The sequence below is a fragment of the Bos javanicus genome, chromosome 6 (genome assembly GCF_032452875.1).
Source record: "Bos javanicus breed banteng chromosome 6, ARS-OSU_banteng_1.0, whole genome shotgun sequence".
Classification (NCBI taxonomy): Eukaryota; Metazoa; Chordata; class Mammalia; order Artiodactyla; family Bovidae; genus Bos; species Bos javanicus.
Genome location: NC_083873.1, coordinates 95,150,490 through 95,222,578, shown reverse-complemented (window position 1 = coordinate 95,222,578; position 72,089 = coordinate 95,150,490). Strand labels below are relative to the sequence as shown.

At 43.0% G+C, this 72,089-nt stretch overlaps 1 protein-coding gene across 2 annotated transcripts; it reads right to left on the bottom strand.

The window, feature by feature from the left end:
- Positions 1-45,605: 45,605 nt before the first annotated feature.
- Positions 45,606-65,334, bottom strand: PRDM8 (PR/SET domain 8). 2 transcript variants are annotated; one of them, XM_061420584.1, is made up of 6 exons: positions 65,247-65,334; positions 53,364-53,617; positions 52,251-52,387; positions 49,746-49,966; positions 48,382-48,613; positions 45,606-47,988 (listed from the first exon to the last, which is right to left on the bottom strand). In XM_061420584.1, exons 4-6 carry the CDS (start codon positions 49,962-49,964, stop codon positions 46,385-46,387), a joined length of 2,055 nt encoding a protein of 684 aa, XP_061276568.1. In that variant the 5' UTR covers positions 49,965-49,966; positions 52,251-52,387; positions 53,364-53,617; positions 65,247-65,334; the 3' UTR covers positions 45,606-46,384. The 2 variants fall into 2 exon arrangements, with proteins under 2 accessions (XP_061276568.1, XP_061276569.1); XM_061420585.1 differs by lacking the exon at positions 65,247-65,334 and adding an exon at positions 64,940-65,017.
- Positions 65,335-72,089: the final 6,755 nt, after the last annotated feature.

The window sequence follows — 72,089 nt, the reverse complement described above, 5'->3', positions numbered from 1 at the left end:
GAAAGTAAAGATCAGTGTGTATAGCTGAACATAAGCAGTAGGGTTTCTAAAGCACATAAACAAAGTTAAATATGGAGACTTCCTCATATCAACTTTTCCCAACCAATAAGTGTCATGAGACCAGACCTGCCACCGGTCTCTCTTCTCCAATCAGTTTCACTTTTTAGTAGCTTTCACTGGACAATCAGCTCTAAGCTAGGCTGGGCCACAAAGGTTGATCTAGGTTCAAACACTGGCAGGAAAGGCAACAGTTCATGTGTGCGTGCATGCTAAGTGGCTTCAGTCATGTCCAACTCTTTGCAACCCCATGGACTGTAGCCTGCCAGGCTCCTTTATCCATGGGATTCTCCAGGCAAGAGCACTAGAGTGGGTTGCCATGCCCTCCTCCACGGGATCTTTCCGACCCAGTCTCATGTATCCCGTATTGGCAGATGGTTTCTTTAACCACTAGTGCCACCTGGAAAGCCCAGAAAGACAACCAAGATGCTAACAAAGCTTTCACTTTGTCTTACTACAGGACCAGCAGACATGTAGAGTAAGGCTTATGTACTGAAAGATTTTACAAGGGAATGTACATGGCCAACCATTTCTCCTTAGTTCCTCACTCTACTGTGTGCAAAGAGCTGTGCTGGTTTAGTCAATCCTTTAAAAACAGATCAGGTAAAAGGAGACAAAAGCTATAAGCCTCTTAAACTTCTAGGCTCTGAAAGAACAGGGCATTACCAGCAGCCAAGATCCTATCAATGAGGAATGCTTGCTACTCCACAATTAGGTGTTCTCAAGTTCTCTTTCTTACGTCTCGTTTGGACCTTCCAACAGCCTGGACATCCCTACCATGAACTCCATCCCAGAGGAAACTATTTTGGTCCCTAGTTGAATTCACATGATGCCTGTGACTGAGAATGTACTAGGAGATACTTGTTGCCTAAGTGAAGAAAGGAGTGAATGGCTTCTGGTTCTGGCTCTGCCATCAGTCAACTCCATGGTTGACCATTACTCACTTTCTCCATATTATCAGGCTTTTCTCAACTGGTAAAATCTGCACAAGCAATTAGGTTAGATAATCACTATGAGTCTTAAAAAAAAAAAAGACAGAGATGTTACAAACTCACAAGATCAACAAGAAAAAGTCACTTGTCTCTACCTTATCTCAGGCTTTACAGACCAATAAGTGGCACAAGACCAGACCTGCCACCAGTCTATAATATTGCGGCTTGTTTCAAATAAACCACATTAAATAATGGAAAGAGTATATCTTAGTCCTGGTGATGCTGATTGTTAGTAGATGGCTTTGCATACTATGTAAACTGCACGGGTCATTCATTTCTTGTATACAATCTTAGGATAGCTCTGACTTTTGTTTAATCACCACCTCGATTAATCACAAACTAGATTATTCTAGTTTTTTAAAAAATATTTTTGCTTAATGTTAGAAAATTTTTGAATTGGTGTCATTTAAATGCCTAATTTCCAATGAGTTTCTTTAAGCTTGTCAAGCTAACCAAGTCCCCTAAACCTTATAAAGGTGATAAATATTGTAGGAAAGAGTTATTTCTGAAAAAAGACAACAGAGAGTAGATATAAAACTAGGAGAAACAAAGCACAGCGGAAAACTGATACCCCAGGAGATGGGGATCACTATAATTGCAGAAAGATTAGGATAAGGAAACATGATCACAGCATCCTTGCCATGAGGAGAGGAAGAAGACTCTAACTTACAGGAGTGGATTAACATAATTTCTCTTCCATACCCTTCCCCTTTTGTTCTCTTTGAAACTACAATTTTGATTTAAACAGAATGACTTTACTTCTCCCAGACACAAGCACCTTTCATTATTGCAAGAATTTCTTTTAGCATTTGGAAAAGTGCCAAAGATCCATGATTCCTCCAGATTTTAACCACATTTCCAACACTGTGCATCCAATAAGATATGACACATGGACATAATGGGTTCCTAGAGGTGTTTTTTAAAAAAAATAAAACTTACTTTGTTACAGTAGCAAACCTTTCTTAGACTGACAAGACGAGGTAGAATCAAAATATCTTTTATTATATTTGTTCACATTGTTTTTAACAACACTACTTTGCATCAGATGAAATAAAGGCATAAAAAAGAGAACATGTCCTTATTCAGAGCAATCAGATTGAGGAAAAAATTTGGAGTGATCCTGGGGCCAAAAACTCAAGAGGGACCAAATAATCTCTGAACAGAAACTAGACCTGTAGGCAGTCACCTATGATTCATTTGAGGAAGGACAATGTGAAGTGTTTTAAACAAAATTTCTGTTCAGTGAATTTTCTTAAGATCTCAGACTTTAAAAAAAAAGAAGCCAAACAGTAAAATAGGAGAAGGAGCAGAGAACAATGATAAATGTAAATGAGTGGCAGAAAGAAAAATTATTGAAAGGATGAAGAGCAAAATGGATCAAGACAATGGAAAGACTATACTTTTGGTACAACAATACTAATTTTTAACCTTCTAATGGATATCTTCAATGAATCTCCCAGTGACTCTTAAATGTTATGTATCCTAAATATTAATATCATTCAATATCTTTATCTTGATTTACTCAGAGTCTGAGACAAGGCTTGGGTGTAGATAGTTTATTTAGAAAATGATACAGCAGAAAAGCAGAAAGAGGAAGTTGAGGGAATAAAGCCAGACCTGAGGAAAAGGCCAAAAAAAAAGGAGGGATAGATTACTGAACTGATTACCATCATCAGTAACTGGGGCTCAAACTCACTAGAGACATACTGGGCACCATGTAGAACCTGCCTCAAAACTAACTTATAGAAGAATGGGGAAGTTGGAGCAATTATCCATTGATTCCCTCTTCCTCCCATTTCCAGGTCACAACAGCATGCCTTGGAGGAAAGCCCTGGAGCAGAAAAGCAGATACGCACAACATTTCCCATATGAGATGGGACCCTGGAGATACACAGGGAACTGCTTATTAAAGCAACGCTGAAATACTTGGAAAAAGGAGAGATGGTGCAGACCACCACACTATTAATGTTTTCACTCCAAATTGCTCCTCTTCATCAGTGCTCAGTGCTCAATCCCTTCAGTCATGTCCAACTCTTAGCCATCCCATGAACCAGGCTCCTCTGTCCATGGGGCTTTCCAAGCAAGAATACTGGAGTGGGTTGCTACTTCCTCCTCCAGGTTATCTTTGCAATTCAGGAATCAAACCTGCGTCCCTATGTCTGCTGCACAGCAGGCAGATTCTTGACCGCTGAGCAAACCGGGGAAGCCCCTCCTCCTCTTCATACATACTCAGTTTTTCCAATAATACAATCACCCTCTACCAAGCCAGGATGCTCTGAGTGATCCGATCCTTTCCCATCCACCATATCTAATATTGAAGCTTGTTCCTTTCACACTTTTTTCTAACTGTGATAAAACACACATAAAACAAAACTTAACCATCTTGACCATTTTAAAAGAATGTTAGTTTAAGCACCATTAAATACTGCCACACAGTTGTGAAGCAGACTTCTGGAACTTTTCATCTTGCAAAACTGAGCATTTAAACCCATTAAACAACAGCTCCCCTATTCCCTTTGCCTTTTATCCTTTTAGGTCAGGAAACAGGTCACATTGGCACCCAAGATCTATCAACTAGGAATTCTTGCTACTTCACGATTAAATGTTCCCAAGTTCTTTTTTCTTATGTCATCATCAGATATAGAGCAGTTTGTTCAAACAAACAAGATGAAGGTCATTTTATTTTTTTGTATTTAAAAGAATGTAACTTTTCATTGAAATATCATGAAAGAAAATTATCAAAACGGTGTGAGGAGAGCAAATCACTTATGAGTCTTAACACTCAGCCATACTCATGGTCATTTTGATCTGTTTATTTTCTTTTTCAGGGGCTTTTCAGGGGCTTTCCAGGTGGTGCTAGTGGTAAAGAATCTGTCTGCCAATGCAAGAGACACAGGAGATGTAGGTTCAATGCCTGGGTCAGGAAGATCCCCTGGAGTAGAAAATGGCAACTCATTCCAATATTCTTGCCTGGAAAATTCCATGGACAGAGGAGCCTGGTGGGCTACAGTCTATGGGGTCACAAAGATATGGATATAACTGAGCACAACTACACTTTCTTTTTTAAATTTCTTTTAACAAGTATATGTATTTTTTACATAACTTTCTTTTCATTTTGCTTTCCCGTCTTCTTTATTTTTTTAATTTACTTATTTTAAAAAATATTTTTTTTATTTATTTGACTGTGCCAGGTCTTAGTTGCAGCATGTGAGGTCTATTAGTTGCTGCATGCAGGATCTTTTAATAGTTCCCTGACCAGGGATCAAACCCTTGCCCCCTGCATTGGGAGTGTGGAGTCTTGGCCCCTGAATCACCATAAAAGTCCCTTGTTTTAATCATACTATATGTGCAGTTTAGTTCCTTTTCAAATGTTAACATGATGAACACAGTCAATCTGAAAATGGAGAATGATAAAGCCTGACATTTAGCCTTAAAAAGTCATTTGCTCAAGTGCAAGATAGATGTGGCAGAGACTCTTACATCGCTTGCATTAAAACATTCACAAACACAACACAGGTGAAAGACCTTGGGACTGTTGTGTTGTTCAGTCACTCACTCATGTCTGACTCTTTGCGACCCCATGGACTGCAGCATGCCACACTTCTCTGTCCTTCACCAACTCCTGGAGCGTGCTCAAACTCATGTCCATTGAGTTGGTGATGCCATCCAACCATCTCTGTTGTCCCCTTCCCCTCCTGCCTTCAATCTTTCCCAGCATCAGGGTCTTTTCCAACAAGTCAGCTCTTCACATCTGGTGGCCAAAGTATTGGAGCTCAGCTTCAGCATCAATCCCTCCAACCATCCAATGAATATTCAGGATTGATTTCCTTTATGATTGACTCAATTTTAAATTTGGATTAAAATTGGGAATTCATGCAAGTAAATGTCAAAAAAATTATTAACTCCAGAAGAGGTGGAATCCTTCAATTCTATTTTCCATGATAAACAAGCTCAGATCATTCAATCAAATAATATTCTCAGATTTTTTTACCCTATTGGCTGTGATTCTCTGGCTGTATTTTAAAATAATGTTCCCAATTCCTTTGGGATTGTTAGTTTGCCACAATCTCAGTGTAAATTTCCATTGAGTCAAGGCTTCTCAAAATCAATTGCAATATCGGGATACTTTAAGAAAGTACAGATAACTGTTTACAAAGCAGAAGAAATATTTCAAAATAGAGCCAGAGAATCACAGCCAATATGGTACAAAAGATCTGAAAATATTATCATTTGATTGAATGATCTGAGGATGTTTATCACAGAAAATAGAATTGGAAGAACTACACCTTTTTGGGAAGTTATAACTTTCTTTACCTTGATGTCCCAATTTCAACCCAATTTTTAAATTGAGTACTTAAAAAAAAAAAACAAAGATTTTATTGCCAGAATTTTATTAGAGTTGAACAATTAACAGGATCCTAATGATGCATGTATGAAAACTGAGAGTCCTTTAGGTATAAATGTATCACTATAACTGGGAAAATTAGTGTATAATTTCCACACCGGAAGAAATCCTAGAAGCAACTTCAATTTCATGTATATTTATAGATCAGCACAGAGTTAGATTCACTTTTTAAAATATGTTTTATGTTTGCAGATATTTAGTTCAGTTCAGTTCAGTCGCTCAGTCGTGTCCAACTCTTTGCAACCCCATGAATTGCAGCATGCCAGGCCTCCCTGTCCATCACCAACTCCCGGAGTTCACTCAAACTCAGGTCCATCGAGTCGGTGATGCCATCCAGCCATCTCATCCTCTGTCATCCCCATCTCCTACTGCCCCCAATCCCTCCCAGTATCGGGGTCTTTTCCAATGAGTCAACTCTTTGCATGAGGTAGCCAAAGTACTGGAGTTTCAGCTTTAGCATCATTCCTTCCAGAGAACACCCAGGACCGATCTCCTTTAAAATGGACTGGTTGGATCTCCTTGCAGTCCAAGGGACTCTCAAGAGTCTTCTCCAACACCACACTTCAAAAGCATCAATTCTTCGGCTCTCAGCTTTCTTCACAGTCCAACTCTTACATCCATACATGACCACAGGAAAACCCATAGCCTTGACCAGACAGACCTTTGTTGGCAAAGTAATGTCTCTGCTTTTGAATATGCTATCTAGGTTGGTCATAACTTTCCTTCCAAGGAGTAAGCATCTTTTAATTTCATGGCTGCAGTCACCATCTGCAGTGATTTTGGAGCCCAGAAAAATAAAGTCTGACACTGTTTCCACTGTTTCCCCATCTATTTCCCATGAAGTGGTGGGACCAGATGCCATGATCTTCGATTTCTGAATGTTGAGCTTTCAGCCAACTTTTTCACTCTCTACTTTCACTTTCATCAAGAGGCTTTTGAGTTCCTCTTCACTTTCTGCCATAAGGGTGGTGTCATCTGCATATCTGAGGTTATTGATATTTCTTCTGGCAATCTTGATTCCAGCTTGTGCTTCTTCCAGCCCAGCTTTTCTCATGATGTACTCTGCATAGAAGTTAAATAAGCAGGGTGACAATATACAGCCTTGACGTACTCCTTTTCCTATTTGGAACCAGTCTGTTGTTCCATGTCCATTTCTAACTGTTGCTTCCTGACCTGCATACAGATTTCTCAGGAGGGAGGTCAGATGGTCTGGTATTCCCATCTCTTTCAGAATTTTCCACAGTTTACTGTGATCCACACAGTCAAAGGCTTTGTCATAGTCAATAAAGCAGAAATAGATGTTTTTCTGGAACTCTCTTGCTTTTTCCATGATCCAGCGGATGTTGACAATTTGATCTCTTTTTAGATATTAGATAATTTAAATGTAAAAAAGAATACAATCTTATTCAAATATAAAAGACTGATGTTCTCTTTTTTTAGGTGATCAATGTTGGTTTATAGTATATTCTTCCATGCCTTTTTCCATGCTATTTCAAACACATATCCCGAAATTTATGTATTTTGGGTTGTTTTTCTGATTGTTTTAAGAAATGAGATCCTATAGTGTACATGGTTGTGCTTCCCTCACATAAAAACATGCCGAGGGCAGCTGTCTTAGGCTAGATCAATGCATATGAATCTAACGCATCCTCTTAAATAGTCACTCTATATTCCATAGGATCAAAAGAATAAATGTATATTCTTTTGTGGTTGTTTCAGTTGTTTCCAGTATTTTCTTAACTATAATTACTTACAATGCAAAACATTCAGATGTACCTTTGATTTTATTTCTGTGGGATAGCTGGGTCAAAGATTTTGAGCAATTTTTATTTGAATGTATATTAATAGATCACTTAAGCTATACATCTCTCCACAGACCCCTAAGCACAAAACTCTTGATTCTTCACTTTTACAAATCACAGATATTCTAGATTTTACATTTATACCTTTGATTGCTTTGAAAGGTTTGCTAATGAGATTGGACTATTTTGTATCAAATGTTCTAGAACATAGTATAAGTGAAATTAGCTTTTGGCTTGATGTAATTTTTCTAAAATGAGAGCATTTCCTAAAGGAAATAGACTGCCATTTTAAGAGATCAGTTTCTGGAAGCTGTACTTTGGAAATAACCTGCTTATAATAATCCTTACATGTGTATAATAGTTTATTGCTTACATAACATGTTCATATCACTTCATTTCTATTGATCTTTGCATCTCCATTACTCTATTATTCTATAGATACGCAAGTTTTTAAGAAATCTTGTTTTCTGAAAATTTGTTAATCTCTAACATACTCACTCATTTTCCTTCCGTCTCTCTCATCCCCAGTTTTCACTTTGGCATTTTGAAAAAAAACAGACTATCATAGTGCACATCCCGTCACACAGAAGTATGCGGTATAACCATCAACATCCTAATTATGTATCTTTTACTGATCGTATACCAACTTAATATTCACCTTAAAATCTAAGAGCTTAGTTCACACTTACCTGTAAACATAATGAAAGTGAAAATCACTCAGTCTTGTCCGACTCTTTATGACCCCATGGACTGTACAGTCCATGGAATTCTCCAGGCCAGAATACTAGAGTGGGTAGTCTTTCCCTTCTCCAGGGAATCTTCCCAACCCAGGGATTGAACCCAGGTCTCCCGCATTGCAGGCAGATACTTTACCAGCTGAGCCACAAGGAAAGTAGACGTGACAGGGCTCTTTGATTTTGACTTATCTCTATACCCTAGCCAATGTCAGTAATGCTGAAACCAGACTTGGCAAAATATCCCTCCCTTTGTCTCCCTGTAGCTAAATTTTGATATGAGAATCAAAGAAGACTTTAAAAACAAGCTTAATGGAGGAGTTTGAGTTAATAGTTGGATCTTATGTTGATTGGTAGAGGTTGCAGTTCTTAGAAAGCTGGCGGGGGTAGGCGGGTGGTGGTGGCAGTGGGGAGAGTTCTAGAACAGTAAGCACCACAGACCTTAGAGCTTTGTGGTTAAATGTCTTGGCAACAATGAGAGTGAGTGCACTATCTCAAGGACAGACGACATAATATTTCCCAGACATCACTGCTTGGTTGTGTCACTGTCCAACAGCAGCCACTGATTAGGAAGAAAATATTCTTCCTCCGTTGCAGGAGCGTAGCCAGCACTGAAGGCAGTAGGGGAGATGTTGGCAAGGTACCGGAACAGGTGGCAGCAGCAGGTGTGATAGGCGAGAGATGACAAGGGCAGAGTGTGCTGTTGGCAAGCTGTTGGGAACCAGAGTTCAGGAACTACTGATCGCAGAGACAGTGGCGTGGGGATAGAGAGCCGGGCAGAACAGACTGTCATAGCAGGATGGCAGGTACCTCCTGAACAAACAGGAAATGGGATGAGAGTGGAAGTGGTGGCCTGCAGCCCCAAATTGGCTTGAGGGGATCACAGCAGGATGACAGAGAAGCCGGCGGTACCCCAGCAGACGTGTGAGTCGCCCAGAGCTCCCACGCCAGAAGGCAATCCACACGCAGGAGCCACAAAGCGAGAAGACAAAGAGAAAGGGACTTTAGTCATAACTGTTTTTCATCAATCGTTGATGCTTTGCTTTGTTTCTACTCAAGGAAGCACGATTTGAGAGGCACATCTGCGTGTCCCCAAGTGCTCTAAGAACCCAGAGTTCTTAGATTGAGCCTCAGAGATTAAGTGTCTTGTTACAGCCCCAATTCTATCTACCCTGTAGCTGTGTTGAGACCAGATATCAAGATGGCTAATTACAAATGATTACAAAACACTTCTCTCATACAATTCAATTGAGTAAATATTCACAGATGCCAGAACATTGCATTAAAAGTCCTATAAAATAAGGAGTCACTGAGGACTGCTATTAGGCCGCATTTGGATTCTGCCTTGTCACTACATAACTATACGATAAGATGACATTTTAATTCACTGTGATAGAATTGCATCAATGTTTTATCATGTTTGTTTTAACAAATTGTCTCACATGAAAGGATGTTCCTCCAGGATTCCAAAGTGTCAGTCCTGCTGAGGAGAGAGTTGTGCAACAAATCAGAGTTTGATTTAAGTACTGTACAATATATTATGTTTTCTCACACACTTAATAATAATTTTTAAATGGTGGTTTTTAAAATGTTTTTAAGTGGGCTTCCCTTGTGGTTCAGCTGGTAAAGAATCTGCCTGCAATGCAGGAGATCTGGGTTCAACCCCTGGGTTGGAGAAAGGAAAGGCTGCCTACTCCAGTATTCTGGCCTGGAGAACTCTATGGACTGTATAGTCCATGGGGTTGCAAAGAGTTGGACACAACTGAGTGATCTTCACTTTCACTTCACTTTTTAAAATGTCAACCTATAGGTATAGGATAGGTTTATTCTTTTGAACTGTGGTGCTGGAGAAGACTCTTGAGAGTCCCTTGGACAGTAAGGAGATCAAACCAGCCAATCCTAAAGGAAATCAATCCTGAATATTCATTGGAAGGACTGATGCTGAAGCTGAAACTCCAATACTTTACGTGATGAGAAAAGCGAACTCACTAGAAAAGACCCTGAAGCTGAAGGCAGGAAGAGAAGAGAATGACAGAGGATGAGATGGTTGGATGGCATCACTGACTCAATGGACATGAGTTTGAGCAAGCTCTGGGAGTTGGTGAAGGACAGGGAAGCCTGGCATGCTGCAGTCCATGGGGTTGTGAAGTTGGACATGACTGAGCCACTGAACAAGAGCAATATTCATTCAAAAGTTTTTTCTTAGTGTTTATTTTGTATCAGGTGCTGTTCTAGGTGCTTGAAATGTTATACTAAATAATAACACAAAACAACTTAGACCTTTATTGAACTTTCATCACAGTGAAGGGAGGATAATGATAAATAAACCACTGAAATCTTAATCATAGTAAGCAAGATAGAGATATTTGTTTGAAGGATAGAATGTTGCTTTTTAAATATAGAGTATTCAAGAACAATTTTGACAAATGGCCATTGCAGAGAGATGAAGCAAACTGTGCAGATATGGAGAAAAGAAATATTCTGAAAAAGACATGCTTGATGCAATTCAGGTAGATCAAGGAGGCCAATGTGATAGAAACAGAGAGACAATGAGTTATAGGAGAACAGGTAAAAGAGGAAAGTGAAAGTTACTCAGTCCTGTCCAACTCTTTGTGACCCCATGGACTGTAGCCCACCAAGCCCCTCAGCACATGGAATTCTCCAGGAAAGAATACTGGAGTGGGTTGCCATGCCCTCCTCAAGAGGATCTTCCCGACCCAAGGATCCAACCCAGGTCTCCAGCTTTGCAGGCAGATTCTTTACCATTCAAGCTAGATCTAGGAAGCCTTCAGTTAAAGAGGAAAGGGATGCTTATTATGTGTGACCCTATAGATGATGGAAAGGATTGCGAATTTTATTCTAAGAGATAAAGAAAACTGTTAAAGGTTTCTGAGCAAAATTACATGATTTGACTTAGTTTTCCAAAGAGTCATTCTGGCCCTTGGGTGAACAATAGATTAGGGACAAAGTCAAAGTTGGAAGTTCTGTTGAAAGGCTATTGAAGTCATCTAGTGCTGAGATGATGTGATTGAACTGTGGTATTTTCAGTGAAAGAAACTGAAGCGGTTGGATGCTGGATACATTGTGAAGATAGAGCAGCAGGAGCTGATGGAGATGGATAAATGTATGGAGCACAAGAGAAACATTGTAAATGTACTTCTCTCTTTCATCTGAGTATAAGAGCTTTAGGAAGTTGGGGACTTCCCTGGTGGTCCAGCGGCTAAGACTCTATGTTCCCAATGCACAGAGCCCCAGATTCAATCCCTGGTCAGGGAACTAGATCCTACATGCTGCAACTAAGACCAGGCAAGGCCAAACAAATTGTGATGGCCAAATAAATAAATTAAAAAAGAAAAAATACTTTATCAAGCTGACCTCAAATATACAAGTGGCTGAAAGGGAAACTAATAGTAAGAGTTTACTAGAAAACGAAGAGAAAGGGTAAATTAACATTTACTTATGACATGGAGAATAGGATTGGGAAGCAGGGCTGGTTAGGAATAGCTCTGTAAAATGGGCTACTGTTGTGATAGGCCAGGATTCCTCAATCTCAGAAAAGTTGCTTTGTTTGGGGGAGACTGTCCTGTACATTATGTTAATAAGATGTTTAACAGCATCCCAAGTTTCTACATAGTAGCACCTCACCCAAAGTGTGATGTCCCTAAGAAAAATCTCCAGATACTGTCAAATATCTCCTGGAGGGAAAAGCTGCCGTTAGTTGAGAACCACTGTGGTAGAAGATTTCATATATTTCCTTTAGTCTCGTTTATTATGGGCTTCCCTGGTGACTCAGATGATAAAGAATCCACATGCAATGAAGGAAACCTGGTTCAATCCCTGGGTTGGGAAGATCCTCTGGAGAGGGGAATGGCAACCCACTCCAGTATCCTTGCCTGAAGAATCCCTGCATACAGAGGAGCCTGGCAGGCTACAGTCCATAGGGTTCCAAAGAGTAGGACATGACTGAGCGACTAAGCACAGCACCGTTTAGTATATCATTCATATATAAGTATATGAAGAACTTATTAATACATGATAGAATCTTTCAAAGGATGGAGAAAATATCCTTTTCACCTAGAGTAGCTAAGCCATAAAAAAGAATATAATCTGAATAGAGGGGAAAATGTACAATGGGGCAAAATCTCCCTTACTTTATTTAAAACAATAAAAATATGTTTCCACTGTTGGCCCAATTATCATCCTCCGTAAGTAAATGTACCCAGAACAGTGCATGCATGTGTGCTAAGTCGTTTCAGTCATGTCTGACTCTTTGCGACTCTATGAAATGTAGCCCATCGGGTTCCTCTGTCCATGGGATTCTCCAGGCAAGAATACTGGAGTGGGTTGCCATGCCCTCCTCCAGGGGATCTTCACAACCTAAGGATTGAACCTCCATCTCTTACTTTTCCTGCATTGGCAAGTGGGTTCTTTACCACTAGTGCCACCTGGGAAGCCCACCCAGAACAGTACCTAACATATAAAAAGCAAAAAAATATAGTAGAAAATCCTCCAGAAGTAAATAATTTATTAATTATTTAATAGTACTTCAACTGTTTAAAGACAGTTATCATGTCTTATCTGGTTTCTTTTGAGTTAATCATTCCTAATTACATCAACCAATTTTACATGCTGGTAAATTTTGCTGTAAATTTTGTATAAGCATCTGAATGCAGAGTTCCACAGAATAGCAAGAAGAGATAAGAAAGTCCTTCCTCAGCGATCAATGCAAAGAAATAGAGGAAAACAACAGAATGGGAAAGACTAGAGATCTCTTCAAGAAAATTAGAGATATCAAGGGAACATTTCATGTACAGATGGGCCCGATAAAGGACAGAAATGGTATGGACCTAACAGAAGCAGAAGATATTAAGAAGAGGTGGCAAGAATACACAGAAGAACTATACAAAAAGATCTTCATGACCCAGATAATCACGATGGTGTGATCACTCACCTAGAGCCAGACATCCTGGAATGTGAAGTCAAGTGGGCCTTAGAAAGCATCACTACGAACAAAGCTAGTGGAGGTGATGGAATTCCAGTTGAGCTATTCCAAATCCTGAAAGATGACGCTATGAAAGTGCTGCACTCAATATGCCAGCAAATTTGGAAAACTCAGCAGTGGCCACGGGACTGGAAAAGGTCAGTTTTCATTCCAATCCCAAAGAAAGGCAATGCCAAAGAATGCTAAAACTACTGCACAATTGCACTCATCTCACACGCTAGTAAAGTAATGCTCAAAATTCTCCAAGCCAGGCTTCAGCAATACATGAACTGTGAACTTCCTGATGTTCAAGCTGGTTTTAGAAAAGGCAGAGGAACCAGAAATCAAATTGCCAACATCTTCTGGATCATGGAAAAAGCAAGAGAGTTCCAGAAAAACATCTATTTCTGCTTTATTGACTATGCCAAAGCCTTTGACTGTGTGGATCACAATAAACTGTGGAAAATTCTGAAAGAGATGGGAATACCAGACCACCTGACCTGCCTCTTGAGAAACCTATATGCGGGTCAGGAAGCAACAGTTAGAACTGGACATGGAACAACAGACTGGTTCCAAATAGGAAAAGGAGCTTGTCAAGGCTGTATATTGTCACCCTGTTTATTTAACTTCTATGCAGAGTACATCAGGAGAAAAGCTGGGCTGGAAGAAGCACAAGCTGGAATCAAGATTGCCAGGAGAAATATCAATAACCTCAGATATGCAGATGACACCACCCTTATGGCAGAAAGTGAAGAGGAACTCAAAAGCCTCTTGATGAAAGTGAAAGTGGAGAGTGAAAAAGTTGGCTGAAAGCTCAACATTCAGAAAACGAAGATCATGGCATCTGGTCCCACCACTTCATGGGAAATAGATGGGGAAACAGTGGAAACAGTGTCAGACTTTATTTTTGGGGGCTCCAAAATCACTGCAAATGGTGACTGCAGCCATGAAATTAAAAGACGCTTACTCCTTGGAAAGGAAGTTATGACCAACCTAGATAACATATTCAAAAGCAGAGACATCATTTTGACAACAAAGGTTCGTCTAGTCAAGGCTATGGTTTTTCCAGTGGTCATGTATGGATGTGAGAGTTGGACTGTGAAGAAAGCTGAGCGCCAAAGAATTGATGCTTTTGAACTGTGGTGTTGGAGAAGACTCTTGAGAGTCCCTTGGACTGCAAGGAGATCCAACCAGTCCATCCTAAAGGAGATCAGTCCTGGGTGTTCTTCGGAAGGAATGATGCTAAAGCTGCAACTCCAGTACTTTGGCCACCTCATGCGAAGAGTTGACTCATTGGAAAAGACCCCAATGCTGGGAGGGATTGGGGGCAGGAGGAGAAGGGGACGACAGAGGATGAGATGGCTGGATGGAATCACCGACTTGATGGATGTGAGTTTGAGTTAACTCCAGGAGCTGGTGATGGACAGGGAAGCCTGGAGTGCTGCAATTCATGGGGTGCAAAGAGTCGGACATGGCTGAGCGACTGAACTAACTAAATTTTGCTGTGAATCATTTTTATGAGGCTGTGGAAGCTAAAATATAAGGCTTCTTTTTCTCTATAAGCAAGAGAATATATCCTCAGGGTTTCTTAGCACACTTAACAGATATTTATTTTAAGACATTGACAATATCCACAATTCCGTTTCTTTCATGAATGCATAATTCTTATAATATCCCTTATTGGCCTCTTACAAAACTAGGGGCACTCACTTCTACATTGCTAGTAGCAAGCCAAGATCCACTATTGTTGTTGTTTAGTTGCTAAATTGTGTCCAACTCTTGCAACCCAAGGGACTACAGCCCACCATGCTCCTCTGTCCATGGAATTCTGCAGGAAAGAATACTGGAGTGGGTTGCCAATCTCTTCTCCAGGGGATCTTCTCAATCCAGGGATTGAACCTTCATCTCCTGCAGGCGGATTCTTTACCATCTGAGTTACCAGGGAAACCTAAGATTCACTATAATGACTCATAATATTCAAGTAGTATGGGAGATCACTGGAATTGCCTAAGACTGGGGACACCAGCCTCTAGTCTAAGCTCCAAGATAATGGTCAGTGTGACTTTTACTTGGTGACTTCAATAACTGATGTTTCTTCTTTTTAACAGTAGCCATATCTTTTTACTTGTATCCTGAAACTGCAACATGGTAGTCAGTTCGGTTCAATCGCTCAGTCGTGTCTGACTCTTTGCGATCCCATGGACTGCAGCACGCCAGGCTTCCCTGTCCATCACCAAGTCCTCCCAGGGCTTGCGCAAACTCATGTCAGTGATGCCAGTATGAAAAAGCAACATGGTAACTACTACCTAAAAGAATAAAAAGAAGTAAGTTGAGACTTTTCTCTGGCAGTGCAGTGGCTAAGAATCTGCCTTCCAAGCAGGGGAGGCAGGTTCGATCCCTCATCAGGGAACTTAGATCCCACATGCCAGCATCCAATGCACCCAGACACAAAAAAGAGAATCCCAGCCGGAGGGTGGAGAAACCGAACACTTGAGAAAGGAAAAGGAAGGAAAGTGAAGCCACAGAGAGAGAAAGTGTGAAGGTTCAAAGGTATTCCAAGAATTAGAGAGTCCCTGCTTAAGGAATGCAAAGTGAGCAGAAGGGAGAGAAATCTGAATTTAAAATAGAAATCGGTCATCAGAATAACATGTAAAGAAGGCGGCAAGCAGTAAGACCTTTGTTAGAACTTACCTAAGAATAGAAAACTTAGAGCCTCTATCAAATTATTACAAATTACAGGGACATATTTATACATCATATAATTATAAATATTATGTAATATATGCACAGCATGTTTTCTCACCATGCAGTACTGTCAGTTCTGCTAAGCAAGTGTGTGCTCACTAAGTTGTTCGTGACCCCATAGACTGGGGCACCCGGCATCAGGGTCTATCCTGACCCAGGAATTGAACTCTCATCTCCTGTGTCTCCTGCATTGGCAGGTGGGTTCTTTACCACTGAGCCAGGTGATGCACACTCTACTATTCACACTCTACATTTGAGCTGGAAAATAAGTTTTAGACTGTGACTAACCATAAGAGGCAATCAACCCAACTGACTTGACCTCAAAATGGCTATGTTTATTTGTTTCCATGAAGACCTGATAGTCTTTCTATTATAACTTTTCTTTAGCAGAGGGAGAAGGAGCCTATTGTATCATTTTCAATGAAGTTCTTATAAAAGTTGAAAGTTGTTAAGAGTTCTCATCACAAGGGAAAACTTTTTTTTTTCTTTTTTAAAAAATCTATATAAGAATGTTCACTAAGTCTGTTGTGGTAATCATTCCATAAAATATGTTGGTCAAGTCATTATGCTGTACCTCTTAAATTTATACCATCAGATCAGATCAGATCAGATCAGTCACTTAGTTGTGTCCGACTCTTTGTGACCCCATGAATCGCAGCATGCCAGGCCTCCCTGTCCATCACCAACTCCCGGATTTCACTCAGACTCACATTCATCGAGTCAGTGATGCCATCCAGCCATCTCATCCTCTGTCGTCCCCTTCTCCTCCTGCCCCCAATCCCTCCCAGCATCAGGGTCTTTTCCAATGAGTCAACTCTTTGCATGAGGTGGCCAAAGTACTGGAGTTTCAGCTTTAGCATCATTCCTTCCAAAGAAATCCCAGGGCTGATCTCCTTCAGAATGGACTGGTTGGATCTCCTTGCAGTCCAAGGGACTCTCCAGAGTCTTCTCCAACACCACAGTTCAAAAGCATCAATTCTTTGGCGCTCAGCCTTCTTCACAGTCCAACTCTCACATCTATACATGACCACAGGAAAAACCATAGCCTTGACTAGACGAACCTTTGTTGGCAAAGTAATGTCTCTGCTTTTCAATATGCTGTCTAGGTTGGTCATAACTTTCCTTCCAAGGAGTAAGCGTCTTTCAATTTCATGGCTGCAGTCACCATCTGTAGTGATTTTGGAGCCCAGAAAAATAAAGTCTGACACTGTTTCCACTGTTTCCCCATCTATGTCCCATGAAGTGATGGGACCAGATGCCATGATCTTCGTTTTCTGAATGTTGAGCTTTAAGCCAACTCTTTCACTCTCCACTTTCACTTTCATCAAGAGGCTTTTGAGTTCCTCTTCACTTTCTGCCATAAGGGTGGTGTCATCTGCATATCTGAGGTTATTGATATTTCTCCCGGCAATCTTGATTCCAGCTTGTGTTTCTTCCAGTCCAGTGTTTCTCATAATGTACTCTGCATAGAAGTTAAATAAACAGGGTGACAATATACAGCCTTGACATACTCCTTTTCCTATTTGGAACCAGTCTGTTGTTCCATGTCCAGTTCTAACTGTTGCTTCCTGACCTGCATACAAATTTCTCAAGGGGCAGATCAGGTGGTCTGGTATTCCCATCTCTTTCAGAATTTTCCACAGTTTATTGTGATCCACACAGTCAAAGGCTTTGGCATAGTCAATAAAGCAGAAATAGATGTTTTTCTGGAACTCTCTTGCTTTTTCTATGATCCAGAAGATGTTGGCAATTTGATCTCTGGTTCCTCTGCCTTTTCTAAAACCAGCTTGAACATCAGGAAGTTCACGGTTCACATATTGCTGAAGCCTGGCTTGGAGAATTTTGAGCATTACTTTACTAGCGTGTGAGATGAGTGCAATTGTGTGGTAGTTTGAGCATTCTTTGGCATTGCCTTTCTTTGGGATTGGAATGAAAACTGACCTTTTCCAGTCCTGTGGCCACTGCTGAGTTTTCCAAATTTGCTGGCATATTGAGTGCAGCACTTTCATAGCGTCATCTTTCAAGATTTGGAATAGCTTAACTGGAATTCCATCACCTCCACTAGCTTTGTTCGTAGTGATGCTTTCTAAGGCCCACTTGACTTAACATTCCAGGATGTCTGGCTCTAGGTGAGTGATCACACCATCGTGATTATCTGGGTCATGAAGATCTTTTTTGTACAGTTCTGTGTATTCTTGCCATCTCTTCTCAATATCTTCTGCTTCTGTTAGGTCCATACCATTTCTGTCCTTTATAGAGCTCATCAATTATATCTTAATAAAATGAGAAAGAAAAAGAAAAATGGTTAAAATTACACAGAACAAAATTTTATTTATTAATTTAAGCCTAAAAAATACATATGTGGACCATTTCCAGGGTCACTATGATGATTAAGTGAGAATCACTTAAAGTGTAAATGAAATGCTTTGGTAAGTATAAAATGATAAAGAAATACAAACTCTATTATTATCCATATTTCTTCTAAAATAAAAGTCACTGAAATGTGTATTACTGATGACTCAACTAAATGAAAACATTACATGATAAAATACATATGAAGAAAGATAATTCAGTTTCTACTTGTTTAGAAAAATTTGAAGTTTGGAAGATACAAATACTTAAAACAGAAAACCAAGTCATGTGGACCAAAGTTGGAAGAGGCAAAGTATTTACTACTGCTACTCTTACAAGGAGACAATTGCCTTTCCATCTTGGAAATTTATGATGGATTTACTCATGAAGAAAAATTTTGGTAGAAATGCATTTTATTTGCAAGACACATTTCGGAAGGAACAAGAAAAATAGACAAATAATAGTTTTGTAATGTGGACTGTTAATAATAAATGATTTTGTAAAGATGGGGAAGTTTAGTAAAGAGACACAGTGCCTGAAACTAATACTACATTGCAAAGTGTAAATCAACTATACTTCAAAAAGATTTTTTTAGAAAAAGAAAAAAATAGGTGGAAAAATAAAATTTAAGCCAGACCAAGTCAGTGAAGCTAGGAAAGGCCTTCACTAAAGGGAAGCAATAGAAGGTTATTATAATAATCCAGGCTTGATATCATCTTTGCATGGGCCAGGCAGTGTGGTAGTGGCAAAGATGATGAGATATGTATCATACTGTGATACATTCTGATGTGGAGCCAACAGGATTCATTGATAATTTGCATGAAGAATAGGAGAAAAATAGGGAAATGAAGGATAACTCCAAGGCTTTTAGTATGAGAAATTTAGAACATGAAATTGTATATATTTTATGAAGAATAATCATATTTCCCAGAGTCAAAAGTAATTTAGTGGGAAGAGAAGACTTGTCTTATATTTCTATAAATCTCTTTACTATGTGAGTTAAAAGAGAAGTGGACTTTCTTATCTGCATTCAGTCCATTCTGACAGCATGTCACCTAGAGATTCTGAAACACTCAAGTGTGAGAGACTGAGATTATATGAAGTTGTATTGACATGATGGACTTTCCACAAGTGTCCTGGGGATATCTGAACGTTTAGAACTGTTGTGGTACACCAGGGATAAATGTTTAAGTTTGGGTGCCTGTTTTGACTTCTGGAATATGACAATGACAATGGAATCGACTCAGATTTTCAGAGGTATAACGTCCCTCTAACTTTAATATTCATCTTCTATGCCTGGCAAAAAATGAGCATTCTTTAAATGTCTGTTGAACAAATCACAGACTCCCTATACTATCATTGGTTGGAGATATTCATTATAACAATGTCAAGACTAATAGTGGGGTACCTAGTAGTTGGTTAGTTTTAAGCATCAATGTTCTTTGGAAAAACTGGACAAAGTAATTAATATGTAGTTTAAAGGCATGTTGTATTTTATATTTTAATCTACACCAGTGGTGCATTCAGTTTAATTCTCACTTTGAATAGGATTTTTCAGTAACCTTCACAAGCCAATTCTAAAATCAATGTGAGGGACTTTCCTGATGATGCAGTGGCTAAGACTCCATGCTCCCGACACAGGGAGCCTGGGTTCGATCCCGAGTCAGGGAAGCAGCTTCCACATGTCACAACTAAGACCTGGCACAGCCAAATAAATACATACATTTCTTTAAAAGAAAATAAGGAAAACATGGTGTCTGTTTTCCTACACACCACAGTGAAGACCCAGAGCAGTCAAATAAATAGATAAATGTTTAAGAACAACAAAAAAACTAATGTGAAAGAGTAAATCAAAATAGCGAAGGTAACTTTGTTATTAATTTTGCCATTTTAAGGAAGAAAAAAGGGTGTGATATGCCAGATAGCAAAGTGTGTGCTACTTTAAAAAATGTGGTGTTGTACAAGTATCCATTAATAATGATCAATCAATAGTGAAGTGCCCAGAAATAATTCTGTGAAAGGTAGGAGATTTACATTATCATGAGAATAACATTTTAAGTCAATAAGATGTTAACTACACATCAAAGGGTATAAAGAATATTCACCATCCATTTGGGAAAAAGAGTGAAATGAGATTTGTGCCTCACACACAAACCTAATCCTCATGAAATTTGAAGACAACAATAACAATGAAACTATATGAGAATTAGATGAAACTATAAGATATAAGATAGCTGGATGAACTATAGGTCTGGCGAGTAGAAGTGGTCTTTTTAAATGTTATTTATTTTTGGCTGTGCTGGTTCTTCATTGCTGTGAGAGGATTTTCTCTAGTTGTGGTGAGCAGGGACCTCTCTCTAATTGCAGTGCGTGGGCTTCTCCTTGTGGTGGCTTCTGTTGTGGAGCACAGGCTCTAGGGCCCAGGGCTCAGTAGCTGTGGCGCACAGGCTTGGCTGCCCTGTGACCTGTGGAATCCTCCTGGACCAGGGATTGAACCTGTGTCCCCTGCATTGGCAGGTGAACTCTTAACCACCGAGGAAATCCTGGAGTGATCTTCTTAACCAAGATACCAAAATTAAAGCTACAAGAGAAAGAATTGGTAAATTGACAGCATAAAAATTAAAAACTTTTTACAACAGAAAAATTATAAGTTAAAAGTCAAGAAATGAACTGGAAAAATATATTTGCATAAATATAACTAGGCTTCCCTGGTGGCTCACACAGTAACGAATCTGCCTACCATGCAGGAGACATGGGTTCGATTCCTGGGTGGGGATGATCCCCGGGAGAAGGGAATGGCTACCCATCCCAATATTTTTTTTTTAGAGAATTCCATGGACAGAGGAGACTGGTAGGCTACACTCCATGAAGTCACAAAGAGTCGGACATGACTGAGCAACTAACACTTTCACTTTCACCTAGGAAGCACTTAGTATTCAAAATACATAAAATCCCCTAGAGATTAAAAAGAAAAAGCAAATAAGTATTAAAATGGGCAAAAAATATGAATAAGAAATGCACAAAAGAGGAAACACAAATGCTCACTAAAGGAATGGATAGAGGGTGAATGTAAATAGTACTAATAACTAGGCAAATGCAATTTCAGACATGAGATACCATAGAAATAACAAAAAAAATTAAATGTTGGCTTCAGTGTGGGAAGTCTGCTCTTCTCCAGTTGTTACTAGCTGAGAGGGCATTGGTGAGACCCTGAGAGAAGAGCCACTTGGCAGTATCAACTAATGTGTTCAATGCTTCTACCCTATGACCTAGCAATTCTCTTCATAGAATTCAGTGGAGAGGAATGCTTGACCACACACAGGAGGATACACACACACACACACACACTATTTCTAAGAGAAAAAAGGAAATGAACTGGACTTCTCTAGGAAAATGGGGAATTCAACTATAGTCATTCTCAAAGACTTCATGCTGTAGATCAAAATAATGAGAGAGATTTATAGGAACCAACTTGTAAATAATTCCAACACCTATTATTAAATCAAAATCAAGTACATAAATGACAGAACAATTTGTTGCATCTTATATCTATCTTTAAAACATGTGTACATAAAGCAAAATATAGGTATATATTCTATTAATAGGTGTTTGAAACATTTAAATGTAACTCTTTATTACAAGACCTACATCAGAGAAGAATACATATAAAGTGGCATACCTTTGGGAAGGTTTGGATTATAGCTAGTTTTTGTAATATTTCAGTATTTTAAATAGAGAAATTATTCATGTATTATATTCATGTATGAAAATAACATAATACCATCAAAATTAAGTAGTACATGTAGAATGATTTTAACTTTTTTTCAGATATCAAATATTTTCTTCAATAAGATCTTTTCAACATTGGTAAAAATTATGCTAACGGGATCTATGTTGTTAAAGGAATCATTTACATAAATGAGTGTCTAGTGAATGATACAGAGACAATCTTTTGGAAGATAAGAATAAATCTCTCTACAATATTTCCCTTTAAATGCCTCCATTTCATAGAGAAATGAGATACTGCACTGCATTATTTCTGAGTTTAAAAACCATTGATCTGGGGTAAATTTTAATAACTGAAAATGTTTTAAAATCAATATAGTTATGGAGAGGACATTTATTGAACTGGGAGGCCAGAAAATTATAACTTTATGCCAGATGGTTTAGTGGAAAATACACAAGATTGTATATACACAAAGATATGTTTGTAAAGTTACTTTTTATGCACAAGTAGTGGTACTAGTAACATAATAGCAGTTAACCCACTTCTTTAACACTAATGTTATTGTTCAGCCGCTAAGTCATGTCTGACTCTTGGCAACCCCACAGATTATATTTCGCCAGGCTCCTCTGTCCATGGGATCTCCTAGGCAAGAATACTGGAGTGAGTTGCCATTTCTTTCTCCAGGGGATCTTCCCAGAACAGAGATCAAACCAGAGTATCCTGCAGTGGTAGGCGGATTCTTTACCACTGAGCCTCCAGGGAAATCACACTAATACAGTATTGTAAAATCCATGAAAACTTTACGAAATAGTCACACGTATTCTAGATACTAATGTTCAAATAGAGATATTTAAATAATCAAAAATTAACATAGACTTAGATATCTAAGATCATTTAAAATGTCACAATAGAAAATGTGCTTGAAACATAAGAACATATCAGTCTCAGAAAGATTTCAGGGGAAAAAATGTTTGAAATACAGACATTTTTTTCTTGGAGGAGTCAAAAATTCCAATATGGAAAACAAAGGCATGTAAAAAAGATTCAGTGGCAGGAATCACAGCTAAATTTTTCCATTTTTAAGGGAAATAAGTTGAAAAAGTGACCTCTAGTGGACTCTTAGCTTCATGTATAAAGCTGACTCCATTAAAAAAAAATAAAAGGTTTTGTTATGAATCTGGATAACATATTTTAAAAACACATTTAGTAACATAATGTATTTATTTTGATGGCTTGAAAAATTTGAAAATCATTATTTCAAAAGGAGTTCACAAATTCTCCTGATATAATCTAATATATTTAAAATAAACTTTAAAAAGTACGTTTCACACATGGAACAGTTTTTATTGACCAAAGTGCATTTCTAGTTGGGCAGGAAGACACAGTCTAGACCCATGAGAAATGAGGGACAGGCTCCCGTCAGCACTTGTCTCTGTGGGCCCAGTGCTTCACTGCGTTCACCTCCCACTTTGCCAGCCAACGGCACGCCAACAAACCTGACCCACAGCACTTGCTGGTTTCTAATAAGGCTGATCCATAAAAAAGAATGAAATAATGCCACCAGCAGCAACCTGGACAGGCCTAGATAGCGATTATCACACTAAGTGAAGCAAGTAAGAAAGAGAACAATGAACAGGATATCACTTATCCAGGGAATCTAAAATATGACTCAAATGAACTTATCTATGAAATAGACACAGAGGAGAATAGACTGGCGGTTGCCAAGGGAGAGGCATGCAGGGGATGGATGGAGCTACAATCTGGGATCAGCAGATGAAAACTAGTACATATAGGATGGGTAAGCAACAGTGTCCTACTGTATAGCACAGGGAAATATATTCAATATCCCATGACAAACCACAATGGAAAAAATGTGGAAAATAATTATATGTATAACTGAATCACTTTGCTGTACAGCAGAAATTAACACAACATTGTAAATCAACTGTACTCCAAGAAAAAAAAAATAGGGTGGATCCTCGGCAGGGGCCTAGACTCTCTGATGAATAAGTGACCCAAACCATCACCAGTTGTTTCCTGACTTCAGTATCTTGAAGGAAATTTCTTAAAAAGCACAAATTGGAAACAAGATGTTGATTTACAGTAGGGTGATAAAATAGTAAAAGTAAAAGAGGTCCCCACCAAGTTAAAGATGAGATTTCTTTTTTAAAATCACTCTGAAGGTATTACTGTTAAAAGAAAGAAGAGAATCATTTTTTTTTCAAAGAGCAAAAATAGTTTAGATGAAATTTCTCAAATATAAAAGGAAATATGTTCAGAAACCATATTTCCAAGTAAACACAGGAATCTTGTACCAGTTTCAAAGAGCACTGAAAATTCCTGGAATGATCATTTTACTTTCTAAACCAGAAAAACCATAATTTTTTATTAGAGTTAAAATTAATTAAAAAATAAGTTCTGATAAGTTATGAATCAGTAATCATCTTGAGGTGAGGAGATTTTCAGAAGGAAAACTTTACAGGTCTTTTTCAACTAATATAACATAGTTTTATGGGAAAAATAAGATTTCAGTAATGGGAAAATCTCTTCTAGAAGCCATTCTGAGAAATATTAATATGAAATGAGTGTGTGAGCATAGTATTACTTTCATCTACTGTCCATGTTTTATTTTTTCTTCTTGGTCAATTCCCTTAGATTGAAAACTGCAGAACCACCAGTTTTTCATCCTTCTTGGTTTAAATTTTTCTAGCATCCAGGTAATTTAGGAGAAAAAAAAAAAAAGAGTCCTGAAACACTATTTAAAGAGATAGATAAGATAATTCTTTTCCAAGGTTAAACATAAGAGATTTCAAAGTGTTCTAAATAGAATCATCTTTTAGGGCTCTAATAGGACAGTTTGCTAATCAAATTCATGCTTTTATTCTTTTTTTTTTAATGCAGACTTCCTAGGGACCACTTGACAATTTGTCTCACCGGCCTGTTCAAGTGCTCAGAACCTACCTTACATGCTTAAGAAGCCAGCTTATCAGGACCTCCCATGCTGCTTGCTCTAAACTTGAGTGAGCAAACAGGTCTGGCCGGTGTGCCCTAAAGGCCAGCATTCCTGGGCTACCTACTCTGTCAAGTGGAATCCATAGTTCAGACTCCAACTTTATTTGTCTTAGTTTTCCACCTACAATTCTCAAGAAATGATCCATATCCCAGGAAGCCTCATATTAAAAAATGCTTTTTAATCCCAGTAAGCTCATATTTTGTGAAGCCTTTGTTTCTCAGATTAAGACACTATTAGAACCTTAAAGTAGTAACTGATGGGTATCTGTGAATTTCTTTTTTTTTTTACTTAAAGTAGATTGTCTAAATTAGGCATCCTCCTCTGTATTATCCAGGACCTTGCTCACTGTCATGCGTACTACAAGCTGCAATTTGGAAAACTTACTGTGCTGAAATCCTGTCAGTTCATGGTTCTTGAAGACCAATGATCTCTCCCAAACACTGGTGACTGCGGCATAGTTAGTGTGTAAGAGGCCACTGAGGCCAAAGATTTTTAAAAATTATTGTACAAATTTTTATGTTAAACTATCTAAGCTTTGCTGTAGGAAAAAAAAAATGCTTTTTAATATGCTGTCCAGATTTGTCATAGCTTCCCAGTTTCCCATCCTCTTCTTTATACAGAGTACCAAAGACTCTTCGGGTCATTCACAAAAAAGGAGAAAGCCATTTATGAAGTTGAGAAACCCCAAGGAAATAGAAAACTCATGAAGACACAGGAAATGCAGTTATGAAAATAATCATTGTTATGCTCCTACTGCCTACTAGGTGGCTTGGACTTCCAAACTTCATCTCCAATCTTTACAACATTATGTGGTTTCCAATGTTCAGTTTACAGGGAAGAAAACTAGGTTCAGAAAAGTTAGGCGGCTTAGCAACAGTACATTCTGCACAGGACACGACCAAGAGTAGTAACTCTTGGAACAATGCCACGGTCTTTCTGTCTCCAATATCTTTTTCTGGAGTAAGAAAACCTATGGCATCCGGTCCCATCACTTCATGGGAAATAGATGGCGAAACAGTGGAAACAGTGTCAGACTTTATTTTTTGGGGCTCCAAAATCACTGAAGATAGTGACTGCAGCCATGAAATTAAAAGATGCGTTCTCCTTGGAAGGAAAGTTATGACCAACCTAGATAGCATATTCAAAAGCAGAGACATTACTTTGCCAACAAAGGTTCATCTAGTCAAGGCTATGGTTTTTCCAGTGGTCACGTATGGATGTGAGAGTTGGACTGTGAAGAAAGCTGAGCGCCGAAGAATTGATGCTTTTGAACTGTGGTGTTGGAGAAGACTCTTGAGAGTCCCTTGGACTGCAAGGAGATCCAACCAGTCCATTCTAAAGGAGATCAGTCCTGGGTGTTCTTTGGAAGGAATGATGCTAAAGCTGAAACTCCATTACTTTGGCCACCTCATGCGAAGAGTTGACTCATTGGAAAAGACTCTGATGCTGAGATGGCTGGATGGCATCACTGACTTGATGGACGTGAGTTTGAGTGAACTCCGGGAATTGGTGATGAACAGGGAGGCCTGGCGTGCTGCGACCATGGGGTCGCAAAGAGTCGGACACGACTGAGCTACTGAACTGAACTGAACTGAACTGAAGAAAACCTAGAAAAGCAAGGAAGGGCAGTGGTCATTCCCTAAGTCATCAGTAATTCCAACATCTGAATGTTGTTGTTCAGTTGCTAAATTGCGTCCAACTCTTTGCAACCGCATGGACTGCCGCACACCAGACTCCTCTGTCCTCCACCGTCTCCCAGAGTTTGCTCAAATTCATGTCTATTAAATCAGTGGTGCTAGTTAACCATTTCATACTCTGCCACCCCCTTCTCCTTTTGCCTTCAATCTTTCCCAGCTTCAGGGTCTTTTCCAAAGAGTCAGCTCTTCCCATCAAGTGGCCAAAGTACTGTAACATCAGCTTCAGTATCAGTCCTTCCAATGAATATTCAGGGTTAATTTCCTTTCAGATTGACTGCTTTTACCTCCTTGTAGTCTCAAGGGACTCTCAAGTCTTCTCCAGCACCACAATTCAAAAGCATCAATTCTTCAGCACTCAGCCTTCTTTATGGTCCAGCTTTCACATTTGTACATGACTACTGGAAAAAACATACCTTTGACTGTACAGAACTTTGTCAGCAAAGTAATATATCTGGTTTTTAATATGCTGTCTAGGTTTGTCATAGTTTTCCTTCCAAAGAGTCTTTGAATTTCATGGCCAGAGTCAGCATCTGCAGTGATTTTGGAGCCCAAGAAAATGAAATCTGTCATCACTTCCACTTTTTCCCCTTCAATTTGCCATGAAGTGATGGGACCAGATGTCATGATCTTAGGTTTTTGAATGCTGAGTTTCAAGCCAGCTTTTTTTTCTGCTCTTTCACTTTCATCAAGAGGCTCTTTAGTTCCTCTTCATTTTCTGCCATTAGAGAGGTATCGTCTACATATCTGAGGTTGATATTTCTCCCAGTAATCTTGATTCCAGCTGTGAGTCATCCAGCCTGACATTTTACAGGATGTACTCTGCATAGAAGTTAAATAAGCAGGGTGATGATATACAGCCTTGTCATATTCCTTTCCCAATTTTGAACCAGTCAGTTATTCGATGTCCAGTTCTAACTGCTGCTTTTTGATTTGCATACGGGTTTCTCACAAGACAGTTAAGGCAATCCAATAACTGCATCTTTTTAATAATTTTCCACTTTGTTTCGATCCACACAGTCAAAAGCTTTGATGTAGTCAATGAAGCAGAAGTAGATATTTTTCTGGAATTCCTTTGCTTTCTTCATGATCCAACAAATGTTGGCAATTTGATCTCTGGTTCCTCTGCCTTTTCTAAACCCAGTATGTATATCTGGAAGTTCTCGGTTCACGTACTGTTGAAGCCTTGCTTGAAGAATTTTGAGCATTACCTTGCTAGCATGTGAAATGAGTGCAGTTGTACACTAGTTTGAACATTATTTGACATGGCCTTTCCTTGGTATTGGAATGAAAACTGACCTTTTCCAGTCTTGTGGCCCCTGCTGAGTTTTCCAAATTTGTTGGCATATTGAATGTAGCACTTTAATAGCATCATCTTTTAGGATTTTAAATAGCTCAGCTGGAATTCCATTACCTCCACTAGCTTTGTCTGTAGTAATGCTTCCCAAGGCCCACTTGACTTCACACTCCAGGATGTCCGGCTCTAAGTGAGTGACCACACCATCATGGTTATCCAGGTCATTAAGACATTTTTTGTATAGTTTTTCCATGTATTCTTGCCACCTCTTCATAATCTCTTCTGCTTCTGTTAGGTCTGAACTGTTTCCATCTTTTATTGTGTCCATCCTTGCATGAAATGTTCCCTTGATATCTCCAATTTTCTTGAAAAGATCTCTAGCCTTTCCCAGTTTATTTTTTTCCCCTCTATTTCTTTGCATTGTTCATTTAAGAAGGCCTTCTTATTCCCCCTTGCTATTCTCTGGAACTCTGCATTCAGTTGAGTTATATCCTCCCTTTTCTCCTTTGCCTTTTGCTTCTCTTCTTTCCTCAGCTATTTGTAAAGCCTCCTCAGGCAACCACTTTGCTTCTTGCATTTCTTTTTCTTTGGGATGGATTTGGTCACTGCCTCCTGTACAGTGTTATGAACCTCCAGCCATAGTTCTTCAGGTACTCTGTCTACCAGATGTCATCAGAGTTATAAAAGACAGCAGATACAAGCCCCAAATGAAGCCTCCACCTCTAAGGTAGAGAAAGCCGTTTAGGCAGCTTGTGTAGCCTGTCAATTAAGATGCTTTTCAGAGTACAGCAACAAGAGCACAAACAACTGTTCTGACTTGAGGTACTGAAAAAGGAACAAAGACTTTGAATCTCTCAGGCATTTGTTTGACTGACTCTTCAACACTAGAGTACTCTAGGCTGCATGCCAAATGAATGTTTGGTTGAATATAAATAAGCTTATTATCATGCACATGTGTAAATGTATATAATAGAACTGAAGGTTAATATAACATTTTATACCTAGGCAGACCAATATTTTACCAGAAAGGACCGTAATCAATTTTGCCTGTATTTCTGGGACATGTTTCTATCTTAACACTCAGAATTCTAAGTGTGAGCAATATTTCCAAATTATCTCAGTATCTTAAAACTGCTTTCTGTTAGAAGCCATAGAAAATGCCTGGAATTTCACAAGTATGACTTCAGAAATTTCTTTTCATTTATTATGACAAAAACCTTTGACTTTTTAAATTCAGCTTCCCTGGAATGTGTATCAAATGAAAGTGCATTTGGGTAATAAAAAGAAAAAAATCAAGGCAGTCAAAACAAAGTTACCTTACAAAGTACCCATTCCATGGGTCTGTACTTAGGATGCCTTCTTTAGACAAAATGGAACGTTTTCATAATAGATTACTAGCTGTTGTGCTTAGTCGCTCAGTCGTGTCCGACTCTTTGACACCCCATGGACTGTAGCCCACCAGGCTCCTCTGTCCACGGAGATTCTCCAGGGAAGTGGAGAATAGGTTACCATCCTCCAGGGGATCTTCCCAACCCAGGGATTGAACCCAGGTCTCCCACATTGCAGGCAGATTCTTTACCCTCTGAGCCACCAAGAAAGTCTAGATTGCTAGAGAGGGAATCATTCATTATTACACAATATTATAATAATAGATTACTAGAGAGGGAATCATATTATTATTACACTGTTCTAGTACAATGCAGGGGAAAATGCTACCTTAAAGAGAACAATAATGGTAATTAGTTGACAGATGTATCTGTTCAAGGAACAGATATATTAAATTATGTTGAAATTTAAGTCATAGATCAATCTGAGTTTCTCCCCAAACCTATAGAAATTGCTTCCCTAATGACATGTGTCATGACCTTTAATTTGTCCTTGTCAAGTACAACTGTTGTTTCAAGCATGCAGTACCCCTCTCTCATATTCTATTGCTGAAACTACCTTCCTATTGAGAAATTTGACGCTATATAATAGGCTGGTGACATTGACAATGAAAGTGATGTGAAGCAGCCATATAATCTGATAGAATAAACAGTATTTCACATAGTTAACTGATATTTTTTACCTCTTAAACTTGGGGAATCTGGTTATCTGTGTAGAAAAAACAATAAAGGAGAAAGTTACATATTCTAAGAAGGCACATAGTTTCTAGCTGCATATTTGAGACTGAGAACATCATTTTTCTTCGGTGTTGCTTGTTTGAAAATAGAATGGGCAACAAATACAATATGCACCTAATAATCAATTAGTACAAAAAGTTTCTAGGAAGAAAAAAATGAGACCCTAGATGTCTTCTCTGTTCTCTTCAACTGTCAGAAGCAACTTTCTGAGCCTTTATTAGAATAAGTTTACTCTGGAAAATTAGCCATTTCTCTCTCTCTCTCTTTTTATTTTTCCTTTCTTTCCTCTTTTCAGGGGGTGAGGGTAGGACAGAAAAAGGGAGAAATAAGGGAACTTACTGGGGCTTCCCTGATGCCTCAGATGGTGAAGAATCTGCCCACAATGCAGGAGACCTGGGTTCAGTTCCTGGGTTGGGAAGATCCCCTGGAGAAGGGAATGGCAACCCACTCTAGTATTCTTGCCTGGAGAATTCCATGGACAGAAATGCCTGGAGGGCTAAAGCCCATGGGGGTCACAAAAAATTGGACATGACTGAGTGACTACTGAGAGAGAGAGAAGGGAAGTACTAGAAATAATATAATTAGCATTTCTGGCTGCCTTATCTTTGGATGAAGCCTCAAACAAAAGTTTGCTATCAACCACTCACTAGTATGTTTCTATTTTCTTAAAGCTCATATAAATGCAATTTCTCATGGATATTTAAAAGTTGAATGATTATAGCAAACTATGTATCTGCAGTATTTCACAACACCTACTAAGTTAGCATGCTTATTTCCCATAGAGAGATTGACATTTGCACAGTAAGTCCATCCCACTTGAAAAAGAAAGACTTTCTACATTAATGCTGTACAGCAAGAAATCATATCCAACAATTTAAGCCAAAACAATTTGATAACTTAAGCTCCCTGAATTACATCACCTGAAAAAGGACCTTTTCAGAGAGCATACATACAGTAGGGTTAACCAGTGAAAGACTGTGACATTCTTGGGACATACCAAGGACTATTGAAAAAGAAGTATCTTTAAACTCTCCTTGCCTTCCCTGGCCTATGGTAAGAAAGTCTTTGTGCTTATTAAAGGTCAACAACAGTAAATCAGTTACTAGCAACTTCCTAAAACTTCAGGACAGGAAACAATAAAGGATGCTATATCCAAATAGAAGCTCCAAGGATAACTTAGCTGGGTAGACTGTAATTCCTGAAGTTAAAATTAGCCAGGTCACCTTACTCTTATGGAAAAAACCCTGGGGAACCTGGCAACCAAATAAATAGATAGGAACTTCCTTCCCATTAATAAGCTTCTTTCAGTTCTGTGCTGAAACATTACTCCAAAGACATGCACTTACTAACTCGCTAACACTGCTTTCTAAACCAAGTTTGGGCACTGTCCTAGTTATTACAAAGATCCTGAGCTTAATAACTATAAATATGTATTATAGAGATATACCCTCAACATTTTAGAATTGAAAATGTCTTATAAGTCATGTCACTCAACCGTACTTTTTTTTTAGATGAGGACAGGGTTCAGAGCTGTGACTTGCCCAAGCTCAGTCAGCTATATTCACACTGGTTGCTTACTATATATTACTGAACTTTTGTGGGTGGTAAATGTTTTAAATATTTAGCTGTAAATGCTTTTGTCACTTTTGCTAAATATCTTTGATAAAAATAAAGTTCAGCTTTACCACTCAGCATTTAGTATATGGATATGAGACATAAGAGACTGGGGTTCAATCCCTGGGTCAGGAAAATTCCCTGGAGGAGGGCACAGCAACCCACTCCAGTATTCTTGCTTGGAGAATCCCATGGACAGAGGAGCCTGGTGGGCTATAGTCCATAGGGCCGCAAAAAGTCAGACAGGACTAAAGCGACTTAGCACATAAAGTGAGTAAAGTCACTCAGTCGTGTTCGACTCTTTGTGACCCCATGGATTGTAGCCTACCAGGCTCCTCAGTCCATGGAATTTTCCAGGCAAGAGAACTGGAGTGGGTTGCCATTTCCTTCTCCAGGGGATCTTCCCAACCCAGGGATTGAACCTGAGTCTCCTGCATTGCAGGCAGATGCTTTACCGTCTGAGCCACCAGGGAAGCACATAAGTAGTAACTAAATAAAAGTAAAGAATATATAAAAGTCAGAAGTGATATTGCAGCTGAACTTGGAAAACATCCTTTCACTAACAAAGCAGAATTATTTATGATTCAAAAACATTTGAAAACATTTCTTGTACTAACAATTTTGTAGATAAAAATCTAAATTACAAGCCAGTGATTCTGCTTATTTTCCACTAGGTGGCAATATATCTTTTTCTTTACAGTTTAAATGTGTTTTCCAGGGTATGATGAAAATACTTCTTGGAGTAGTTTTCCTTCTTAGTTGACCCAACTGAAATGAAGACTTAAAGAAATCCTAAGAAAGAGAGATAAGAAATTTGGGATGTACTAGGATAGGGGACAGAATTATCTAATAAAACCCAGAAATAAAATGAATAAATTTTGCTTCACACGGGCTCTAATTAAAATTTAGATTAAATTTATATGACCACATTAAAAATTTGGTAGTGATTTATTGTTACATTGAAATCAGGTTTGTTATTTATTATTAGTAGCAAAAAGCACAAAATTTTCTTAGTCCTGCTTAAAACATCATCTTCAAGATGAGGTCATAGTATTCTCAACTATAATACGCATTTCCATAGCCTATCTCCAATCAAGACTTTGAAAAGAAATACACATTAAATCACAGTGACTCAGTGGTAAAGGATCCACCTGCCAATGCAGGAGACATAAGAGACGAAGGTTAAATGCCCAGGTCAGGAAGATCTGGACAGGAAATGGCAACCCACTCCAGTATTCTTGCCTGGAGAATTCCATGGACAGAGGAGCCTGGCGGGCTGCAGTCCATGGCATTGCAAAGAGGTGGACACAACTGAGCCCCTAACACATGCACATTAGAGATAAGGTGGTTCTGAATGAATAATAAGACAAATACTATTTTCTTTAATTAAAAAAAATGTTATTTATTTACTTTTGGCTGTGCTGGGTCTTTGTTGCTGCATAAGGGCTTTCTCCAGTTGCAGTACATGGGCTTCTCACTGCTGTGGCTTCTCTTTTGCAAAGCACAGGCTCAGGCTCTATGGCATGGTTTCAGTAGTTGTGGCGCACAGGCTTAGCTGCCCCGTGGTGTGGGATCTTCATGAACCAGGGATCAAACCTGCACTGGCAAGTGGATTCTTTACCACTGGACCACTGGGGAAGTCCAATCTGTTTGACTTTATATATATATATATATATATATATATATATATATATATATATATATATTAGCTTTCAAGGGCCATCATAACAAAATACCACAGACTGGAGGAAATTTATTTTCTCACAGTTCTGGAAGTTAGAAGTCCAAGGTCAAGATGTTGGCCGGTTGGTCTCGTCTGACGCTTCTTTCCATGGCTCCCAGGAAGCAGTCTTCTGTGTCCTCACACGGTTGAACCCCTGTGTTGTGTATGTCTAAGTCTCTTTATACAAGGCCTCCAGTCATGGTGGATTAGAATCCACCCCTAAGATCCTATTTTATTTGAATTACCTCCTTAAAGTCTATCTGAAAATACAGGCACATTCTGAGATACTAAGGGTTAGGAACTCAACACATGAATTTCACAGGGGGATGACAATGCAGACCATAACGACTAGTAAAAGCACACACAGAATGCCCCATTTTCTAAACTGTGGTGTTGTGGTGAAACCAAAAATCCTAGCTTGGAGGTCCGAGATCTAGAGCTAAGGAAGGATCTTAGAGATAATCTGTTTCACCGATTGTTCACGTTTGCCAGACAAAAGAACTTTCAAAACACACCAACGCCTGGTCCCAGACCCAGACATTCTGATGAATTAATTTGGGATGGCACCAGTGATGAGCATTTTAAAAAACTTTCCAATTGTTTCTGAGACCTGAGTAGAGAATCACTAATTTAAAATGCTTATTTATATTTATTTGGCTGTATCGGGTCCTCGTTCTGGCATTCCAGCTCTAGTTCTCGGATCAGGGATGGAACCCAGACCCCCTACATTGGGAGTGTGGAGTCATAATCACTGGGCCACCAGGGAAGTCCCAAGAATCACTGATTTTAGACAAATATTTCCCAAAAGTGATTAGAGAATCACCCAATAGGTTTATGAACATGCAAATTCCTATACATGGGCCATTGCTGCCTTCATTCTGAATCTCCAGAAATGGAGCCAAGTCCATTTATCAAGTGCCCTAGGAATTATTATTAACCCCAAAGTCTGAGAAGCTCTGAACTAGTTTTCACCCTCTCATCTTACAGGTCAAAGGGCTGAGGCTCCGTGAAGTTAGTTCACCCAAGGTCACCCAGCTAGAGAAAGGCAGAACCAGAAGGAGATTAGATGTTAGATCTCTTGAAACCTAATCTAATTTTTTTAGCCGGATTCTCTGTGCTGGTAAAGCACTGTGTGGACGTTAAAACGATCTTGCAGCTCTGGTCCCAGTCCTAAACTGCATCTACCCTTGAATTCAGGCATGTTCTGACAAATCTGGAAGCCCAATAGGATCATTACAGTGATATTTCCATTAAAAAGGTTCCAGGAGCCTGTATTGTGTTCAGGGACAATGGGCAGCATCAGAAGTGATGGGTTATTGTGAATTCGGCCTTCTACCGTGCTGCCAGGCCCCGCTGGCCTCACCTCCTCAGATGTAGGCCTGAGTCCTGGGTGGCAAATTCAGGGAGGTGAAGCCAGTGGAGGAGACTGTTGCCCTGGCACCAGCAGCAGCAGCAGGAGTTAGTGGCTTAGAATCACTCGCCATCAGAAAGCAGCAGTCTCTTTTCAGTCATCGGCTGGCAGAGGAGCAGCAGTTGTTGACGGGTGAGCTGGAACAGCAGCTCAAGAGATTTTCAATTCTGTTGCTACAATCCATCCAAAATCCATGGGCAAAGAGAACTCTTAGGAGCTTGGTGTCAGGCTGTGAGTTGGTGGAGGCTGTGGACATATATATACAAATAAGTTGCGACAAATTTTAGACAACCTACTGTATCAGAATCCAAAAAATAAGCATCAAATCCCTCAAGAGGTGATAATCCATGTATATTGAATTCTTTTCCATAAAGATGTAGCTTGAAGGTTTTGTTTAACAGAGGCTTTCTTATGCATTTAGGGGCTTCCGGGTGGCGCTAGGGGTAAAGAACCTGCCTGCCAATGCAGAAGATGTAAGAGATGTGGGTTCAATCCCTGGGTCAGGAAGATCCCCTGGAGGAGGGCATGGCAACCCACTCCAATATTCTTGCCTCGAAAATCCCATGGACAGAGGAGCCTGATGGGCTACAGTCCATAGAGTTGCACAAAGTCAGACACGACTGAAGAGACTGAGCATGCGCTCTTATGCATTTATATTTTGTTGTTGCTGTTCAAAATAACCAGACTTGAATGAGAAAAGAACAACAAAATGTTGACATGTTATGAAACACCAGAAATGGGCGGGGGCGGGGGGGGGGATGGATCTGAAACCAAGATAGACGTCACTGAAGAGTTTTTTAATTTAGTGTATAATTCAGTTTAGCCTCAGTATTTCAGTACGGTTCAGTCGCTCAGTCGTGTCCGACTCTTTGCAACCCCATGGACTGCAGCACACCAGGCCTCCCTGTCCATCACCAACTCCCAGAAAAAAACTCAAACTCATGTCCATCGAGCTGGTGATGCCATCCAACCATCTCATCCTCTGTTGTCCCCTTCTCCTTCTGCCTTCAATCTTTCCCAGCATCAGGGTCTTTTCAAATGAGTCAATTCTTTGCATCAGGTGGCCAAAGTATTGAAGTTTCAGCTTCAGCATCAGTCCTTCCAATGAATATTCAGGACTGAGTTCCTTTAGGATGGACTGGTTGGATCTCCTTGCAGTCCAAGGGACTCTCAAGAGTCTTCTCCAACATCACAGTTCAAAAGCATCGATTCCTCCATGCTCAGCTTTCTTTATAGTCCAACTATCACATCCATACATGACTACTGGAAAAACCATAGCTTTAACTGGACGGAACTTTGTTGGCAAAGTAATGTCTCTGCTTTTTAATATGCTATCTAGGTTGGTCATAACTTTTCTTCCAAGGAGTAAGTGTCTTTTAATTTCGTGGCTGTAGTCACCATCTGCAGTGATTTTGGAGCGCAGAAAAATAAAGTCTGTCACTGTTTCCACTGTTCCCCCATCTATTTACCATGAAGTAATGGGACCAGATGCCATGATCTTCGTTTTCTGAATGTTGAGTTTTAAGCCAAGTTTTCACTCTCCTCTTTCACTTTCATCAAAAAGCTCTTTAGTTCTTCTTTACTTTCTGCCATAAGGGTGGTGTCATCTGCATATCTGAGGTTATTGATATTTCTCCCTGCAGTCTTGTTTCCAGCTTGTGCTTCATCCAGCCCAGCATTTCTCATGATGTACTCTACATATAAGTTAAATAAGCAGGATGACAATATACAGCCTTGATGTACTCCTTTCCCTATTTGGAACCAGTCTGTTGTTCCATGTCCAGTTCTAACTGTTGCTTCCTGACCTGCATAAAGATTTCTCAAGAGGCAGGTCAAGTGGTCTGGTATTTCCATCTCACAAAATGTGGTCCACTAGAGAAGGGAATGGCAAACCACTTCAGTATTCTTGCCTTGAGAACCCCATGAACAGTATTTCAGAGACATAGCAATTTTCTAGACTGAGGACACACCTGTTTTAATTGAAGTTTCTATAGGACTGGTTGCTGTTCTAACCCTGCAGTGTGTTTCTCAAAGTGTGGATCCAGAACCACCTGCTCTAGAATTACCTAATGATTATTTAAAATGCAAGATTCTCATGCTTGTTGTTGCTGTTGTTCAGTCACTAGGTCAGGTCCAACTCTGCAACTCCACGGGCTGCAGCAGGTCAGGTCCCTCTGTTCTCCACTATTTCCCAGAGTTTGCTCAAATTCATGTCTATTGAGTCTATGATGCTATCTAAACATCTCATCCTCTGCAGCTCCTTCTCATGAAATCTACCCAATTTCTAGAGATGAGTTTGAGAATCCACATTTTTAACAGCTACCTAGGTGATTTAATGAGATCACTCCTTCTAGGGTCTCTGTAATGTCTGAAGTTATTACAGAAGTTGTTACCTGAGGTCCCCTTTTTCTCAGTATCCTTACCTGATTTTTCCAGTTGACCATGCTCTTGGGTCCCTGAGTTCAGTTCAGTTCAGCTCAGTTGCTCAGTCGAGTTTGACTCTTTGCGACCCCATGGACTGCAGCACATCAGGCTTCCCTAACCATCACCAATTCTGGGGGTCTAATCAAACTCATGTCCATCGTGCTGGTGATGCCATCCAACCATCTCATCCTCTGTCATCCCCTTTTCCTTCTGCCTTCAATCTTTCTCAGAATCAGGGTCTTTTCCAATGAATCTGTTCTTTGCATCAGGTGGCCAAAGTATCGGTCCCTGAGTAGGCTGTCATAAATAGTTGATATGACAAAGACTCTGAAACTGTACTTATTAAAAGTTAAATTTTTTCTTCTGCAGTGTGTTCAAAGAAAAGCCACCATCCCCCAAAAGAGAGAGATTTGTGCTATCTGCAGTCCCAAGTCCCTGTTTTGAGCTGTTATAAAATTGGCTTAATACCAAAGAAGATGTATTTTGACTATTGGAAAGATTTAAGAAATTCAGATGTGAGCTTCTGGCAATCATGTAACTTGATGAAACTTGTCTTATACCATGTCATTCCCTTTACTATGCACGGAGTTAGTTTTTTGCCATTCCCTTTACTATGCATGGAGTTAGATGTTTGAAAGGTAGGTTTTCTAAATATTTCCCTGGTTTTAAGTTTAGGCATGTTTGGAGGCGTATAATAAGCACTTTCGAGTGCAGTCTCAAAATCAAAGATCTCTATTTTGAAAGCAGTTTCAGGCATTATCACCCCCAGAAGGGGAGTACCTCTACAAACCAATGCCTCATCTTTCCTTAGATTGTTCCAAAATTAGAAATTAAGTCCCAAAATGCAAATGGGGTAAAAGAAAATGCTTTCAAATAAATTCAAACTTTTTTGTCTTACTACTGATTCATACTGGTGGGAATTTTCTATATCATCTCTTTGCTGGAGGGGAAAGGACTAAGGGAGATCTGACAAAGTCAAATGCAGAAACAACTGAGGATGCAGCGTTCTGAGACGGAATTCAGAGAGCAGATTATATGTTCATGAAGATAAACTTCATGGCATTCACTATTGACTTCTATCCAGCCCTGCTAAAGTAAACAGTTTAACTTACACTTTCTCCAAAATATTTTAATGTAGAAGTCTAAGTGACTTCTCTTTCTAGGAGAGACCCTGCAGGGATATTCCTTTCTTTTTCTTTTCTCCACCTTCATTTGCCTCCTACACTGGAACCTCTGAACCTAGAGGAGCCTATGGATACTTGGATTTTTCTAACTGTGATTTGCATCATTTTGGGGGCTGGGTGTTGCTGTTTGGCTATGTTTTCCGTTTTCAAAGACCCAGTGAAATCTGGCCAGAGGGGAAAACAGATCTTAACTCAATTGTTTTGAAGGGGAAAAGTCATCAAATGCTTTTTTTTTTTTAAGTTTCACACTTCACCAAAAAATTACTAAACACAGAGAAAGCTACTTTGAGTTCCACAAGCAATGGTGTAACACAGGCACACCCAATTGAGATGAGTCCCTAAAGAAAAGTATAATCATGCTACACTTTCCAGCCTCCAACCCCCACAGCTGATGTGCTCTGGGATGTTGCTCAAGGGTGGGACTGTTTTCTGGATTTCTCCCCTAAAACCCACATCCCTGCCTTTTTTCAGGAAAGAAAAAAAGCAAAAACAAAAAATGATGGGGACAAAAGAAATTTGGATCAATGGCTAGACATCTGAAAACAAGTGAAGGGCCGAAGATCTGATAGAGTTAGTCTCTCTCTTCCTGTGGTTTTTTCCCTTCCAAATCTCATCCCTATTCTTGGTTTACAAAGGTTCTTAATATTTCCTTGAAAAATTTACTCCCTGGAGAATTTGAGAAAGAGAAGATAGCATAGGCATCCATCCTTCAAGTCTCCATTTTAACAGAGGGGAAATGCACAATTAAATAATGCATTATAGCTCAAAATACATTTTAAAACACTGAACAACATAAGCTGGAGTCTGTTGTTCAATTGCTAAGTCATGTCCGATCTTTTGCTACCCCATGGACTGCAGCACTCCAGGCTTCTCTGTCTTTCACCAGTTCCCAGAGTTTGCTCAGACTCATGTCCACTGAGTTGGTGATGTCAACCAATTTAATTCTCTGTCATCCTCTTCTCCTCTTGTCTTCAATCTTTCCCAGCATCAGCGTCTCATATCCAATGAGTCAGCTCTTTTTATTAGGTGGCCAAAGTATTGGAGCTTCAGCTTCACCATCAGTCCAAAACATGAGCTGGAGTCAGAGTTCCCCTCCAAGATATTGACTCATGGATTTGTATCATTCATGGATCTCCATGATCTGCAGACCCAGAGTTGTCTTCATTAAGCACTAAGACATCTTTCTAAGCAAGATGCCATTTGTTACATGGTACTCAGGAAGAGAAATGGGCTACTGTTCTGCATTTTGCTCATCTTTTCTACAGCAAGGGAAATGATAACTAGCCCTCCTCTTACAGCCATTTTCACTCTTGGTGTTTTGTTTACACGTAACTTTTAAGTACTGGGAACATATTGTACTTACCATTTAAGATTATTCTGGCTAAGACAATTAAAACTACATACCCCTGGATGGATCTGTAAGCTTGCTTGATTTTACTTCTTGAATATTTTTCCAGTGACCCTTCTGTAATTTTAGGACATAAGGAAGAAACATTGAGTAGTTAAATACACATCCACAAAACCAAACCAGCTGTTACTCCCACCTCTGCTTACAAATGAACAAAGATCATTAAAGAAAGTCAAGGCCACAAGACTTGTTATAGAGGAAGGTACCTGAGGATTTCTTATAAAAGTTCTTGACCATCTGAGGAAGATAAGTTGAGGCTAAAAGTACATTTCTTTCACCAACTGGGAAGTCTATCATGTGTGATAGTATGAAAAGCTTCTACATGAATGATTTTATTTGCTTTTCAAGACACATCTATTTGATAAGCTCACAGGTAGAATTATTCACAAGCTCAAGTAAAGTAAACTGAGATGCATAGACGGAAAGGCCACAGAACTCCAAGCAAGCTTTCTGACTTAGGAGGCACTATTCTTGCCATTACTTTATGGTATTGAATCTCAGCTTTCTGTTCCTAGATGACAGTCATACCAACCACACAGTTTTAAAACTTGATGGAGTAGAATCCTTACTAGGCTTCCTCCTGGGTAGGTTGTGAGAATTATACCAAGTCAATATGTGAAAAGTACTTAGAATAGTGTCTACCAATTCTGTGTCTACATGTGTACTAGAATGGATATGTACATTTGTATATATAATACACATGTGTGTACATATATATACATATATAAGTGTAAATATATATTATGTGTGCAAACACGTACACACATACATTCTAGTACATACACACAACTTGACAACAGAGGCACACGTGCGTGCTAAGTTGCTTTAGTCATGTCTGACTCTTTGCAACCCTATGAACTGTAGCCCTGCAGGCTCCTCTGTCCATGGGATTCTCCAGGCAAGAATACTGGAGTGGGTTGCCATTCCCTCCTTCAAGGGATCTTCCAGACCCAGGGACTGAACCCACAGCTCTTATGTCTCCTGCATTGGTAGGTGGGTTCTTTACCACTAATGGCACCTGGGAATCCCTGAAAAGGCATATGTAAATAACAATTATAACCAGATTAGCTATTCAAGTAGAACAGCTTACCAGATCTCTAACCCTCAGTTCAGTTCAGTTCAGTCACTCAGTTGTGTCCAAATCTTTGTGACCCCATGGACTGCAGCACGCCAGGCCTCCTTGTCCATCACCGACTCCTGGATTTTACTCAAACTCATGTCCATTGAGTTGGCGATGCCATCCAACCATCTCATCCTCAGTTGTCCCCTTCTCCTCTCTCCTTCAATCTTTCCCAGCATCAGGGTCTTTTCAAATGAGTCAGTTCTTCACATCAGGTGGCCAAAGTATTGGAGTTTCAGCTTCAGCATCAGTCCTTCCAGTGAACATCCAGGACTGATCTCCTTTAGGACTGATCTCCTTTAGGACTGGTTGGATCTCCTTGCAGTCCAAGGGGCTCTTAAGAGTTTTCTCCAACACCACAGTTCAAAAGCATCAACTCTTCAGCACTCAGATTTCTTTATAGTCCAACTCTCACATCCATACATGACTACTGGGAAAACCATAGCTTTGACTAGATGGACCTTTGTTGGCCCTAGACAGTTTTAAAAAATAAAATTTTAAAAGAACTTTCTCTTTAGTTTCTTCATCCTCTTGCCCTGGAGAATAGCTATGTTTTAAAAGTTTTAGGTCCAATTTAAAGTTTTTTAAAAAAGTAAAATTGGCCTTAGGAATAGGATCTGTGAAGCCGAGAGGCTGAGAACACCCCTTCTGCCCACCTAGGCCGGTCACAGTCAGCAGGCATTCTGCCTCAATATTCTAGGCTCCTGGCCCACCGGTCAGCCAAAACGCATTTAGAAGAGGAAAAGGAGGTAGGCCAGCTCCTCATTCTATTCCCAGCTCAGCTTCTGGGCAGGCTTAATTTTCTCCATCCCTTGGAGGTACTTTCGCACCTTCAAGGAAAGACAGCATTTCAGAGCAAAGACACAAGCACATGAGTTTAAGGACAGAAGAACATCAGACCGACTGCTTCCTCTCCTAGGAGGAGCTTCTCAGGAGGTGACACACAGGAGTGTTTGTTCGTATATGGGGGCGGAGGGAGTGTCTGTTTTGGAGGGGGGAGGGACTGGCATTTGCTCATCTCTTTGATGAGCAAGGTAGGGTGTGCAGTAGTCCTTAAGGCTCATTCAATCAAATCGACTAAGCAGTCTCCCCTTGGGCTGGGGCAACCACCTTAGGAGTCGGTTGCCTGAATGGTTGAGAATCATCAGGCGGGGGAGGTTTCCTAATAAAACTCTAGGAATGATCTCAAATCTCCAGAAGTACTTAAGAGACGGAATAGAGTGCGAAAGTGATGGAGGGGTGGAGGGAAGGGAAACCGGGAGATACCAAAGAATGAGCGAAACTGATTCCAGCACACGGGATTGGGCGAAGGCGAGGGGCGTGGGGAGGAAGGAAAATCTAAAAGCTCAGGGCGGATCCTTGGCCGTCGCGCTTGCCTGCTGTCCCTCGCTGGGTCCTTGGTGGTTCCCTTATGTGCCCTGTCTCCGCACTGCAGAGCGCTGAAGGCTTCGGACTCGGACGCGTGTGCCTTGCCAAGCGCACCTGGCCCGGCGCTCCAATCGTGGACTCTTCCGCTCGAGCCAGCTGCACCGGCCTGGTTGGTGGAGCGGAGTCTGGGCCGATAGTGCGTGGAGAAACCCCTGACTCAAGGGGAGAGGCCGCTTTCGGGGTCCTCGGAATCCGGGAGGAGAGGTTGCTCTTCCCGGTCGTTTTCTGGGTACGGGTGGTCCCGGGTGTTCCAGGTTTCGGCGCTGGGATGATGCTCACTAAGAGACAAGCTGCAGGGAGGGTAAACTTAATGAAGACGAGAAGCGGGTGCTACACAGCGGTTCAGACGCGGGTGTGAGCGGGAAAGGCTCAACCCTGTTGGACCCACTCCCTCCATTCCCACCGCCGCGCCCGGCGGCGGCGACACGTCTATGTTGGCTGGCGCGCCGGTGTGACGGCTACACCGGTAGCCTGGGCCTCAGAGAGCCGCAGAGCGTAGAAGTGGGCCCAGGACTCGAGCCCAGGACCCTGGGAACTATCCCCGGTGGGTCCGGTTTCAGTTTTGGCTCCCCAGTGCCTGAGAACTGGTGCAGAGATGCGCGTGCATTCTTTCCCCAGCCCTCCGGTTCCCGCACGCCGGTGAGATTCGGCTACACCCTGTAAACTCATCTTGGGAAATAGACGCGTTCCCCTCCTACTCACAAACGCCAGAAGACGAGAGGGGTTCGCGATCCACGCAGAGAGCGCGCTCGGAGATTCCAGACACTAGGAACCGGGTCATTTCCAAGCAATCTGCCCTTGACTGGGGACACAGCAAATGCTTGTGCGGCAGCCGCTTGAGTTGCCTTTTCCCCAGTCCGTAGGACCTGGCAGGCACTCGGAGCGCAGGCCACCTGCCTGGACTTCATGGCACCAGCCTACTCCAAGCCTGCATGACCCTATGACCTTGTTTCCCCCGCAGCTGTGTGTAGACATTTACGCCAATGGCTTCAGCCGGCAACCTCAGCTAGTTTGGCAGATGGGTGGGATTATGGAATTTTAGAAACTCTCATCCGAGAAAGTTGATACATCCAAACGCTTGAAAATGCAACATTAAAACATTTCTCAGTTTGCCTTGGCTGAAGGCAAAACTAGCTTTGGGCACCCTTCCCCTACTGCTTCCCGCCCAAAAAACGTCTCCTAGGTAGATTGTTCAGCAAAACTGCCCAGCCCTAAAGTGTCTGCCACTCACACAGCTACCTGATCACCTGGGCATTAGCTCAGTCAAGGTTCAGTTTTCTTCCAGATTGAGTATTTAATTACCATACAAAAGAAAACACAGGAGAAGCTCCAAAGTGTCTACACGTATCCTTTAAAAAAAAAAAAAAAAGATTCTAGACTATGCTGCTGCTACTGCTGCTAAGTCGCTTCAGTTGTGTCAGACTCCGTGTGACACCACAGACAGCAGCCTTAGACTATGGAGAAGTCCTTTTCAAGAAGCAATATTTACTTACTGTTTCTTTAGACTTGAGTTCACCTTTGACTACCCAACAGGTAATCTAGCCACCATAGTGAAAGGAAGATTCTGGAAGGATGGGATAGAAATGAAGGCGCATTCAAGGTTTGTGTTTGTTATTGGGTTTTTGTTTTTAAAGTTAGGCCCCAGGCAACCTTGATTGGTTGACTTGGTGGTTGGTTGGCTTGTTTTTAAGAAACTTTTGCTCTAGGGATTCACTAGTGTTCTAGGCATGGATAATTTGGTCAGCCTCTTAAGCGTTGTGATGTAAGGATCTTTGAAATCCACCTTCTATTTGTTCCCAAATATCTTTCTGATTTCTTGCCATCAAATTTGCTCCAAACCAATCTTGCCTTTTTCTCTAGAAAGCCTTCTTTAGATTTAATTGGAGCCTGATTAGCCTGTTAGAAAAAACAACTCCCCAGTGCTAAAAGTACTTTAAAGATAGCAGAACCTGTCTCACTCATTGCACAGACAAGAAAAGCAAAATGCAGATAAAGTAATGATACCAACGATAATGATGCAAGTCCTACTAATCATGCAGAGCAGAAACAGAACAGGAATTTTGGACTGTTCTTCTCATCACATCTTGCTGGGGATTAGTGTTTCAGATAATCAGACTGTTGCTTAGGAAAACTGAGACCAGGTCTCAAAGAAATGTAGCACAAAAAGTACTTGGGTAATCTTAAGAAGTCAACCTGTTTTTTCACCCATCTCAGTGGTCACACTATGGATCCATCTCTGCCCTACCCCTAGTCTCTGTTTACCTAATTGTAACTTGCTATGTAGTCCCCTTAAGATAATGAAGTCTTTAAAATCCTTTTAGGGAAGGCCATTGAAGGTCTGCAATAAGACCTTGTACAAGTCTCCCATTTCAGAACTTTTCACAAATACTCTCCTTCTGACATAGGGGAGGGTTGGCAAGACATGAAGGAATTAAAAATGGGAAGGAACACCTCCTGTGATACATAAACCAGTGTAGTATTGGTTACTAGAGCACCTGTAGAATGACCACTCTGAAGATGCCCATGGATTAAGTGCATGCTACCCTGAGACTTAAAGGACCATTTGGTTTTGATCTATTGATTTCTACATACCACATACACTTACATACATACACTATTTAAGAACTATCATCAATATATGAAGAGTACAGAGGGACTTTTCATAAGAGGAAGGGCAGGGAGAAGAGGAAATTTATTAGGTCTGTATTGTAATACTTCAGGGCTAGTTTTTTCCAGAGGCTGTGCAGCTCTTCAGAACTTTAGAGGGCCTTGCAATACATAGACTACCATGGTCATTTCACCTTAGTTTCTGGAGAAACTCTCCCAAGGGTCTCTTAATGACTAATGACAGAAAGCCAAAGGGTTCTAGAGCACAAGATACCCCTCCATGCAAGCATCACTAGTAAGAACCAAAAATGGGCTTTTCACCTGTTGTCCCTGATCCAGGTCTGAAAATCATTTGTCTTTGGCCACTTGTGAAGATGCTACTTATCCTGCTGCTGAAAATGTTGACATCCCAGACACTGGTTAGCTTCATGGCAGGCATCTTAGTTTAAATGATTTGTGCTTTGATCAAGAAGTGCAACACTTTCCAGATAAAGATTTCCCAATAATCACCTTGTCTTCTCACTTTTAGGCTCAAAATTGGCTTAGAGTAAATAATACAAGTGGGGCAGGGTTTATCATTCCTCTCTTTTGCAGTTTCTTCTTTTCAGGGGCTCAATGAAAATACATGGTATCTACTCAGAGTATAATCCCATGGACAGAGGAACCAAGGGTTGGAAAGAGTCAGACACTACTAAGCAACTGAGCACGCACTCAAAAGTGTAGCCTTTAGCTACAAAAAACATTTTAAAACACTTTCCCGATAATTGCTTTGAGGAAAATAGTCATTTATTGTCAAAGCATCCAACATACCCAGATAATCTATAAAGTTTAATAAATCTTTCCAGGGATAAAAGAAACACATAACTATTCAGACTCCATTTCACTGGCACAAAATTACACTTTGTATTAAAAGAAAATACATATTTACATAATGATGACATTCTTCATTGAAGTCCATAATCATTTCATGATACATGCACTTCCCCCTGGAAACTTAAACTGAATGGTTACCTCCTTTTTATTTGTTTTGCTTATTTTTGTAAGAACACAAACTGTAATCAAGAAACGCAGGAAGCATCTCACCCTCCGCCTTTACTTTATATCTAAAATAAATTTTGCCCTTACATATAATTATTACATCTAAACCGTAAGTGCTTAATAATTTAAGTAGAAACGTATGACAAATGCATCAATATGTTGCAATATATGACATTTTAAAAAATGTACCTTTGTTTTTGGGAAAGTGAAAATGCGTGCATTCAAAAGAAAACCCTTCAAACAACCCACCCGATCAAAAATCCACCATCCTGTCTCGTGTGTGTGTGTGTGTGTGTGTGTGTGTGTGTGTGTGTGGTGTAGGTCACAGGTAAACATCTGGATGTAAGGGTTGCGGGAGACCACGTGTGTGTGCCTATGTGTGTGCGAGTGTCTCCGGGTGTGATGTTTTCGGTCACAAGGAGGTGGTGGATGTCCTCGCGTGTTTGTTCCTGCAGGTGGTTTGACTGTGCGTGCGCGCGAGCGGAAAGCGGAGGTCCTTTCCGTGTCAATTATGCGAGGTCATGTGCCTGGAGAGGTGGTGGCGCTCCCTGAAGGACTCGTTGCAAATGGGGCACTTGAGTTTCTCCTCCCGCCTCCGCTTCACCAAGGGCTCCATGGCGTACTCCTTTTTGTGATGCGACCTCATGTGGTACACTAGGTCGGAGGTCATGCGGAAGGAGGCATTGCACTTGGCGCACCAGTTCTGCGCGGGCAGACACAGCGAGGTGAACGAGGGCGGCAGCAGCGTGAGCGCCGACGGCAGCTGCAACTGCAGGGGCCCCGCAGCCGCCGCCGCTGCGGCCGCCGCAGCGGCGGAGCTCTTGGGCCAGAAGGCGGTGGCATAGAGGAACGGGCTCTGCTTGGGCAGCCCGCCGCCGCCGCCGCCGCCGTTCGGCAGGGCCCCGCAACCTCCGTTCAGCTCCGCCGCTCCCTGGAGCTTCACGGCCAGCGGGTCGGAGGCGGCGGGGTACAGTCTGGTGGGGCCCACCCCGTCGCCGGGGTGGCAAGGCTCGAGAGCGCCTAGCTTCTGGCCCAGCACCAGCGGGGACAGCTGCGAGAAGGAGCGCGCCGGCTGCGAGAAGGCGCTCTTGCGCTCGTCCGCCGCTGCGCCCTGGCCCCCGCCCGCCCCGCCCGCGCCGCCCCCAGCGCCCGCTCCGCCGCCTGGGCCGCCGCCGCCCGCACCGCCCAGCTGCGGCACCGAGGTGAAGGCGCTGCCCCGCGCCGGGCTGCCGCCCTCCAGCCGGCCTGGCAGCGCGCCCCCGGGCCGCGGGGCCAGTAGCTTCTCGGTGCTGGCCGGGGACGCGGCCACGGGCGTGGAGGAGGAGCCGCCGCCGCCCGCGTCCTGCTCCTCGGCGGCGGCGCCCCCGCCATCGGCGGCCGCCTCCTCCGGCCCCCCGGCCGCCCGGGCCGCCTTCTTCACCTCCACGAAGGCGCTGCGCTTCGCCTCTCCCGTCTCGGGACTGGGAGGCGCGAAGAGGCGGCCGTTCTCCTCCAGGCTGAAGTAGCTGCCCGAGTTGCGGTACTGCTGCGGCGTGCACACCAGGTCCTCCTTGGAGGCCGGCAGGGCCCGCTCGGCAAAGCGGCCCCGGCCCCCCACCAGGCCCGCGCCGCCGCCCTCGGTTGCCTCCTCCGGGAACTTCCTCTTCCCTTTGCCCATGCCCGCGGCGTTGCCGTCGGGACTCAGCTCCGCCTCCTGGTGGCCGCTGCCGCCGCCGAGGCTCCGCACTGGGGAGCAGCTGCTGGCGCCCCCGGAGTTCTCCAGCTCCCGCGCCAGGTTGTGAAAGTCCGTGGACGGCTTCGCGCCGCTGCCGCCACCAGCCGCCGGCGGGTTACCGCTCTCGGGGGAGGGGGCCGGGTAGTGGTGGACCGGACCGGCTTTGCAGAACTTCGGGCCGGGACCCAAGGGTGCCTCCTGCGACTGCTGTTGGTCCTTGCCACCGCCGCCGCCGCCTCCGTGATCCTTGGTACCCACGCTGCCGCCTTGCTCCTCTCGGGGGCTCAGATCAGCGCCGTGAAGTCTCTTGGGGCAGCGGAAGCGCAGATGCGCTACATAGGGGAACTCAAACTGGAAACGTTGGCTGCACTCCAGGCATGTGTAAGGGGACGACCCTGCTTAGTGAGCAAACAGCGCGCGCGCACACACACACACACACACACACACACACGATTACTCAGCATCGTCTCTAGGCCAGTTTGCCATCACCCCCTCCACAAATCCTCTTTCACCTCTCAGGGTCTGAGTGCCTGAAAACAAGAACATCGGACAAGACCTAGTCTAACTTTCCCTCCAGATTTGAGGAGAGTGCAGGAATTAAGCCTAGCGTGTCCCGATTCATCCTCACCTAGCTGTCCCAGCTTCACCCCAGACTATATCTCAGAAGCTCTCTACAAGGAACCCCAAAGGAGGGAAGGCTCGCCCAGGCGCCAGAGTGACCCCAACGCTCCCCACCCTCCGCCCCTCTGCTAGCTAAGGGCCCGGACGCAGGTCTTGAGCCAACCTACCATTCATTTTGCTGTGGGATCTAGAGGGGCAGAGCAAGAGTAACTCGGTCAGTTCTTTCCCGTACCAAACTAGTAACTCCTCATCTTTGGCAATCCTGCGGAGAGAGCGGTAAAACAGCTGTCCGTTTTTTATATAGGCTTCAAGGTTCTGCTCTTCTTTATCTCTGGCTGATTGGACCAGACGCAGCCACATGAGACCTTCGGAGGAACCATTCGCCGCTGAAGTGTCTACCTACAGTTTAGAGAAAAGAAAGAATACAAGAAGGAAGGGAATGAGGGAGGAAGACTCTTGTGAGGGAATGAAGTCAAAGGAGCCAGGGCCATTTCCGCTGTTATTATTTCTCTAAGAATTATTATCTGAGATCAAGCTTCCAAAAACTTGACCCGACTTAACACCCATCCTCATGTTTGCAGCTGGCAGGCAAGATAACATCCCTGGCAAGCTGCATTAATTATACAGATTATTTAAGTTGTCAGGCTTGTATGTGTGTGTGTGTTTTAGCCAAAGGGGTAGTGGGGTCTTAGTTGCCAGACTAGGGATCAAACCTGTGCCCCTGTTTTGAAAGGGCGGAGCCTTAACCACTGGACCACCAGAAAAGTCCTGTCTTTTTGTATATTGGATGAATACCAAATTAGCAAATTTTTTTTTTACAATTCAAATTAGTGCTAAGCTCTTGAGAACTGATTTCTAGATTATCCCACATTGCAAAAGTATGTGGAATTTTGTCTGTTTTAGAAGTGAAAAGCAAACTTAGATTTTAGAAATTATTTTGTGACTTTTGCTCATCTTCCTTATTTTTGCTTAAACAACTAATGGTTCTTTGTAAAGAAAGAATAGGAAGTGACAGGACTTTTCACACTCAAACATATGGCTGGAATGATGTTGTATTGTCAAAACACCAACACTTTTATTTAAATACAAACTCTAGACACTAGCTAGCTTAACCAGAAAGAGTAATATTCCAGGAAACAGAAGGCCTCTGGGATTGGAAGGTGAATGCACCTAATATTTACAGAAAAGTACTTATAGGAAGCACTTAGCCTACAAATAGCCTCAATCCTAGTGAAATTTCCCACAGAGTTAAGGAAGTGGTGTTCATCTTCAGGAAAGCCCAGAATCCAGGCATTGATTTAGATACATCTGGCATTCAAAATCTAATTTTGTCACTTATTCCCAAAAATCAGTTGACAATACTCTGGAGTTTGATTTTCCTTTTCTAATTTCTGGTGTGTAAAATAGAATTGCATGTATCACTGCATTTTCTACATGTAGAACCTGTCTCAGCTTGTTATTCGAATGATTCTTAGTCTGTTTTTAAGAGGATATTACCCTCATATCCTACAGAACATAAACCAAGACTTACCCGGAAGATATAAGGGACCGTTCTCTTGTCTGTGGACTTGAGAGCTATGAAAGCTATGCTGTCGTACAGGGAAGTATGGCTCAGGACGCAGGGACCAAATATAGCATTCTCAGGGATGTCGCAGGTGGTGTAAACGCTGGTAAAAATATCTGTCAGACACTGCTGGACAGCCTTGGCATCTCCCTCCCAGATGCCTCGCTGGATGCCCGAATCCTCCATCACTGGAGACAGATACATAGGACAGTTGAAGCGAATTTACATTCCTCCTTTTGCCTTCCTGAATCCAGGCAGAATGTTCTGACTACTAGACAGATTTTTCTTGAATTTGCTTGGTTTTTGCTTTGATCTTATTTCAAAAATAAAGCCGATGGCAGATTAAATCTGGCATATGACAAAGATGCCAAGGAAGAGTACTTTCTTTTCCTTTAAAAATGTAAAGAGAATTGTGATGGGGGAGCTCAGGGTGGACCGACTGCTAGAAAGAAAGACAAGCGGGGCTAGGAAAGAGGAAATGTTTTCTGACTTACCTTGGGGGAGGATGAGACAGGATTGGGGGGGAGGGGGAGAGAAGTGGAGAACAAAAGGATTTTTTTTTTGCTAGCCTATAGACTTTCTAGACGGAAAGAAACTTCTAACCTTTAGGGGAAAGCTCCTCTCCTTTACTCTTGTGTATTGAGTTGGGTGTCCGGGAGCTGGTTTTTATCTTATTTTTCTTCCAAAGAGGGGAGCAGCTCTAGTGAGCAGGCAGAGACAGCGGAGCATGGCGAATGGATTTCAAGTGGAGTGTCAGGGCCACTGATTCCGTGTCAGCTAACCTTTCTCTGCAGCCTACAAGAGGGGACGTGTGTCTGCTCATTACCATAATCCAACACTGTCCCTCCGAGGCTTTAATTAAAAGCAGCAAGCAGAGGTAATTATTTTCTTCTCGACATGCTTATTTATGGATGAGGGTGAATCCCAGTTACCTTGTTATACAAGGGGGTGGGTAGAGTCGCATGTGCCTCATGAAGTGAGCAGGTACAGAGCAGGACTGAAGTGTCCCCTGTCTGAAATACTGCGTGTGTAATGACTGGTGAATGTTTGCTCCCCCAGATCGGACCTTGTCTGGGCAAGAGGGGGCAGCCCCGCTTGAGTAGACCTCAGTAGGCTCTCCAGCTGTTTAATCTGCAGCAATTCAGAAAGTAATGCCCCAGTGGTGGGCTCTCTTATTATTAAGCTGTCATAAAGACACATTTTCCTTCCTTTGCCATTGGACAACCCCCCCCCACTACAAGACTTATCATCAAAAAACAAACAAATCATATGTAAAATTTAAAGCAGCTTTGAACTAATTGCATTGTTCACTTTCGCTGACTGATTAGAAGATTCCTCCAAGTTGATTTTTCCTCAATAATGTTGCTATTGGCAGATATTTAAGTATATTTTGTACAGTTAGCAGGAAAGGGAAACCCAATTCTTTTCCTAAGAAGCTGTTCTTTCTGGAACAATATTGGTAATGTCCATTTTTATCTTAATGTCTATTAACCAGTTAATCTTGCAAATGTCATTAGAAGGTAGTGCTCCCCCCCCCCCCCCTTTTCCAGCTAACAGAGCAGGAAACTTTGGTCAGCCTCTTTTCCATTCATTCTGCTATCTCCTCCAAATATCAAGTATGGGCTGTATCTGCCAGAGAGGAATCAGAGAAAATATCCGTAAAGTAGAAACTCCCTTTATTATTCTACAGCATTTACCTCTGGGCATTTTACCCCACCCAAGGTAGCCTTTCTGATCTCCAACTGCACATTTAAATACATTTTTTGAAATCTCTCAGCATCTCTCAGAACCTCCTTTTCAACTGAATTCTATTCTCTCCTTTTCAGTTTCCTCAATTCAGCGTTTTATGCCCCAATTTTTCTCTTCCATTTAAAAGTCTCTTTCACACAAACGGCTCATTGTGCCAAGAGGTCGCCCCGTCACTTGGGGCAACAGCAGGGACGCAGTCATTAAAATGCAGTCCTACCTAACAATACGGTGAAAAGCTCCTCGCTACGCCGCGCTAATAGGGGTTCGCGTCGCCGTGGCGGCCGCCACGAGCCTCACGCCGCTCACAATAAGCGCTGGGCGAGAGCCTGGGCTCTGCCGCCCGCGCGCGGTCGTTTCGCCGCCCAGCCTTTCGCAGCTCTGCATCCTCCGCTAGGCCCGGGTTCCCAGCCGCCCGGAGCATCTTCCCAGAGTCGGCCCAGCTTGCCGAAAGCCGTCGCTGCTGCCAGCCGCTCGCCCTCCCCCGTAGGCAGGCATTGTCTGGCGGCCGCGCGCGCCCCAGTCGCTGGCTTTTTCTTGGGCAAAGTGCTCTCCACCCGCCCCTCCCTTTGTATAACCCTGTTGGCAGTAGCAAGCCCCTCCACAATTATTTCCTCCCCCTCTTCTGGATAATGAGAAGACGGAGGACAGAATTCTCCACTCTACCCACCAAACCTGTCTTCCTCCCCCCGCCTCCCCCACCCTCATCAAGGCAAAGAGACTTACCAGGAATAAGGTCAGGATCAAACCGCCCCAATAAGGCCACCTGGAACCGGGAGATGCAGACGAGTGTTTCTTTTGCCTATTGTATCAGTGTATTTCCATGTCGAGAGGTGTTGGTGTTGCTGTCAAGTAGGCTCTGCCTAAAGGGAGGAGAGATGGAGAGACGCAGAGAGAGAAACCAGGGAGAGTAGGGAGAGGAGAGAGAAGAGAGAGTTGTACAGATGGGCCCGATGCAGTGACTGACTGGCACGCAGACACACACTTTTTGTTTGCTGCACATAATCTGCCCAATGACGCGTGACAGCCCACGTCCCCTCCCTTTAACTCTTTGCTGGGCTGGGCGCTCCCTCCGGCGGCACCGCCTGCCTGGAAGCGGTCTCGCCGGCCTGCCCGCGCCCCGCGCAGCCCCTGAGCTCTTTCCCCATGTGGCAACGCCTCTCGGAGCTCGGCCCGGCTCAACTCCTCCGAAAGCCTGGGCCCTCTGGGACTGGTTGGGGGCGGTGATCAGCTTGGGGGTCGGAAAGGGAAGTACCAAAAAGACCTGGAGAGGGCCTTTTCCCGTTTCTCTTGGCACCTGGAGAACCCCTGGCAAACGGTTGTTCACTCAGAGCGAGCAAGGACCCCGCGCGCATTTCCCCGAGTCTGAGTTTTCTGGAGGGGAAGGGGGTTTGTGGATTAGCCCCTCCAGCCGCAGCTGATACGCGCAGCTAGTTGCCCAGGGGGTTGACAAACCCTCACCAGCGCTCTCCAGGAGCGCTCACACTACCAAGCCCTTAAGAGCAAGACTCAAAAAGGATGCGCTTTGGTGAAAACTTGGCTCAGTCCTTCCTTGAACACGGTGTTGGGTAAGAGGGATGGAGTAGAGACGCCGCCAGACCTCCGAAGGGGATTTACAGGGGTCTTTTGGGCCCAGTACACAAGTACCGGGCGGGAGAAGGGCTGAGGAGGAGACGGGTGGGAAAGAAAACCCAGACTGCGAGACGCAAGCTCTTCCTGCGCTTCCGCCCTCAGCCTGGCGCGTTCCGCCTAGTCCCCATGGGGGTCCCCTGCCAGGGGAGGCCGGTATTCTAAGACCCCCGGGGTTGGGGAAGGTGAATTAAAAGTAAAAATTATTACCGAGGTGGGCTCTGGAGAGCTTTTCACGTCCAGCAGGTGGTGGAAGAGTAGATGGAGTGGCCGAGACCGTCTTGGAAGCCTGGTTTGTGCGCTAAGCCACTTAGAGGCGCTGGCTTGCCCCTTTAGTGCAGCAGCTGATGCTAATGACTGGAAGTCTTTAACACCCTGAAAGTTGACTCCTTCTGCAGGATTCCGCCACACATTTTCGCTGGGGGGTCTCGGGGTTCTTTTTTGACATTCAACTCTCTCTGCTCCTAAGGGAAGAAAGACCTTTTGAGTGGTATAGACAGTCCTATTCCTTCAGCCCCACCCACACCACCACTACATTGAAGAGGGCAATCCATTAGCTTTAGTTTAAATCGGACGAGTAGCCAGTTAAAGTGGCCAGGACTTGAGACAGCCTAGTTTGTATCCTGTGTTCAAACAAGGTAAGTGGATTGGGGGTTGGCGAAGAGCAGCTTAAAAGGAAAAGGTGTGTGCTTTGATACTCTGAGACCTCCCTCCGGAACCCAGTGAAGCAACCAGGCACGGAGCATCTTTACCCCTGGCTCCCACAGTACTAGGAGGCCTGGAAAGAATTCTGCAGAGGAGAAATTAAAAAACAGTGCGAGGAATTTCCCACTGAGTTTTCCTGTCACCCCCGCTCCTCCCCTCTCTTTTCATCCAGCCCTGGCCAGCCGCGCTCCCTGCTCTCCCGCTCCCCGCCCCCCACACATAAATTCGGAACCCTTCTGATTAGACAGGGCCCATTGCCTAAGCTGACTTGAAGAAAGAAAAGTTGCAAAATCTCCATATACTAGGAAGTAAAGGGAGAATTCGCCCTTAATTTTCAGGTTAGTTATCAACTTTTCAAAGAAACCTCAAACTGCAGTTGCCTTCCATCTGAACGTATCTTTTCTCTTATACTTGTCCACACTTTAAAATAGTTTGGCTAAGGGCAACTCATGTAATGACCAAGGCTTAATGCTGAGAGTTTTCATATGTGTCTATATAAAAATCTGCAAAGTTATAAGCCAAAGTCACCATTTGGCTTATAACTGGATGCTCCACTCATTATTCCCCTCATCTCATTCACACACACACACACACACACACACACACACACACACACAAGCATCTCTCATCACTTGTTTAAAGAAAGGGTGATGGGATTAGAAATGTCAAAAGAATTATCTCAAACATCTGAAAAATAACTTGCAGTGTTTTAGAATTCACTTAAGTGAATTCAGAGAAGGAAGAAGGTGTAAACAACAGCAAATTAAGATAAAGAAGTAGCCATAAGAGAGTTGTGGTCCCTAAGAAACTACAGCAAAAATGTGTGTGGGGGGCAGGGGGAGGTGGCAAGGGATGGGGAATGGGGGTGGGGGAGTGCAGTGTTTTCAAACTTAATTCCCAAACTGTAGAACAAAACACTCCTCAGGGCCTTCTTTTACTGTTTTTGTGTGTTTTTTAAGAGAATAGGAAGTTTGCTTTTCCCAGGAAAAGTCATCCGTCCATGCAAACCGCTTTAAAAAAAATCTTACATATTGTAAGTATAAAAAGATCTACCCCAGAATAAAAGCATTCTGGAAAACCTTAGAATCTAAATGGCAGAAAGCATTTTTCTTTTCCCTGGCCTTTCCTTTCTTAAATATCAAGGGCATTTGGACTATGTCTTCTTTGAGGTACTGAAACCTAGACTCCAATCTGTATAAAATAATAAATGTTTTTGGCACTGAAATTGGGGGTGAGGGAGCTTGGCTTTCCAAATGTCAGGCTAGAAAATAACTAAGATTCTACACATCAAAGAGGAGAGAGATGTATTGAGAATCAGCTATCTGATTCTCTCAATCTCACTTATCTTGCCCCCTAATTAGATTTCCCCTACTGATTTTACATAAAAGTCCCCAAATTTTAAAAAATTCCTACATTTTATGAATCCAACCAACTGTTTGTCTTATGTATTAGATGGATCACACAACAACAACAAACCCCACAAATATAGTAAGAGTAAGTTTCAAATTCCTACTTTGAGGGTTTTCTAGTATTTTAAGTAAAGCATATTTTGTTAGGTAGTATAAGTGACCTAAGTGAAAACTGTTAATTGGAGGTAAAGAAAATCTACAACTTACTTTAATTTCTCTAGAAATCTATGGGCTAAAATGGTGCATAAACCACTTTGAAATCATCCTGAATTATTACTTATTGGAATTCACTGATACTAAATGAAGGGTTGAGGCATTTATTCAGCCTCAAACAGTACTATAAAAATATATCTCGGTCAATACTTTTTATCTAATTCACATGGAACAATGGGTTTATGCATATATTCAGAGCTCTCTTCCTTCGGATTTTATTTCCAATTAACTTATTAGAGGGATGGCAGTAAGAGTGAGGGTATTTGCCTTGCCCCACTTTAACAAGGCTTCTTGGAGTTATGGCAGAAAATACATGTGTAGACAACTGCAGTATTGTTTTGGAAGAGAAGGCTGGAGAGAGGTTGATGAATGATTCCTGAGATGGTGCCTTTTATGACCTAAGTGAGAGGGTGGAGAAAGGGTAAGAAAGGAAATCTGATACTTGAGAGTGTTACAATGGAAATGTCCTTTTTCCTCCCAGGGTAGAGAAAGAGGGCCTCAAATATCTCAACTTGTGTGATAGGAGGCAGGTAAAGTCTCCAAGAATAACTCACTCAGAAGGATTATTACTTTATAAGAATGAAACATTATTTTTCTTTCTCTCTCCCTTTCCAAGTCCTGGCTCATCTCCCTCCAATCATATCTCCAAATCACTACACCAGCAGACTTAGTTTGAAATATATAGGTATATAATATTATATATTTTCACACTGGAAGACAAGATGATGCCAAAGAAGCAGATAGATGGTGGAGACTTTTTCCTAAACATATTAGTTTCCTACAGGGAGGTATCTGGAAGGAGCTATGGGGAGATTGGGGGAGACAGATTAAGGAATTTCATGGAGGGGTACTGCACTGCCCTAGCCTTACCAAGGAGGATAAAGAACTTTCTAAGGGATAAGTTAGAGGCAAGAAGAGGCAATTGGCTGAACTGGATAAAGGTTTACAGGAATGGGGAGGGGGCACTTTACTTTATATAAATATTCATGGCAAAATCAGTCTGGGTCTGTTCCTCACCAAGGGTTACAGCAGATTCAATAGGTTATAAATGAATTAATGTTTCCTAGGCTCATTCTAGGACAGCCAGAGACTCAAAGGATGGATAATTTTGTAGCCTGTGAAGAGGGACTCCAGCTTCCAACTGCAGGGATCATTACTCCTCACTCACATTTTTCTCTCTTTGGCTCTTCCTCTTTCTCAATAGATGGTAACTGTTCTTAATCCTGTTGCTACAACTGCAATCATCATTATAGCTGTAAAACCTTCTCTCTGAGGGATCTCAAGTTCCATTTGCCCTTCCTTCTGTTGGAGTTCAGCTTAGAGCTGGATAGCCTTTGTGCAATTCACTTTCTCTCCTGGATCTAAATCGTAGTCAGCTGGCTTAAGGGCTTCTGAAAATGACTTCCAGCAGAGCAAGGAAACTGTGGTGATCCTGAAGGCAACCACTAAATGAATTGAATGCCTCATGCTCACCTGTGTGAATGTAACCCGTGAACCAGATCTACTATCCAGTATCCTGGCCCCCTGCATTCTCCCAGATTTTATACCCCTCCCAGGTGACTATCTAGAGATCTAGCAAGGAATATTCCGTCTAATCCTCAGGCTACAAAGTCCTCCCCAGAATCATACATACAGTCCTTGACTATACCTTAGTAGATGGAGTAGGGTTGTTGTTTACCTACTAAGTAGTGTCAGACTCTTTTGCAACTCCATGGACTGTAGCCACTCACCAGATTCCTCTGTCCATGGGATTTTCCAGGCAAGAATACTGGAGTGGGTGGCCATTTCCTTCTCCAAGGTGGAGTAGGGTAAGAGGAAGAAAATGTAGACAGGGCCATAGTCAGCCCCTCCTTATCCTCTGGGTCAGGGTTTCCAGACAGATAGGGGACCAAGGGGTGTCCAGCAGTCTCAGATTGGAGGGATCATCAGATTTTGAGAAGACTGACTCTAGGCCTTAGGAATGCCACCAAGTTGAGAGGCTCTACATCAAATTTCTTTACACAGCCAAGACAAGGGAATTATCCCAGTACTCAGCACCTGACTTCTACCTCTTTTCCCCTTTATTTTAGGCTTCCCAGGTGGTACAGTTGGTAAAGAATCCACCTTACCAATGCAGGAGCCTCAAGAGACAAGACTCCAGTTTGACTCCTAGGTTAAAAGAGATGCTTACTGAAATAGTGGGTTCATACTAGGCAGATTTGACTCCCTGGCACCTGATCACAGCTAACCTTTGAGCAGCATATAGCATTCCTCTCCTGGGAAGGGGGTCTTGTCAGAATGCATGCACACCCAGGACTTTCTAGCTAAGAATCTGTCCATGGCATACTTTTCTGAAGCCTGAGGAGACATCTGATTTTCTCTAACAAAAAGGGAGGCAAAAAAGAAAAAGAATGAAAAGGATAGGGGCAATAGATATCCATCACTCACCACAACAGGGACGACTCACATTACTTTGTTAGAGCCTTGGAAATAGTTTGATTTTTTCACAAACTATGTCCTCATACACAAACTGCTTCCCTGGTCATCTTGCAAATTGGATTGTTTGAGTGGAAATTATCTTTCATGATTTCAAATGAGTTGCATGTATTTCATAATTTAATCTGGGGGTATTAATCTAGCACCACAGGGGGAATGTCTCCCAAAATAGTAGATGGAAGGCCTAGAGCTTTTTTCATCAGCACTAAAAAACGATCAGTGTAGGTCACGAACAATAGTAATATCATCACTACTATAGGCAATATTGCATGTACATTACAAAGTGGCAAAAATGATAGGCAGGGGGACTGAAACTTGTATTTGTTCTCTTGTATAATACTTTCTTACTGAAAAGCCAACTTCCACATTGATTTGCTAGTCTTCTGGTGATGTAATATAAAGGTAACCAAGATATAATTCATAATGTCCTCTAAAGTTTTAAAGAAAACCCATACTTTAAAAATAAATACTATCCAGAATTGTGAAAAAAAATTCACAAATTCCTGAGAAGAATAAATACACTGAATTTAAAGACCTGAATGTTGAGTTTCCTGAAGACCTATAATCCAATTCTGTCTGAACAATTTTATACCTGATCAGACATGCTCATGTATATGTGGGGGGGGGGGTGGGGGTGGGGCGAGGGGAAAGGAGAGATTTTTCTTGGCTGCATGTCTACAAAGTAGTCACTTCCTGTTGCATGTTTTCATGTAAGATGGTTTTGAGAAAATACGTGACATCATACAGGAAAGCAATTGCTCCCAGAGAAGCAAAACAATAGAGTTCTGAAGAATGTGTTTTATATATATCACTCAAGTATCTTGCGTATGTAATCAGGTGCCTCACAGTGTTATCTACATTCTAGAGTCAGTTTACCTGACTGACATACTAGGAAGTTTCCAAGGAGCTTCTGAACTTGTGAAAATGTCCTGGCGAAAGTCAATGATCTGAGAGTGCAGCCAGTTCCATTTCTTATCTGGGGGACTGAATTAGTTTTTCTATCCCTAAAGCCACTCACAGCTGAGTTAGACCAGACATTTGGGCCTCAAGGCTAGGCAGGGAAATGTTTGCTAGCCTAAGACAATTCTTGATTATCTGGATTCCCCGCAGCAGTCTGCAGGTCTCAGTAAAGGGGGACAGAGCTATGAGTGCAGAGAAAGCCGAATGACAGAGATGAACTTGGTGGGCTAAGGAGGTCTCCTCACTATGGACCCAAAGAGAGCCTTACCCGGACAGTACACAGAGGGCAGACAACACTCCCATCACATTTGGAGTGACACTGGCCAGAACCAGACAAGCTTTCAGTGGAGGGTTACTCTTTCAGAAGCAGCGCTAGCAAGCCGGCCACATTGAGCAAGAAGAAGACACGCAGCGCTCCCAGTGCGGGGACAGACACGCCCCGGCCTAAGGTGGGAGGAAGTGCAGTTAAGCCCCCTCCCCTCCAAGTGTTCTGCGTCCTCCAGTCTCCTACCGCCTCCCTGAAATTAGCGCCAACTCTGGCCTCCTGCTAAGCGCCTAGTTTTCCTGTGGTAAGGCTTCTGGAGCGCTGGGCTTTTGGGTACCGCAGCTCCCCCCACCCCCCACAGGCCCCTCTGGGCGGTCCTCACACGGCGCCCCCATCCCCTTTTTCAGATCTTTTACTAGCTGAGCTGCCCGTGACCTTTCCCAGCCTTGGATTTTCTCCTCGGGCGAACTAAGGCTGGCCAGAGCTGCCTCCGGGGTCGCGGGGAGGACTCAGTGAGGAAACCAGGGCGAGCGCGCTTTGGAAAGCCAGTTGCTGAGCAGATGGTAAGGGATTACTTCCAAGAGCCGGAGTTAGTTTCATTTCAGCCTTGGCCGTCCCAGAGAGGTCTCAATGCCTTCATAAAGGAACGTTCTTTTCAGACGTCTAGAGAACTGACCCGAGAAGGGCCACCAACAACTCAAGTTTAGGCCACGACTCTATCAGAGCAACTATCTACTTCTGTTCGAATCCTGACCCCTGACGCGTGGCAGGAATTTAACCCGTCCGTTTTTTAGGCCTTCTTCTGTGAACCAAGGGTAATAAAGACAGCTCTTTTTATGACGTTACTGTGAGGGCTGAGTTGATATTTAGCAAGCGCAGAGAAAAATGCCTAACACACATTAAACACCTATTTCAGTGCTGGCTACTCTTACTGATAGTAACACTGCCTTGGCTTCCCTTTCAGAAAATTTAAGAATTGTACTGTGCCCCCGCTTTCAAAGCCACTCAGTGAAGGCTGAGGATTTCTCGATGTTTCTAACAGGAAGGAAGTCCTGGAGGATAAAGTAAGAAGGTATGAGGGATGTGTCCAGGTGTTCAGGGATCCCCAAGGGCCCAAACACAGACTTTACGGTAGAACGAGCGGTTTTTCGGCCAGGATCCTGGGAGATTGGACTTCTATCCCTCATTCCGGCCTGAGTCTTTTCTTTAGACCTGGCAGCGTCGCACGTTGGAAACGCGGGCAAATCCGGGCAGCGCGACCCCGTGGGGTGATGGGCTTGGGAACTCAGCGCTGACCGACTCAAGTGCCCCGGCCAGAATGCCAGAGCCGGGTGGGGCAGAAGAACCTGAAGTCCCGGCCGCCGGCCCCGACCGGGACTCAGGGCCTGGGAGCCGCGCGGCCCTTTCTCTTCCACAAAGGGCTGAGGCGAAACCGTGGGGCTCAGGAGCAGGTGGCCCTGAGACCGGGTGGGCATTCCTGGACCTCCCCTACACACGCTAGCGTTCATAGCTGCCGGACCTGCACTACAGCCGGGCCTCAGCCACGTGGTCGCACCCTGGCCCCGCCCCCGACGTCCACACGCGGTCTGCGCGGGGGCCTTGTGGGCTGCAGGGCGCCCCCTAGTCCCAGGCCAGGGCTTGGGGCAAAGCCTCCTTGCCCCGGTCCCTGCTGCTTTCGGGCCTCTGCAGTCGCAGTGCCTTTGCCCCAGGCCTACAGTCTCATGAACCCTCCTGCCTGGGCAGGGACAGGTAACAGAGGTCAGTGTGGGCTCTTTCTTCTGAAGGGTCCTGGAACCATTGGACCAAAATTTGGGATCCTAAACACTTAGATTTGAACCCCGAGCCTGCAGTCTACTACCTGTGTGTCTTTGAGCACACACTTAACCTCTCTGAGGTCTAATTTCCTTGTTTGGAAAATAGCAGAAACACCATTGGTCTCAGAGTCACCATGACTATTGTAAAAGCAAGCCTGGGTTCAGAACCCAGCTGGCCCAGTTGCTTGGGTTAGCTTCTCTGTTCTCCTGTTTCCTGTGAAGGAAGGGGATCTGTGAACTAGGGTTGATAATCCTTAACTCAAAGGGTTGTAAGAATTAAAGGTGATAAGCCTGTTGGGGGCATTTAGTCTAGCACATGGTAAGAGCCTAAACAGTTAATTATTTAAAGCATCTCAGTGTCTGCCACTTTGAAATGCTGGGTAAATACAGTTTTTTAATCTTAGTTCTCCTAATCTTTTTATCCTCTTCAGAGAGGAACAATGTAAAGGTGCATGTGGCCATGTTGGGTGGTAGTGCACACCACGGGGAAGAGGCAGCTTGTGGCAGTAAATTAGGTGACACTTCTGAAAGCTACATGCCTTTCCTTCTGGCTCTTCCTCTTTAGTTTCTAGGGACAAAGTAAAAGAATAGGAAAGGCAGGGAAAAGGAACTTAGAACATGGAAGATGCTCAACAAATGTGTCTTGAGTAGAGAATGGCATTTTGAATATTGAGACAAAGGGTCTTTGGGAATGGAATAGGAGACCCAGAATTGGGGTTGGCCTCCATCTCTCTGCACCTGGCTGCCAGTAGGCATGTTAAGAGCGTTTCTGTGTGACATTCTGTTTTTGGCTTCTGGGAGGGGAAGATACAGGGGTGAAATATCTTGGGGGTGAATGAGGCCTTTAATGGAGGGATGGGATCTATATATTCTCCAAAGCTTGAAAATTCAATTTAGAGTCCAGGAGCTTACATTCATAGGTATCCCTTAGTCGTCTTTAAGGCTCAGACCCTTTCAGACACCTATATCATCATATGCTTTATCACTTGCCTCATCCTCTCAATACCAGGGTCCTCTGATTTTTCAGATGGGAACACTGATATGTTTTTTTGTTCTCCATAGATAATAGGATAATGGAGGATAATGCTGTACCAGGAACTAACAATCCATCGGGGGAAACATGGCCCCAAACAGCATTCAAGTCCATACCCTTCTGCTTTATTCTTAAGGGCAGAAAATACTGATGCAGCAACAGCAATCTAAGGTATTTCATAAACTTCTCTTCTTCTGCTCTCCTCTAAGACCTTGACTAAAAAGCATTGGAATAGAAAGGAGAGTGAAATGAAATAAAACCATATCCTCAGTGTTTCACTGCCCACCCCCCCCCACCCCACCCCCCCCATTCCAGGGCAAAGGCAACAACTGGTGAGAAGGAGCTGCAACTTAGAAAAGATTTATTTTTCCTGGCCATAAATCTCATCCTCTTGTTCCTCTGCCCAACGAAGCATGCTAAAGTCCTTTTCCATAAAGTATTCAGTATTAGAGCCACAAAGCTCCCCCAATCAGTAGCCATCTGCTTCTACCATAACTGCTGCTCCCGAAGCAGGGAGAGCAGCAGCAGAGAAAGGGCACCACTGTTAGGCTGCTGGACAAATGAGGAGACTGAATAGCTTTGGTTTGCCTTGTGTATCTGTATCTATAGAGACAGGAGAAGAAAGGCGGCATTATATTGATACAACAATTGTAAAACAAAACACGGAAGAGGCATCTAAAGGGCAATATCGCATGCATCAGGGGTCTCCAGATAAAAGGGGAACTAACAGATTTATAGAAACCTTTAATTGGTTTTCAATTGAAAGCTAAAGAGGCTGGGACGAAGCTATGAAGAGTGGCAAAGTGCCCCCCTTCAGCCGTCTGGGAGGCGTGATCGATTTCGCGGAGGGCGAAAAGAAGAATCCGAAACCCGCCGGGCGCCTGGGAGAGGGCCGGGAACAGCTCCACGTGAGGAGCTTTGCTCTGGGGCCAGGGAGTGACTGGTTTGATCTTAACAGAATCTCTCAATCTCTTTCTCTCTCTCCTTCCCTTGCTTCTTCCCTTCCTCCCACCCTCTTTCAGACCAGTAGGCAAATGGAGAGGGAAGGAAAGGATGCAAGAGTAAATCTAAGTTTCCATCTCCGGAAGAAATAGACCCCAACGTGAAAACACCAAATTCTGCCGCTAAAAAGGAGGCGTCTTTGGAAGAAATAGGGAGTCCCGCCCTCACCCTATCCCAGTCTTGTCCTCTCTCCCTCTCTAGACCCAAACAGGAAAAACTAAACATCACTGGCGACTGTGCACTCGGGAGAAGTCTTTGCTCGCGCCCACTGGGCAGGTTTCCGAGCGGGTCTCTCCTATCTGCAGGCACCGCGCGCCTTCGCTTAACCCCTTCCTGTCCGACCGGCGCCATAGCCACCCCCGCCCCGAAACCGCCTCCGCGGACGGTGCCCACCCACACAGCAGTCCCAGACGTCCGTCCGTCGGCTCCTGAGGCTAATTTATTGGCCCGACCCTCCATTATCTTTTTCGATTTCCTAATTAATCAAAGATAAAAAGCAATGGTGCAAATTACGATTATGAGGGAACTAGAAGACGGTTTTGAATAAAACGGGAGACGGGAAACGTGATTGATTGAACGACAGAAGGGTGGAGAGGGAAATCTCAAGTGTGAGGAACAGGCCTCAGGGGCTGAAACCTTGACCCCCTCCGTCTAGCGAGCTGACCCCCTCTGCCTGCCCTAGCGCCGTTGCCACGGGTCAGCCCCAGAGGAGGTCATTTGTGTCCGAAGCCTTCGGAGGAAGGAGAACTGGATTTCCTCTGGGCTCCAACCTCCCTGGGCGCCTGCCGCCTACCTCACTCGACCTTCCCCACACCGGCCCACTCCGCAACCGCCCCTACAGGAATTTCAGGGCTCCGGGCCAGCGATCCCACTCTACGGCAGGAGCACCTCCGGACTGACATGCACCCCCATTATTGCGATGCTGTGTCGCGTCGCCAGTCTCTCACGGTTTTCTCTCTGTCTTTGGGTATTCCTCTGGCGAAGCGAGGCCAACTCTTCGTGAAATTGCAGGAAAACAAGTCTAGTAGGTCAGAGATTGCATTTGCTCGTGTAAGGGATTAATAGAGCCCCTGTCTGATGCTGCCTTGCAGAATTACGTTCGGGATTAAAAGGCAGACACGGCGCGGGCACACATTTTGCATTTTCTGGTGGTTGTGATTAATATTTCCGAGGGGATTTGTACCGGGAGCTTACGGGACGCACTCTCGGGGGGTCTAATGCCAGACGGTCCCGCGCAGGGACCGGCAGGGGGCCTGTGGGCACGCGCGCAAGCCCTGGGGGAATTAGAGGGGACGCCAGGCGCCGAGACCTTTTAGCGCCTTCCCCCCCTCTACCCTGATACCGGCACAATTTCTATGGAAGACCGCAGGGAGGACTGTCCGGGGAGGCGGACTTTAAAGTCTTATCGGGCTTTCTATACGGGAAAATGCCCTCGAAGGGTCCTGACTCTAGGGTGCGAGAAAAGGGCTCAGTGCCAGGCCGCTGAACTTCACACATTCGTCCAGTAAAGAGAATTCCGAAGTCCGTGTTCAGGGGAAGCACTGCTCCTAAACGCATCACTCCCCTCCCCAAGTGAGTCAACGGACCCAGGTCAGGAAGAGGGTGATCTCAACCCTTTCGAACCGCCATTCTCAGAGCTGCTTTCGGAGGGCCCACCAGGATGCACCTGCGGAGGGGAGCTAGCGCCTAGGCACTAAATACATCCCCCTTCCCATCGCCCCAGGAGGCGGACAAACCCTGACCGCGCGGGTGAAGGGACCGGGAAAGGAGAGGAAAGGTCCAGGATGCGCAGGCGGGGAGAAGGAAGGGAACCTGGCAAGCGAGAAGGGGGGGAAAAAAGGCAAATAGGAAGCGAGAGAGAAGAGTGGAGAAAAGTGAGGAAGCGGGTGGTCGCAGTTGGTGGGCATTACCGCTCTCCGGCAGAAGGGGGCACCTCTCGGGCCGGGATAGCCTTCCACAAGGGCCGGGGCGGGACGTCCGGGCGGAATCCGCCCTCGGGCAGGGGCTCCGGGGTGCTGGGCGCCCCCTCCTGGCGGCTGCGCGGCGCTCACCTCCGCGGTCCCGCGGGTGCTGGGGTCCCGCGCCGGCTCGGCCCGCGGGGCCGGGGACCGGGAGATGGTGCCGCGGAGGGAAGTCGGGAGACGGAGGTGGTGTGAGGGTGCCAGGGTGGCGGGCAGGCTCCCTCCCCTCCCGCGCTCTACCCCGCGCGCTCCTCACCTGGGGCCTGCGGGGCTCCTTCCCCGCGGGCACAGCTCCGGCGCGCCCTTCGGCGGCCCGGCTCCTACCCCAAGCCTAGCCGGCGGAGGAACCCGCCCTCCTCGCCGAGCAGTCGCCGTCTCCGCAGCCGCAGCAGCTGGGAGGGAGGGAGAGACCGGCGGCTGCTGCCGGGCGGCGTCTGGGGGCCGCGAGCCGAGCGCGAGGAGCCGCCATCTGGAGCCTCGGCTGCGGGCGGGGGTGCGGGTGCCAGGGAAGGGGCCGGGCGACTGGGCCCGGGGCGCGCGGGGGGCTGGGGTCCGAGCGGCGTGGGAGCGGAGGCCTGGGGGTGTGATGGGAAATGGGCGGGAGGGGGTCTGGCCCCTGGGAAGGGGGAGCAGAGGCCTGCCCCCTTTCGAGCCCCCCTTGAATCCCGGGGCAGTCCCGACCCGGAGTTCTAGCGAACGAGCGAGGCACCCGCGTGGCAGTCCCTCCTCCTCGCGGGGTGGAGAGCTGAGGGGGGGAGGGCGGTGTGGGGACCAAAACACTCTTACACGCTCACACACCCGCTGCCCATCAGAAGTGGTTTTCTCATTTCCCTTTCCTCCCACCTTGTCCATCCCACTCCAGGAAACAGTCCCTTCCACACGGCGTGGATTTTTGGACACCTCCACATCACTCCAGAGAACTTTTTCAGCCAGAACGTGGGACAGACACTGACAAGATACCATCCTTGGGGATAAATACCATCTAGTTTCCGGTGGACGGTGGAAAAGGAAGGGGGTGGTGGTGGGGGGGGAGTGCATTCTTGCACTTTTAGCGTAGGTTGGATGGGGGCACGGAGGATAGGGAATGTCATTTCTCCCCTCTCCTTTTTTTTTTTTTTTTGTATTTCAGCTTCAATGTTTTTATATTTTTAACTTAAAAAATTCTCTGTCCTAAATTTGGATGGGGGCGGGGAGAAGAAACTCAAGGAAGAAGAAAGGCGACGAATGCGGGAGAGAGCCAACGAACTCCAGCCCTCCAGTTTCCGGGCTGTCTCTGAGGGAGATGCCCTCAGCCATAGGTTTTAGCTCAGTGCAGGGGGAACTGATTGGGTGTATGGGTGGTGGCGGGAAGTCCGGATTAAAAAAAAAAAAAAAAGCCATGCTCACTCCCACCCCAAGGCATTAAAAGACACTCCCTCCCCCAGCTGTCTCGTGTCCGGCAGAATGGCATTATGTAAAAGATCTGGCATGTCACCCAGTGGCACATCTGGTAGGTGTAGATGACATTCATTAGCACAGGGCTTCTACTCCGCAGCATGCCAAAGCCCTGACAGAGATGCCCGCTGCCAATCATTCATTCGCTGCCAATCCCAGAGCGAGGCCGGGCGGGATGGCTCCCTTCCATCCTGGCACAAGGACTGGAGGAAACAATGTGCTGAGATACGAAGAGATGAAAGCGGGGCTGAGGATGCAAGGCACCCAACAGATGTATCCCGTGAGGAGATAACGGGGCGAAGAGTCATTTAGCAACCAAGCACATGCAGGGTCTCAGGAGGGAGGCTTGGGCAGGGGTCTGCCTGCCTAGGGATGCGCTGAGGGAGGAGCAGGGGAAGCCCTTCAAAACCTCAAAGTTGGAGCTGCTTCTCTAAAAATACACGAAGATCAACCCCCTCCCACATTACCTGTAAGACCACTGTCTCTCTCCTCCCCTCTCTCTTTCTCTCTCCCCTTACCCCTGCCCCACCCTGTATGTACCTCTGTGTCCCTAACTAGCTCTGAAAAGATGCACTTCTCTGCCCTCTTCAGGCTTTCTGGTCACCGATATAAGGAACACCTTCCTGTTCTTAAGGTTCCACCGCATTCTTTGCCTTGTAATTTGAGGAGGAAGGGAGTCTGTCAGGCTACCTTTACTGCATTTGAAAAAGTAAAGTGTGTTTGGGGATTAAGTGTTGCATACATTAACAACTTAAGTGAAAAAAAGGGAAATGTTTCAATTTCTAGCCTTTCAAAGGGCATAGAGATGAACAAGGGAAAGCAAGGGGATTTTTAAAACAGCAAGGGATGGATAAATGTAAAATGCAGGATAGAAGTTTCCTCTGAGGGTTTTTTTTTTCTTCTTAGGCTGGGTTGTGGTTACCTAGGTGGACAGCATATTGTTGTTTTTTTTTTTGTTTTTTTATGTCAGGCACATATTTTATAGATATTCTTTTTGTCCTGTCCATATTTAATAAAACAACAACAAAACTCAGAGGCTTTAGGGCTTGTGGAACTCAGTATTTAAGTTGAGTATAACAGCTTGTTATTGAATATATATATACATATTATGTATAAAATTATAATACTCTTTTTAGTGTAAATAATATACCATGAAATATTTGGGTCATTCTTATACTGGCTCGTGACCACAAGATGACTGCCATAATTCCAGGCATCACACCATTAAGAAAGGGAAGGGCAAAGAAAAGTAGTTCTTTCCTTTTATGTGAAGGAAATACTTTTGGTTTTTATTTATTCCCTGGCCACAGATACTTGCAAAGTCTGGGAGAACCAACCTTTAAAATGTAAAAAGATAGAGATAAGGATATTGGGAATGGTTGTGAGTTGCAACCAAAGGCGTCTGGCAAAAAGCTCAGGGCAGAGAAGACTTAATGCTAGCATCAGGCAAGAGCAGATTATCACACTTATTATTTTAAATAAATGTCTTTTGTTCTCATTATTGTCATTAAAACTTATCAGTCAGGGATGCCATACTTGAATTTAGCAACTTCTTTGTGAGTTTCATCAAATTCTATTTCAAAATAAAGGCTCAAGCTTACTCAACATGTTTATAAGACAGAGACATAAACTCTGACTTATATCTGAATAAAATTAGTTTTTTTGGGAAAAATATAAATAGAGCTAACTTGTTTATAAACCTAAATAAAACAAGGAAAATGACTCCTGTTAGAAGGACTAGAGTTTCAATCCCAACTCTGTTAACTCACTAGATGTGTGACTTTGGATATTTTTCTGGTTTAAGTCTATATCCTTATCTGTAGCTATGGCTTCCCTTGTAGCTCAGCTGGTAAAGAATCTGCTTGCAATGCAGGAGACCTGGGTTCGATTCCTGGGTCGGGAAGATCCCCTGGAGGAGGAAATGGTAACCCACTTCAGTATTCTTGCCTGGAGAATCCCATGGACAGAGGAGCCTGGCAGGCTGTAATCCATGGGATCGAAAAGAATCAGACACGACTAAGCGACTAAACCACCACCATCACCTTATCTGTAAATTGGTTAATAATGTATTAACCTTGCAGGGTTATGGTAAGACTTAGAAATACTGACAGGTTTTAAAATGTAGTAATTGTTAGGGACCCAGCAGAAATCAGAATTCTGCCAAGTGGATCAAAGGAAAAGATTACTTAAAAAGAGGTGGGCACAGCTGTGGGAACAAATGAGAAAATGAAACACACAGAAATGGCACCACAAGAAGCTCTTAGGAGAGGAATTAGAGTTTCTATAGCCCAGTAAGGACTGGAACCTTGGAGGAGAGCTCAGGAGTACAAGCTACTGCCAGAGAGGTCATGGCATAGCAAGGAGAGAGGAGGGATGCAACACCCTAGTCTTTCTCATCTCACATCTTTCAATTTCATGTTAATATCTTCTGTTGGCCCGACCCAACTGGGAACTAGTTGGCAATGTACTGGAACATGAGGCTGGATCTACATGGGTCAGCTTTTGAGGACCTCAAGTCAGGCTTAGAAGGCTGGAGAATGGATCTTGGGGAGAATAATCAGCAAGTAACTATTATTATTCATCAAAAAGTTTGAGAACTCTCTCTGCAAACCTCTTTGAGCACAATTCCAACTGGAAGTAAAAACTTAACAGGCTTTAAGTAAACCTAACCATCCAAGTTTTTAAGAGTCATCTCTCAGAGCCCTTTGGCTGCAAGTTCCTACTAGCACTGATTTCCAGAGGTCTTGGCAGGCTGTGTAAGCCAAGACCTGGAAGAATTTTAGAGTACACCCTATTGACTTCCTTTGGGCATCCCTAGGTCTCTCATCATTTTGTGGTTTCCTGTGTCGGCCTCAGTCTTGCTAGACCTGGTTAGTCACTTGCTGACTGTTGCTTTCAAGAAAGTCAGCCAAGATTCAGCAAAAAGTGACTACCTCATAACAAATCAACCCCACAGCAACAGCAAATCCTACTAACACATTTTCTTGAGTTCAAAGTCTGTGTGGACTTCAGATTGAAGTAACTTTTCCTCTTCCTGATTTTGCCAGCCCTATCCTCTCCTCCTATACCTGAACTAACCCATAGGCAAAATGATGAAAAACAGTGGTAAAGAAACATGTTCTTTTTTCTATTTTTATATAAAATTATAACTTGAATCTTGATAAATCTCTATAAATCTAGAATTACATCAGAATCTTGAATGTTCACACTACACATTAGTACAATAAAAAGCCACATTTTTGAATTTCCTAGGCACTGAGTTTAAAAATTTGTGAGGCCTGATACAAAATTAAAAGTCACTGTTTAAATGGAGAGAAACATTATAGAAATATAGAATATGAAGAGTGAGATGTAAAGATGAATAATTTGGAAGTACTATATACAACTAAACAATGAATCAAAATGAATACTCAGAAGTGTTTAAATGCAGACATAGAGATCCATAGAACAGAATAGAGAGCCCCAAAATAAACTTACACACCGTCGATTAATTTATGACAAAGGAGGCAAGAATATACAATGGAGAAAAAACAAGCCTTTTCAGCAAGCAGTGTTGGAAACACTGAACAGCTACATGTAAATTAATGACATTAGAACACTCCCTCATACCATATACAAAAGTAAATTCAAAATGGTTTGAAGACCTAAATGTAAGACATGATACTATAAAACTTCTAGAAAAGGACGTGGGCAAAACACTTTTTGACGTAAATTGTAGTAGTATTTTCTTAGATCAGTTTCCCAAGGCAAAAGAAATAAAAGCCAATGAGGCCTAATCAAACTTAAAAACTTTTGTACAGCAAAGGAAATCATCAACAGAACAAAAAGACAACCTATGAAGTGGGAGAAAATATTTGCAAATTATGAGACCAATAAGGGATTCATATCCAAAAATATACAAATAGCTCATACAACTCAATCAGTATATATACTAACAATGAATAATTAGATACCAAATATTTTCTGTATTACTAAAGCTCCTGATAAAAGAGGGAAATACCTATGAATCTAACTAAATTGTGTAGGATCTATATGCTGAAAACTAAAAAGTGCTGACTAAAGAAATTAAAGAACATTTAAATGATGGAAACATATATCTCACTCATGGTTTGCAATACTCAATATAGGAAATAAATAAAAAAGATACAAATACAGCTTTTATTTTAGATTTTTTGGCAAAGGTGCAAAAATAATTAAATGGAAAAATGAATAGATTTTTCAATAGATGTTATTGCAACAATTGGACATCCATATGCCAAAGCAGAAGAAAATAATAAAATCTCACACTTATTACATCAATATTAATACACAATAAATATATCATAGATCTAAATCTAAAACCTAAATCTTATAGAACTTTTAGAAGAAAACAGAAGTAAGTCTTTATGACTTGGGGTTAAGCAAACTTTATGACTTGGGGATATCAAGAGCATGACTGAGAAAAGGAAAAATATAACTTGGACTTAATAAAAATTTAAAACTTCTCTGTGAAAGCCTCTGTTAAGAGAATGGATAAACAAGCTCAGGCCAGGAGAACACATTTGTAAATCATATATCTAACAAAAGACTTGTATACAAAATAGAAAAAGAACCATTGAAACTCAAACATAAAATAAAGAGCTCAATTAAAATATGGGTAAAGGGTTTAAACAGATATTCACCCATCAGAATGTATAGATCAAATGAAGACATGAAATGATGTTCAACATCGTTAGATACTACAGATATGAAAATTAAAACTACAGTGATTTTCAATACTTGAATACTTTAAAAGAATATTGCTAATACCAAGTATAAGTGTATTAGTCTGCTTGGGCTGCTGTTATCAGAATACACTAGGCCTGGTGGCTCAGACAACAGGAATTTCTCATAGTTCTCGGGACTGAAAATCCAAAATCAGGGTCCTGACATGGCTGGGTTCTGATGAAAACCCTTTTCCTGTTTTGCAAATACTACTTTCTTGCTGTATTCTCATGTAGTAGAAGGAGAGATCATTTTTATCCAGTCTCTTCTTATGTGGGCACTAATCCCATTCACAAGGGCTCTACTCTCATGACCTAGGGCTTTTCTGGTGGCTCAGTGGTAGAGAATCTGCCCACCAATGCAGGAGACACAGGAGACATGATTTTGATCCCTAGGTCAGAAAGAGCTCTGGAGGAGGAAATGGCAACCCACTTCACTGTTCTTGCCTGGGAAATCCCATGGACAGAGGAGCCTGATTGGCTACAGTCCATGGGGTTGCAAAGACTCAGACAGGACTAAGCAATTGCACACACAGGCTCATGACCTGATTACTTCCCAAAGTCTCTACCTCCAAACACCTTCACACTGGGGATTACAGAATCAGCATATGAATTTTGGAAGGAACATAGACATTTAGTCCTTAGTAACTAACAAAGATACAGAGGAAATAGAACTCTAAAATACTGTGGGAACGTGAAATCATCCTGTCACTCTGAAAAGTTTGATAGTTCTTCTAAAAATAGAGTTAAACACATACTTATGTGACCCAGAAATCTCATTGTTTGAGTGTTTATCCTAAAGAAATGAAACATATTTACAAAATCTTATTCACTAACATTGATAACAGCTGTATTCACAATATGGAAAAAAAACCAAAATGTCTTTCAGTGGGTGAATGAATAAACCACTTTCATACATACAT

Coding starts and splice junctions, on each gene's coding strand:
- PRDM8 (XM_061420584.1), bottom strand. CDS start 49,964: ATGGAGGATTCGGGCATCCAGCGAGGCATCTGGGAGGGAGATGCCAAG. Junction 48,614..49,745: donor CGGTCCCTTATATCTTCCGG/GTAAGTCTTGGT, acceptor TCTAAACTGTAG/GTAGACACTTCAGCGGCGAA. Junction 47,989..48,381: donor ATCCCACAGCAAAATGAATG/GTAGGTTGGCTC, acceptor CTCACTAAGCAG/GGTCGTCCCCTTACACATGC.